Genomic DNA, 72,089 nt, shown 5'->3' on the forward strand with positions numbered 1-72,089 from the left:
TAACTCCACCATGACTGGGTTAATGATTCTTATGATAGGGAAGGAACCTAGGTATTTTGGTCCCAACTTCTTACTGGGCAATTTAAGTCGTAAATACTCTGTGGACAGGTAAACTTTTCCCCCAACCTGGAATGATCTTTGGGGGTCACTCTTTTTATCTGCTTGCTTTTGTATGTCTCAGAAGTCTTTCTCAGAGTGATTTTCATTATTTTCCAAACCTCCTCCCACCCCCTCACCCACTGGTCAAGCGTTTGGGAAGCAGAAGATTCCTGAGGATATTCGGGTATTGGGTTGAAATCTTTTCCCGTGGCAATTTAAAAGGCGTAAAACCGGTGCTGCTGTGAACAGAATTATTGTAAGCCACCTCTGTGAAATGGAGGAGGTCAGCCCAGTTCATTTGCTGATAATCCACATAGCATCTGAGATACTGCTCCACCGTTGAGTTCGCTATTTCAATGCCCCATTCGTAGATGGGTGAAAAGCCAACAACAGTCTTTGCGACGAGCCAATTAACTTGAGGAAATCCCTCCAGAACTTGGCCGTAAACTGTACCTGTTCTGTCCCAGCCTACATCCGTCCTTGTTATGTCACAAGAACAAACCCCTCTTAAACAGTAGGCTGGGAAAACTAACCTCTTTTTATTTCCAAAACAGTCCTGATAAGTTTTTCTCCAAAACAAAAAAAACACAGAATACTTTCCTAACAGATAATTGGTTACAAAAGCAAACAGAGCAGAAGTTTTAACAAGAAATTCACTGATAAAACAAAACAGATCATGATCATTGCCTTCAGCAACCAGCACCGCCCACATTTTCCCTTTTTTAAAGCAGTCCCAAGGTGTGGCTTCTCAATGCCTTCTCCTCTTCCCCTGGAGTTGTCGTATTGACTGCTGCTGATCTGCTCTAGATAATTGCCTGCGTCTATGAGCATCAATCATGTCCATCAGCTATGAATCCTCCAAATCCGACTCACTCTCCCCTCACAGCTGAGCTTCATCCGTAACATGACTGGAGGGGCCAGGGTCTTCATCAGACTGTGAGTCTTGTAATTCATCAGAGCCTCCCTCTGACCCTGATGGCCCTCCAAATGCCTCCTCCACCTCCTCCTCAGATTCCCCGGACTCAGCTGTTGGAATACAGGCTGGCACGGAATCACAACAGTACCTGTCAGTCTGAGATTATCTGCTTTGGCATGCTGTGCAGCTTGTAAATATGTTTCAGAAACATTTTGATTAGTCTTTGGGCTGACAGGAGTCCTTGAAGGCAATGAAATGAGCCTGCTTCGAAAATAGATCTATCGTAGTCCAAATCACTATATCCCCCCTACTTTCAGACAACTCCACTGTAAAATCCATAGCGATTTCTTCCCATGGCTGGGAAGGGTCTGCAACCAGTTGTAATAGTCCAGGGGGTTTTTCTGGAATTCTTTTCATGGTGGCACATACAGCACAGCTCTTGACGTAGTTTTCTACATCCCGTTTAAAACCCAGCCACCAAAATTCTCAACAAACTAGATGCAGTGTTTTTAAATATCCAAAGTGTCCAGCTTGTTTCACATCGTGACCATGTTGGAGAGCGTTAAGGCAGAGGGTTTCAAGCAAATACAACTTCCCCCCTTTGTAAGCCAAACCATCCCTGCACGTCAAGGTGGTTTGGTTTTCTTTGAACCATTGATCATTGAGGAGTTCCTGTTTTAATTTCCTCACCCAAGGGTCATTGGGGTTTGGGACTTTCAAAGATGGGGCTCTTCATGGTGTTAGATGAGAAGCCACTTGTGCTGTAGATATAATTGCTTCATTAACCTCTTCATGCTGGCTCTTGTATTGAGGTAATCTGGATAAAGTGTCAGCTAAAAAGTTTTTTCCCCGGTCTGTACTTCAGGGTGAAGTTAAATCAATTAAAGTATTGCTCCCACTGTACTTGCTTCGGGGACAGCTTGCAGGGAGTTTTCAGTGCCTCTAGGTTTTTGTGATCAGTCCATACTTCAAAAGGCACCTTGCTCCCTTCTAGGTAGTGTTGCCAGTTTAACAGAGCCCAAAGAACTGCGAAAGCTTCCTTCTCCCACACTGCCCACCTTTTCTCATAGTCGGTGAACTTTTTTGAGATATAGGCACAGGGCTGTGGGACTCCCTCTTGGTTCTTTTGCAATAGTAAGGCTCCGATGGCCACGTCGCTGGTATCGGCTTGAATCACAAAGGGTTTCCCCAGACAAGAATGCTTTAGAAATGGCTTGACCGCAAATAGTCTTTTCAAATTCTCAAAAGCAGTTTGACAGTTCATAGTCCATGGCTTGGTCAGAGCTTTCCCCCATCTTTACCTGTTTTCAACAAGTACATGACGGGTAAAGCAATTTTGGCAAATGAGGGGATGAATTGTCGGTAAAAGTTGGTGAACCCCAGAAAGCTCTGAAGCTGTTTGCAAGTCTTTGGGAGTTGCCATTCAATTACAGCTTTTACTTTAGCAGGATTTATTTCAATGCTCTCACTGGAAATTCTGTAGGCTAGATAATCCAGTCAGGTCCAATGGAACTCACACTTTGATAGTTTAAGATACAGTTTGGCATTTAACATTTCTTCAACGCTTCTCGCACTAGTTTTCCGTGGTCACCATATTTGTGCTGTATATCAGGATATCATCAAGATACAACAAAACTCCTTTGTATAAATGATTATGTAGCACCTGGTTGCTCTAGCATGAAGACAGCTAGAGCCCCCTGTAGTCCAAACAGCATGACTTTAAATTGATAGCTCCCCATGGGACAGTTAAAAGCAGTTTTCCATTCATTTCCTTCTCTTATTCTTTCTTGGTAATATGCCTCTCTTAGGACCAATTTAGTAAAGATGCTCCCTTTCGCCAGGTGGGTCAGTAGGTGGGTCAGTGGGTTCTTCAAGAGGGGGAGGGGATACTTGTTTTCTATGCTCACAATGTTTAACCCTTTATAGTCTACACAGAGATGAAGCAACCTGTCTTTTTTCTCTTTAAATAATACTGGAGCTCCCATCTGAGATTTGGCCAGTTCAATAAATCCTCTTGCTAGGTTCTTGTTCACATACTGTTGCAGTTCCTCCATTTTGAGGGGGGTCATGGTGTACATCCTCGGCCGTGGGAGTTTAGCTCCCAGTAACAGCTCAATGGTGCAATCATTGGGCGGATGGGGAGGCAGGATGTCACATTCTTTCTCACTAAACACCTCCGCTAGACCCCGGTATTCGCTGGGGATGAGTGGCTCACCTGGTTGAGACAGGGTAGCTATCTTTGCTAACTCGGAAGATGGCCTAGACTCTCCAGTAACATCAGCCGAATTAAGGGGGGATTAATCTCCTTTTCCCACCAAATAAACTATTTCCATTGTCCAACCAGGCTAGCCCTAGAATCACAGCCTCAGTCATCTTCGGAGCCACCATGAAGCAAATGAACTCCCAATGTTCACCTATTTCTAAGTGTATCAGCTCTGTCAATTATGTGACCAAAGTTCCTCCCATCAAAGAGCCATCGGCTTGCTCAAATCTCACAGCTTTGGAGAGCAATCTTGCTCATATACCCATTTGAAGGGCAAGTGACAAGCTAATAATGCACTGGGAGCACCTCGAGTCCACTAGCACTTTTAAATGTACTCATGCACCCATCTTAGGGACTATGAGTTTGGCAATGAGAGAAAAAGGTGGAATGGGTCGACTCACCATTGGGTCATTCTCCCCTTCGTCGTCGCTGTCATAGGAGGGCACAGCAGTGGCAGATCCAGCTTTGGACTCAGCACTCTCCTGCATGGGTGACGTGACTTGGGTGATGGGTTCTTGTATGATCCAGTTTGACTTCTCTTTCACCAGCTGCGGTGTTGGTTTCTTCTTCACCGGTAGTTCCGGTCTGCTTTGCTGTTGAGGATATGAGACCGGGCAACTCGCTGCTCACTGTCCTTGTTGCCCACACCTGAAGCACTTGATTGGTGGACCAGCAGGTGGTTTGGGGGGCTCTGTGGCTGTGATGGCTGGAGACATTCGGGGGGAAGGGTAGTCATCTGGTCTGTTCTGGTTTCTGCCCGGCTTCCTGAGGTAGTGGCTTTTTATAAAGAGCAAGCTCGACATCCAATCTTACTGCTGCCTGGTACCACTCCTGTAATAGGTTAAGGACAGCTCGATAAACACAGGCCTGGGAAAGGTGATCATCTAGCTCCTCCTTGAAGTGGTGTACTAGGGACTGTTCAGGCCACATTTCTATTTGACCTGCTACATTATAAAATTCTTGTACATATTCCAAAGCAGGTCTGCCATCTTGTTTTAGCTTATGAATTTGTTTCTCTGCTTTGAGGGCTATGGATGGGTCTTCACACCTGGCTCTTAATCCAAGGAGGAAGAGATGGAGGTTCCCCAGCTCAGGTGCTTGCTCATTGTACAAATTGTTTAGCCATTCAGATGCTTCCCCTTCCAAATTGTCTGCAATCACATTGACTGTAGCAGCTGGATTTGGGTAGAAATTGGCATTGCGATTTATGTGGGAACATACTTGATTGATGAAGAAGATCAGCTTCTCCAGGTCACTGTCAAAAGTTGCTCTAAGGGGTGGCGCCATCATGGGCTGCTGTTCCCTCTAGCGTGGCTGCATTCCCAGCAGTTGCTGGCTTCCCTGCTGTGGCTGTTGCACCCCCAGTGGTGGTGGCTGCTGACCTCCCAGCAGTGGTGGCAGCGGCATCCCTAGTTGCTGCAGGCCCCCTAATAGTTGTTGCATATTTAGGGGTTGTTGCCATCCCCACTGCTGCTGCACTCTCAATGGCTGCTGACCTCCTGGCGGCGGCTGTGGCAGTTGCTGCAGGCCTCCCAGTTGCTGCAGCGGTGGTTGCTGCAGCATTCCCAGTTGCTGCAGGTCCCCCAGTGGTTGCTGCAGATTCAGGGGCTGCTGCCAACCCCACTGCTGCTGCGATCCCACCTGTAGCTGACCTCCCGCTGGCGGCTGCAGTTTCCCCAGTTGATGCAGGCCTCCCAGCAGTTGTTGAACATTCAGGGGCTGATGCCAGCCTCACTGCTGCAGCACTCCCACCTGTTGTTGACCTCCCAGCAGCAGTGGCTGTGGCATCCCCAATTGCTGCAGGGGCCCAAACGACTGCAGCACTCCCACCTGTTGCTAGCCTCCCAGCAGCAGTGGCTGTGGTATTCCCAATTGCTGCAGGGGCCCCAACAGCTGAAGCTCTCCCACCTGTTGCTGCCCAGCCAACAGTTGTTGCATTATATCATGTTGAATGTTCACATCTGAGTGTTTCCCCTGCATATGCCTCGGGCTCAGGTGGTGCCGATGGTGATGCACCAGGCTGTGTGACCAATAGTAGTGATGGTCAGGGCTTTCACGGTACCTGTGGCGATCTGGACTTCAGCAGCCCCAATGGTGGCTTGGGCTCTTGTGTTGTGAGCGGCACTCTGGAGCTCTGGAAGAATGACAACACCTTGGTCTGTCGTGTTCAGAGTGCAGGGTTGGAGGTTAATGTTGGTGGCTTCGAGAAGGGGGAAGCCGCTTGTGTTCCATAGGTGGGGCTGGGGTTTAAAGGCATGGATTGGCATCTGCTCCGCCAATCATCGTGATCACTTGCATGAAAAGAATGAGAGGGTTGCTCCCCATTCATCTCTAGCCCCTCAAACTTCTCTACCAACTTCTCTACCAATTGGCTAAGGACTGCAGACAGATACGTCTACTCTCCACAGTCCTCAGTAATTGCTGATTTCCTGATTCTCCAGTGGTCCGGGGAACACGACTCCTGAGAGGTTCCTTCTTGCAAATCAACTTTGGTCACTTTCGAAGAACTTGCTTTTGACAGGGTCGCCTTGAGGTGCTTGGAGTCTCCACTGGGCAGGGTCCACTCCGATGATCAGATCAGATCCTGTGTTTTGGGTCTTGCCCCCAGCAGTAAGGCCTGAGAAGATTCCTTCTCCACTGGTGCACTGGCTTACGCTCTCTCCACTAAGACGGCAGCTATGGCCAGGGTGTTGGTTTCAGGCACTTCTCCCTTCTCCATGTTGAGATCTTCTCTGAATCTTTGTCAGTCTATTACTCAACTTAGCGACAGGGACATCTAATGTTAGCAGCATTGACATCGGGCAACTAAGATGATCAAAGGCCTGGAGACTAAAGAACAGATGTAGGATTTGAGTTTGACTAATCTAGAGAAAAGAAGAACTAGGGGTGATATGATAGCACTGTTTCAATATCTGAGGGGCTGCCACAAAGAGGAGGGGGTCAATTTATTTTCCAAAGCACCAGAGAGCAAGACAAGAAACATTGGTTGGAAACTAATCAAGGAGAGAAGCATTAAGAATTGGAATTAAGGCCTAACAGTGAGAATAATTAACCAGTGGAACAGCTTGCCTTCAGAGATCATAGGCACTTCATCGCTGGAAGATTTTTTTAGAAGAGACTGGACAGCCACTTGTCTGAAATGATATAGGACCTCCTACTTGAGAGAGGGTTGGACTAGAAACCTCCAAGATGCTATTCTATTCTATTCTATTCTATTCTATTCTGTTCTGTTCTGTTCTGTTCTGTTCTGTTCTGTTCTGCTCTGCTCTGTTCTATGATCTAAAGAGCTTTGATGATCCTCTGGAGGTCTGTTGGTATGTCACTGTTCTAATAACCCCCAGCCACATGACAAAAATGAAACAAGAGATTTTTATATCCCTTGTCATTGAAATATGAAGTCAACTCTTGATGTTTTGGGATGAGAGAGGGGGAAATACTTCTCCTTCCCACCCCTCCCTTTTTTTTATTTTCTAATAGGCAAAAATGCAAAAATAACTAAGAATGGAAAGGTCCTCCCTTATCTATAGACATGTTTATACTTCCTGAAAACGTTGAGAATGAATGAAATAGTGATAAATTATTGCAACACTTAATAAAAGGTGAAAAATAATTAAATAAGGGGGATGGGATACAAACCACCAATCAAACTCTGTTTTTATGTCCCTCCTCTTCAGATAATAGTTAACTTGGATTTAAAGATTAATAGATTCACATGAAAGTGTATAAATGGCCCACTGTAGAGAGTTCAGGATTAGCTGCATGGGAATGCTGAGTAGTGTTCCCTTCCATCTCTAATAGCAGCAGGCTCTTCTTTACAATCCTAAGGCATCATGACTTACCCAGGCTTCAGCTGTCAGCTACTGCTCTTATTTCTTGGGCCTGGCTTCAGTTTGGGTGCTGCTCTCCATTTAGTGCATTGTGCCCCTTGTACTGAAGAAAAGCTCAGGCTGTGCCCACCACTGTCTGCCAGCTGCCCAGAAATATCCCGCCAACCAGGCTGCAGTTGCTGTCATAGCTGTGCCCTTCAGCTGGGGGAGCCTTGTGGAATATACACAGCACGGTGTAGCTGGGGGCTTAGTTGCCAGGTACAGGTATATCAAGCTCGACCCCTTTATGTTCTCACTCAGGGGCAAGGCTCTTGCCTCCCCATTGCTGATAGGACAGAAACTGCAGGTAAGAAAGATATCTTTCTGTACCTTTTTTTACTCATACTCAGAATATTGGCTGAGGCTGATGACTGGTAGAAAAAATAACCGTGATTAGAGTGATCTAGTGCAAAGAATGAAATGTTAACTTATTTAAGTATGATTGAAATTGAGAGATGATCTAACCGTCTGGTTAGTTTATGGGGGGGGGGTTTCAAAAACAAACATTGGGAGGTAGAGACTATGTGAGAAAACATAGTTCAGAGTTTGCTATCCAATATCTGGCACTGAAGAATTGGTTCAGAGACTATAGGAATCAGATAATGGCCTTTTCAAAATAAGTTCACTCCTAAAATCAATAGCAGTTTCCTAGTTTGAGCGGAGGATCAAGAAAGATAATAGGATGAGGCTGACTGCCATGACTGTAAGAAAACTTTTAACAGTAAAAGGGAGGTTGCTTTGTTATCCATCTCCCAAAGATGGGAGAAGGCAACAACTTCTCAAAAGTTTTGAGTACGAAGTATTTGTGTAAACATGTTTCGTTTTAAGAGATCATTTAGAAACTACCATCTCCCTTACATAGGGAAATGTTAGTACTGCTAAACTAAATAGAAATGGAATAATATTTTTATAAAATGCTCCAACCCATTGATCCCCCTCTTAGTTATTTATGGTCTCATATACAGTGATTGAAAAGTTATTTAGTAAAGTTTCATCCATTTTGATTTAGAGATTAAATAGTAGAAACCCCAAGTCTGCAGATACAAATAAGATACTGTACATTTAGTCTCACCACCTCTGTAATATCTGATCACCAGTTACATGCATGTTATATTTTCAGCCCTTATTAATGCATTTAACTGTTGACATTTGTTAAAGAGACCATGCCTAAACTGAATTTTCAGCAAACTGAAACAACGGAAGGAACTATTTCTGCAGTTACTAGAAACTTTCCTTCAACTCTCATTCTTAAAAACATATCTGTTATCATTTGCACTTTTTTAAAAAAAATGCTGAACCTTCTATAAAAAAAAATCAGATGGTAGTATTTTGAAAAGCAGGTTGAGTGAGCTTCAAATTAACCAAATTCAACATCAACATAATCCATATATTGTGACAAGAAAAACTAAGTTTATAACTGCACCCCTTGTACAGACTTTTCATTATATTTAACTGTGGAATTTTAATTCTGCAAAGAGATATAAATGTGCTTCTTCCTGCAATGAGCCTCTCATTTTGCTCTCATAGCAGTGCTGTGAGGTAGATTAGGATAGGAGGGAAGAATTGACTAAAGGACACTGAACATCCAAATTCAGGAACTCTCTAATTTTAACTTAAACCTTTAGGCTGAATGTATTATTAATTTTAATCTATGCTATTCTGATTTTGGATAATCATAAGGGAAATGTTTCATAGTAAAAAGTGTAAAATGCTTGACTTGAAATGTTGAAAATGTATGCAGTTGAATGCATGCAGAAAATTATCTGATAGGTAGGCAAGATCTCTGCATTTTATTGGCCTCTAGATGTTCTCGGAAAATTCCCCAAAATTTCAATGGCAGGCTATCTCAGGAATTTATAGTTTTCATCTTTTGCCAATGCACAGGTTTAAAAAGTATAAGGCTAAATTTTTTTTAAGAAAGTGTGAAAAACAAAACAAAATTAATTTAGGCTAGGAATCTCCAATATTTTTAGACATGGGCACATCTGTATTTTTTAGAGTATATTGTAATAGTTTTCTTAAACTATTACATGTTATGGGTTGTTCTGGGAACATAAAAAATCTTCCATGGTGATGGGCTTGGCAATGACAAAATGGCTGACTTAGTGGACATAGCCAGTCACAAAATAGCCAAGCACTCAAAAACAAACTGCTGAGGTTATTCCATACCACCTCTTTTTATTTCTTAGGATGTTTTCATTTCAGCTGATCTTTGATTTTTTTTGCTGAGTAGATGAGAATACTTCAAAACTAACTACTGGGCTACAGTCTCCTGCATTTAGCCATGACTATCTATGGGGAAATATTTGGAAACTAAAGACATTTTTGAAAATGCTGAAAAATTATGTTGCATACTGAGTTCTCATTTCTTATTTTTTTAAAATGAAAAGAATCTCTTAAAATTACAGTAAAATTAAAGTCAATAATAAAATAATAAAATAAACCTGCCAGGCACTAGTGAAGGTGTTTGAATCCATCTTGATGCCTGTGGGATTTTGTTGGGAATTTTTGTTTTATTGATTTTATTGTAATGTCTGTGTAACTTTAGTGAATTTCCTGGAGTTTTTAAGATTTGTGCAGCCTATAAGCTTAAATATATAATGGCTGTTTGTGCAATCAACTCTTTAGACTGAACTTGACATTTTTATCCATCTACTAAATCTTTCCCAAGAACCAGCAAACGTTTGAGTTTGAATTTGCTTCAGATTATTTGATAGTGTTAAAGGTATTATCACAGGATGTAATCTCTTCCAAGTAAAATAGCCTTTTGCAACTCACAGGTGGTGATTTTGTCAATATGTTCAAGTGGTGTTTTAGATGTTTTGGGATTGCACCTGAAGCACCCATCAGTACTGGTACTCGCTTTGCTTTCTTTTTACAGTCATTCTATTTCTATTTGCAGGTGTTCATATTCTATTATCTTTTCTAGCTCTTTTTCTTTCCACTGTTTCCAGGCACTGCCACATCTATTATCCAGACTTTTTTCTTTGTCTTTCTTAATAATAATTGTTAATTATTGTTATGGTTTATTGCATAGTCAGCCAGATGTTTAGACAGGTTTGGCATTTTTATACCCCTGTCAAGTCCTCCCCCAGGCCCTGGGATAGTGAGATGTTGATATTTGATAGTATTAAAAGTATTGTTACTGGATGTAAACTGTACTAAGTAAAGCCGCCTTTTACAATTGAGTGATGGAGATTTTGTTAATGGCAATATTCAAATGGTGCCCCAGTTGTTTTAGGATTGTACCCAAAGCCCTATGACTATTGGTACTACCTTTGCTTTTTTTTTGCCAAGGTTATTCTATTTCTGTTTGAAGGTCTTTGTATTTTCTGTTTTTTTCCTTCTTTCTCAAAGTTTAATTCTTTTATATATTTATTTTATGTATTTTATATATTTGTTTTCTGAGGTTTTCACGGGTGTTTGTATGTAGGTCTCAGGTTTTCTCCCACGTCAAATTGGAAGTGTCTTGGCAATGTTTCGATATTGAAATGTTGAAACATCACCAAGACACTTCCAATTTGACGCGGGAGAAAACCCGAATATATATATATATATATATATATATATATATATATATATATATATATATGATTTTATTACTTTTTTCCATACATACAATAATAATTTTTCAACCAATCTGTTGTCTGAGTTTAGATTCGCTAATACATATTTAATTCCTAATCCTTTATTCTTTCCTTTAGCCATTGGTAAAATATGTTCCAAGTTTGATAATATTCTGTTTCTTCTTTTTCTTTCAGTCTCATAGTCAATCTATCCATCTCTGCGCATTATAGTATTTTTTAAATTATTTCTTCATCTGATAGTATTCCTTCGTTTTTCCAATATTGTGCAAATATTATTCTTGCCGCTGTTGTGACGTGCAAAATATAAGTTTTGTTTGATAGTCTTTTCTGGCATTATACCTAATAAAAAAAGTTCAGGTTTAAAATCTACATGTTCTCCCAACATCTCTTCTAACCTAGTATGTATCTTTTTCCAATAATTCTTTACTTTATTACATGTCCACCAAATATAATACATGCCTAAATTATGTTTACATTTCCAACATCTATCTGACATATTTTTAAATATTTTTGCTAATCTTGCTGGTAGCAAGTGCTATCTATAAAACATTTTATATGAATTTTCTTTATAAGAAGTTGACATTGTCAGTTTATAATTTCTTTCCCATAAATTTTACCATTTTTCTAATTCTATATTATATCCATTTTTTTTTGCCTATCTTATCATTGTTTCTTTAACTTGTTCGCTTTCCATTTCCAAAGTTAATAAAAAATTATACATTTTCTTAATTAATTTCTCATCTGAAGTTAACAAAGTCTTATCAAATGTCGTTTGTTCTTTACAAAATCCATACAGTTTAACATATTTTTCATATCTAGTTTGCATTTGTAAGTGTGCCCACCATGACAAGCTGATGCCCTAGTTTTCCATTTCTTGTTTAGATTTTAAATTCCCTTCAGAATTTAGAATATCACTATATGTCCAGATTTTTTCAAAGTCCACCAAATTTGGTTGTACAAATGCTTCCATACTTGATAACCACCCTGGAATTTTCAAATATATTTTACTTCCCCCCCCCCATATTATTAATAATGCATTTCTTATATAATGGTTTTGGAAATATTTATGAATTTTATTTTTCCCATATCATAAAAAGGCGTGCCACCCCAATTGTAAATCATGCCCCTCCAGGTATAACAACCTTTTATTTCTAAGAGTTATCCATTCTTTTAACCATGTTAATACAGATAGTACAAAACCCACTCTGGTAAACCAAATCCTCCATTTTCCTTAGCATCTTGTAACGTTTTCATTTTAATTCTAGCTTTCTTTCCTTGCCAAACAAATTTCAAAATGAGTGAATTTAAATCTTGAAAAAAAATGTCTCAAGTTTTATGGGTATTGTTTGAAATAAAAATAAGATTTTTGACAATACATTCATTTTCACTGTAGCAATTCTTCCTAATATTGACAATTGCAAATTTTTCCATTTTTCCAAATTCAGTTTTATTTGATTGAATAATTTTGTATAATTATCTTCTTTTATCGTTGAACATCTTGCTGTTAAATGTACACCCAAATATTTTTAACTATCTATAATTCTGTTTTTTTCTGACATTTGTTTTTTTTTGTTTATCTGTAAGATTTTTAACTATTACTTTAGTTTTTTCTCTGTTTATTTTCAGTCCTGCCATTTCTCCATATTGTTCTATCTTTCCTAGTAATTTAGGAATCATCTCCAAAGGTTCTTCTAAGATATATACCAAATCATCAGCAAATGCTTGCAATTTATATCTTTCGCCATTTATTTCCAGTCCTTTAATTTCTGTATCTTGTCTAATATTTCTATTTAAAACTTCCAGAGTGAAAATGAATAACAATGGAAATAGTGGACATCCTTGCCTTGTACCTTTTCTTATTTCAAAGTTCTCAGTATAATCTCCATTCATGATCACTTTCGTTTTTTGTTTATTGTATATTGTTCTTATCATATTTATAAAGTTCTGTCCAAAGTGTATTATTTGTAATTGCTGAGTCATAAATTGCCAGGAAACATTATCAAATGCCTTTTGAGCATCTAGGAATATTAGTGCCAGTTGTTTCCCTGGATGTAGTTCATAATATTCTAATACGACCATTATCACCCTGAAATCATTTTTAATTTGTCTCTTTGGTAAAAGTCCATTTTGGTCTGAATGTATAAATTCAATTAGGTATTTTTTCAGTCTCTCTGCCATTATTGAAATAAAAATTTTATAATCCACATTCAGTAACGATATCAGTCTATAGTTTTTTTATCTGTGTCAAATCTGAATCTTCTTTGGTATTAAAGTAATATTTACTTCCACCCATGTGGTTGGGAGTGTAGCCTCCCAACAAAAATTCATTACAAATGTCTTTCAATGGTTCACTTAGTATATCTTGTAGGGTTTTATGTAACTCCGCCGGTAATTCATCTGGCTCTGGTGTTTTCTCGTGTTTTTTTTTTTTTACCTTCTTATGGCCTCTGCTATTTCCATCATTGTGATTTTTTCCTCTAACATAGTCTTAAATGTTTCTGGAATTTTTGGAAGATTATTTTCTTCTAGATATTGGATTGTTCTCTCTCTTAGAGTTTGTTCTATATCATACAGTTTCTTATAATATTCCTTAATTATCTTTTTTATTTCTTCATTTTTAAATTGTAGACAGCCTTCTTCATCTACTAAATTATATATCATTTTCTTCTCTTTCTGTTTTTTAAGTTTATAAGCTAACCATCTTCCTGGTTTATTTGCATTTTCAAAAAAAATATTTTGCTTTTTTTATCTGTTGTGCCAATTTTTCTGAATCCAACAGATTTAGTTTATGTTTTATTGTTTCCATTTCTCTTTTCAAAGTCTTTTTCTGCGGGATTTGTTGTAGCTCTGATTCTAACTTTCCAAATTTTTCTTTCAGTAGTACATATTGCTGTCTTTTAGTAGTACATATTGCCATGTATTCCTCTAAAATATGCTTTGGCTGTGTCCCATACATTTTGTAATGTTATATCTTCTTTTTTGTTTTCTCTAAAGAAAAACTCCATTTCTTTTTTTGCTAATTCTATAAATTCTCTTTCTTTTAATATAGATTGATTCAAAGCACATCTTGGTCTTTTTTGTATTCCTCTCTATGTCACTTTTAAAGGATTATAGTCTGTCCATGTACCTAGTTCTATCTCAATTTCCTGTATATTCATCCTCAATTCAGATGTTATCCAAATCATATCAATTCTTGACCAGGATTTTTGACTATTTGAATAAAAAGTATATTGTAGTTTTTCTGGATTAATTTCCCTCCAAACATCTTGTATTCCAATTTCTTCTATCATATTAAAAATGTCTTAGGTAGTCTTCTTCTTCCAGTTTTCTGTTTTACTACTTTTATAGTCAATTGTCCCATCTACTATCACATTAAAGTGTCCTACTAAACAAATATTTTGATACTCCATTTCTATTATTTTTTTATGGAGGCTTTGGTAAAATTCTTCCTGGTTATTATTTGGTGCATAGATTACTACTAACAATGTTTGTTTTTGATGTAAATATATTTCTACCCTCACAATTCTTTCTTCTTCATCGAGTAAACCATTTTAGAATCTATTGTCTCTTTAATATATACAACAACACCTCTTTTTTTCTGATGCGCTGATGCATAATAAAGTTTCCCAATTTTGGGGTATTCCAACAGTTTGTGATGTTGTTTTTTAATATATGTTCCTGCAAACATTTAATTTCTGTAGTTTCCTGAAAATTTTGTTTCTTTTTGATGGGGAATTTAGTCCATTTATATTCACTGAAAAAATTCCATTTTCTTTCTCCATTTCCGTTATTTGTATTTAGGTTTAGTCCAAAGGTAGGCAACCTTGGCTCTTTTATGACTCGTGAACTTCAACTCCCAGAATTCATGAGCCACCATGGCTCAGCTTCCCCTCAGCATGGCTGGCTCAGGAATTCTGGCAGTTGAAGTCTATGAGTCATAAAAGAGCCAAGGTTGCCTACCCTTGGACTAAACCTAAATACAAATAACGGAAATGGAGAAAGAAAATGAAATTTTTTCAGTGAATATAAATGGACTAAATTCCCCATCAAAAAGAAACAAAATTGTCAGGAAACTACAGAAATTAAATGTTTGCAGGAACACATAGTACTACCCCTGGTCTAGTCGATCTTGTGGTCCTCTGTTCTCTGGCAGTTCCTCCACTCTCTTGTTCAGATTTCCCTTTCTGTTCTCCTGTTTGTGTAGTTACTTTTTCAATTGTCTCTTCCGTTTGTTTCTGTTCTTTTCTCTCCTCTTGCTGATGTTGCACTTCTTCATCTAAGACTGCTGTTTCTTACATCAAAGTCTTCTGCTTTCCAGATTGAATCTAGTCAATATCTTGTATTCTTCCAGTTGATTAAAATCCCTTCTGACATTAACAATCTAAAATTTATGCCTTTTGCAATCAGCTTTGTAGTTAAAAAATGATAATTTCTTTGAATATCTCTTACTTTCTTGGGTATCTGCTTTAAGATCACTATTTTCTTTATTTTTATATTGTAATGGCTCATCTCTCACTTTTCTCAGTACTTCATCTCTTGTCTTTATGAATCTCATGTGTACTTCTCTAGGTAGTTTATATTTCCTTGTATAGCTTGAATTTGTTTGAAATATTTCATCTATCTTCATTTGCATCTCTGCTCTGTCTGCTTTCAAAGCCTCTGCCAGAAGCTTAATGATCACAACTGCTATATTTTCTTCTCTATCTTCAGGGATATTTTGAAATCTCAAATAATGTTCCGCCTTCTCCATTTCTAGGATCACCAGCACTCCTTCTAGATTTTGGTTTGCTTGTTCTAATTTTTCATTTTCTTGCAATATCCTCTGATTTATTTTCATTTTCTGAATTCTATGTTCATTTTTAACAATCATTTGATAGTGAACTTCAAACTGTGCCTTTATTTCAAAAACTTTTTGCTTAATTTATTAAAATCGCTGTCAGAATCCAATTATATTTCATCTCTAGTTATCAACTATAGAAAACTCCATTTCTGCCTTCCCTGGATTCTGCCATATGATGAAGGGAAGGGGGTGAAAAAAGGGGCTTTATGGCCCTCACTTCCTTCAGTACACTTCAAAGAGACTGAATGTGGATATTGCCAAAAGGACTAACCATAAGAATGGGGCTATTACCTTTCATGTAGTATTCTCTGAAGTCTTCATCCAGCCGGCAGTAAGGAAAAGGGAGTGGGAGTGTAATGCCTGAGACTGTTGCTGGAAGAGAGGGGTGATTGGGTGGGGCTACTGGGGAACCCCTTAAAACCTTGAATGGGAGAGCTTGGACTCCACATCCTGTCTAGAATGCTTGCAACCATTTTCTCTTAATAAAGGATGCCTGTTGGAAGAATTATTCCAAGAGTTCTGTCTTCTTATGATGCAAAGTGGGGTGGGTCCTTACATTAGACAGGACTTGCAAAATTAATCCACCTGGAAGGGAGACCCTTGCTGGGGGATTTTGCAAAAAATTACCATGTCAGACAATGGAGCAAGAGAGGGGGGAAACTCCCTGGAAAGAGAGCCACTGCACCAAGTGGAACCTTGCAGTATGTTGGGATTCGAGAGGTCAGATTCCTCAGGAGAAGAAGTGGTGGAGACATGGGACCACAAGCCCCGCTGGTCAATGGGCGTTGGAAAGAAAAGTGAGTGGGGAAAGGAATCAAGAAAGGTGACCCTGAGACAGGGGGCCAAGCAACCAGAATGGAAGCAGGAGATGGAGAAATCCCTGCACGAAAGTGAAGAGGGAGAAAGCTGGGCACTGTACTCAGACTGGACCCTAGTGAAAGCTATTGACTTGATGAAGAGAACTCTCAGCTCCCTAGGAGAGGAGAATCCTGAGCCCTACGTCGGCCCCAGCTCCTGGAGCCGCAAAGGGAGAGACACCGAGGGGGAAGTGGAACCTGCAGCCCCGGGGACATCTGCTGATCCAGTAGTCCCCACCCCCTACCAAACCACAGATGGTGTTCTGGATGGAAGACACTACCACCAACAACGGAGGCACCGATCCATTCCAAGAAATCCGCCGTTGGAGGTGAAATCAAAGGGGAGCCAACATGCTTGGGGTTTTTCCTAACCCAAGTCCTCAGTTACATGGAGGAATAGGGGTGGGACATCCCCAGCGACAAAGCCCGCATCCGGATCGTGCAATCTGCCCTGGACAGACCGGCTGCAGATTGGGTGGTGAACTTGCACAACTCCAATGCCCCAGAACTCAACGACTTCAACCGTTTCATGTCCTCTCTGAGAAGATGAGTTGAAGACCCCCTGGCTGATCACAAAGCCCACGAAAGGATAAAAACGATGAGGCAAGGCAAACGCCTGATGGCTGAATATACACAAGAATTCCGGGCCATTGCCAGCAAACTGAACTGGCCAGAAGACATCCTCCTTAGCCATTTCAAGGACGGACTAAATTATGACCTATATGATGCTTGCCTGCCCCGAGGGGACCCACACCAACTTGAGGAATGATACGTCTTGGCAGAGGAAGCAGAGATCGACATATTGAAGAGACACCGCTGAGGGGAAAAAATGGAGCCGCTCCCCGCCTGAGTTGACACACAAACCAGTGAAACCATTGGCTACAGCCAAGAAGCAAATGGGGTGTTTCAAGTGCGGAAGAGAAGGGCATCGAGCTGTAGAATGCCACTCCAAAGCCCCCCAGCACAATCCAGACAGATCCCCAATCAGCAAATCCGGAAAGTCTTCAGCTAAGCCAAAAGAAACTGCCATGAGAATGATGGAAATTGCGGAACCCCCCACCTCTGCTCATCAGAGGGAAGAACTCCCGCCTACCTGCAGGGCTGGTGGATGCCTCATATGAAAGCTCGGAGGGCTAACCCCTGGTAAGTGGATGCATCGCACCCATCCTCAAGACAGTGAAGGTGAAAGCCTTAATAGACTCTGGCTACACCCGCTGCCTCATTAGCCCAACACTAGTGGGGAATCGGGGCATTCTGTCGAGGAGATGGAACAACCAATCTCATTTGACTAGTTAGATGGATCCATAGCGGGGGGGGCAGCTACCCTAGCCACTCTACCAATACACCTCTCCCTGGGCAAACATGAGGAGGACATAACGCTTTTGGTGACCCCAGGCATGGAATGCTCAATGATCCTAGGGATGGAATGGTTAAAAAATGGAACCCCTGGGTAAATTGGAGGACGACAGAAATCAAATTCCCAAAGGGGGACCCTATGGACTTAAAATCCCAATGGCGGGTACCAGAATCAAGAATAGAAAAAGCATCCATGGGAGAAAAAAAGGGACTAACAGAAATACTAGTGCAATACAGAGACCTTGCTGAAGTTTTCAGTGAGGAGAGGGTGGATGAGCTCCCCTCCCCCACCGTCCCACAGACTGTGCCATTGAATTCAAACCTGGGGCAAAACTCCCGAAGCCCAGATTATACTCCATGAGCCCAAAGGAGAAGGAGGAAATGGAAAGATTCATTAAAAAAAAAATCCTGGAGAGAGGTTTCATTGAGCTAGCCAAGCCTAAAATGGCGGCCCCGGTCGTTTTTAGAGAGAAGAAGGATGGCTCTTTACGCTTATGCATGGATTATAGGGCCCTGAGTACAATCGGTGAAAGCAACCTATACCCTCTGCCCCTCATGAAAGACATGCTGTCACACCTCTTGAAAGGGAAAAATTTTTCTAAACTAGACCTAAGGGAAGCTAACTATCGCGTGAGAATTAAGGAAGGGGATGAATGGAAGACTGCATTTAACTGCCCCATGGGGTGCTGTCAATTCAAATTCTTCCCATTTGGATTACAAGGGAGCCCTGCAGTCTTTATGCAATTAATCAATGAAGTTCTAAGGGAGCACCTATTTAAGGGGGTCCTTGTTTACTTGGAAGGCATTCTTATCTTCACCGAAACAAAAGAGGAACATGTCAACCTTGTCAGAGCGGTTTTAAAGAAACTGTGAGCCACCCACCTATATGTCAAACTCTCAAAATGCAAATTCCACCAGGAAAGGATAGACTACCTAGGTTATCGCATATCCCCCCAGGGCATTGAAATGGACCCAGAGAAGGTCAGAGCAGTATGAGATTGGGCATCACCCCGCACAAGAAAGCAACTACAAAGTTTCCTGGGCTTTGCAAACCTTTACCACCAATTCATCCCCTCATTTGTGCAGATAGCCTTGCCCCTCACTAACTTACTAAAAATGAAGGGAGAATCCTCAGTAAAACCTAGCCAGCCACTAACATGGACAATGGAGTGCCAACCAGCGTTTGAGAGACTAAAGAGACTTTTCTCTGCCGAATCAGTACTAAGGCACCCAGACACGGATAAGCCCTTTGTATACAGGCAAATGCAAGTGATTGGCAGTGGGGGCTGTTCTATTACAAGAAAATGATGATGGAGTATGGCAACCCTGTGCATATACATCCAAGAAACTCATGGAAACAGAACAGCCCTGGCCCGTACGGGAGAAGAAGGCATACGGGATACGTTGGGCATTACTCACGTGGCGACAGTTCCTGGAAGGCAACAAAATCCCCTTCCATGCCCCAATATAACAGCGCATGAGCCACAGACTCTAAACCAATGATGGCAGAGTCACAACTGGCAGCACCAGTAACCACAAGAACCCAAGCTAAATTAAAATCACAACTGGACAGCCAAACTGGAATTGAATTCCGGAAAAGTTTGGAAACAGAAAAACAAAAATGTGTGCACAATGAGAGACCGGTTGCCTTGGGTAGGGGAAAAGTTATATATACCAACAACCCAAAGAGTCACTTGCATGCAGCTTTGCCGTGACACAAAATCAGCAGGGCATTTTGGATTTGTAAAAACTTTACACTTAATTAAACGGCAATTTTGGTGGCCATCCATGAAAAAGAACATAGAATGTTATGTAGCCAGCTGCCCAAAATGTGCTACTGCAAAGAGGTTACAAGGGAAATTGCCAGGACTATTACAACCAGTGGCAAATCCCTCAGCCCTCTGGAGGGAAATAGCCATGGATTTTATAGTGGAATTGCCAGAAAGCAATGGGAATACTGTTGTCTGGATGGACACGGACTTGTTTTCCAAACAAGTGCACTTTATCCCTTGCCAAAAGATTCCCACTGCAAAAGCCTTAGCAAAACTTTTCATCCAGCACATTTACAGATTGCACGGGGCACCCCAACGCATCATATCTGATAGGGGAGTGCAATTTACACCTGCATTTTGGAAGGAATTTTTATCCCTCTTAGGGACCGCTCAGGGACTGACATCTAGCCATCATCCACAAGGGGATGGACAAACAGAATGTTGTCATTCAGTACTTGAGCAATATTTAAGATGTTTTATTAATTTTCAGCAAACAAATTGGATGGACCTACTCCCTTTTGCAGAAGTTGCTTACAATAATGCAGTCCACTCCAGCACAGGTTACACTCCTTTTCAAATAGCCACCGGTCAAAGTTTCAACCCCATGCCAGAATTAACCCCACAGGAACTGGTGATCCCATCACTGAAAGAATGGATGGAACAATTACAAGACACCTGGCCAATAGTTAGAAAAGCACTAGATGAAGCTAGGCAGGCATACAAAGCACAAGCCGATAAAAAAAGGGTTGAGCCTACACCATTCATTATAGGAGAAATGGTTACTTATCTACAAAATACCTAAAGTCCCTACAGCCCTGTAAAAAACTTGGACCAAAATATATAGGGCCTTTTCCAATTAAAAGAATCATAAACCCAGTAACAGTAGAATTAGAACTACCAAAAAATCTCAGGCAAATATATCCAATTTTTCATTGCAGCTTGCTGAAAAGAGAGCATCAGTCACTTTTATGGCCAAAAATCTCCCCCACCTCCAATCATGGTGGAGGGCGAACAATATTTCGATATAAAGGAAATCCTTGACTCTAGGAGACTCAGTACCTAATTGCCTGGAAACACCTTCCTGCCTCACAAAACAAGTGGGTCCATAAACGTCATGTCAGAGCCCCGAAGCTATTAAAGAAGTTTCACACAGAATATTCTAACAAGCCTGACTAACTTTTATACCTGTTTTGTTTTCTTTCAGGTGGATCTGTCTTTTTTTTAAGGGGGCAGGATGTCAGAATCCAATTATATTTCATCTCTAGTTATCAACTATAGAAAACCTCATTTCTGCCTTCCCTGGATTCTGCCATACAGTGAAGGGAATGGGGTGAACAAAGGGGCTTTATGGCCCTCACTTCCTTCAGTACACTTCAAAGAGACTGAATGTGGAAATCGCCAAAAGGACTAACCATAAGAATGGGGCTATTACCTTTCATGTAGTTCTCTCTGAAGTCTCCATCCAGACGGCAATAAGGAAAAGGGGGTGGGAGTGTAATGCCTGAGACTGTCGCTGGAAGAAGGGGGTGACTGGGTGGGGCTACTGGGGAACCCCTTAAAACCTTGAATGGGAGAGCTTGGACTCCAAGTCCTGTCTAGAACGCCTGCAACCATTTTCTCTTAATAAAGGATGCCTGTTGGAAGAATTATTCCAAGAGTTCTGTCTTGCTAAGATGCAAAGTGGGGTGGGTCCTTACAATTGCTTTTTGTCTCTTCATTATTTTTTTGCATTGACTCTTGATTGAATTGCATTGAATCAATGCATTTCATTTTGGGCAGTGCTTATTTTCTCATGCTGCAACATTGTTTCAATAGATCCCTGGGTTGTTGGGCTAAGTGTTCCAAAAGAGGGTGCAGAGGAACTCTTCTTCATAAGTCTGGTGATGTTTGATGTACTCATTTTTCAGCCAACAGTCTTAGGTTAAAATCCAAAGTGTAAAAGGAGCCAACTACTTTAGGCTAAATCCAGTATCACAAGGAAAAAGACAAAATAGAGTAGGCAGAAAGAAAAAAGAAAGCGAACTAGCTTAAGCTACAATCCAACGAAAAAGAATGAGCCAACTACTTTAGGCCAAATCCAATTACTCCAGTCAGGTCTCAGATGTAAAATGTTCACTATCTTCATATAGTTCCTGTTTTAGTTATATCCAGAATCAACAAATATAGTTATGAGAAGTCTTTTCCATTATAGACTCCCACCATGGCACTTGGTTTACACCAGGTGTTGACTCAGGGTCAAATATTTTCAGATTCTTTTAGTATTTAATAATACTATAATTTCTTCTTTCGCTATTAGATGTCCTCATGCACTATTTTATCAATGTCTGATTTTTAAAAATTCTTACAAAGTTTTTCTTTTAAAGTTCTTTATAGATTATTTACCCTTGAGGTTATAGCTAGAAAACTTTTCCACCTCTTGTAGATTAAGTAGTCCTTCTTTGAATCAATCTGAATTCAATTTATAAAAGTTTTTAAATATTCCTTAAATATCTTCCCCTTTTGTAATTGCTCGCCACCTTTAGATCTTAATCCTTCTGGGGTCTTTACTTTGTAGTTCTTTCCAGTCAGGGGCTCAACGTTTTTAGTCCAAAATAAAAAGGAAAAAGCACTGGCTCACCCAGTTTCAGCACGCTGTTGACAATCAGCTATTGGTAGAGCACCGTGGCTCCTTGCTTTCCTTCTGGCTGGCAACAACTTGGGCTGCCTGGCTCACCCGGCAGCCTTTCCTCCGTCCTTTCTGAGGGTTTCTTCAGTCTGCTTAGACTGACCACCGTCTGGTCGGGGCTCCTGAAGTATCCCTCCTTCTTCATTGCCCCTTCAGGGCAACTTTCCAACCTTTAGGGTCGCCGGGCAAAGCAAAATCAGGCTGAGAAGCCAGAGCCCCGGCTTTTTCCACCCGTCTCGTCAGACGCCTTATTTTCTGATTTTTTCCAATTGCTCTTCTCTACTGCTGCCACATCCACTGCCACAGTTGCTAAATTGGAATGTATGTGGTAGGTGCCTGTTTGTTTAAATACACAAAAATATAAATAACAAAAAAGTCAAGAAAACAATGGTCTACTAAAGAGAGAAGTCGGCAAGGAAGTTACAGGAAGTAGAGAGAAAGCAGAGGTGCTTAACTCATTTTTTGCACCAGCACTTTAGCTGGTTCATTTTCTATTATGTTCTCTATTTTATGGTCCCATCCAGTTTTTTCTTGCTGATAAATGGTATTTCTTGCAGATCTTCCAATGCACTCTTGTTGCTACTTTGTTGTTTGTAGGCAATTTTGTACAATCTTCTTGCAGCAGCTAACCAAATGCTGTTTTTTCAGCTTCTTTGTAGAGGCATTATTTGCTTTCTGTTGTTGTCTCCCCAGTTCTGGCTTTGTGTACATTTGTTCTTAAGACCTAGTTTTTTACAGCCCTTGGCAGGCCTGTTGTTATCCACATTGTCTGCAAATGTTGATATTTTGTGGTGTTAGAGATTTTCTCACAAGATGTAAGCTGTTTGAAGTAAAATAAAGTAAAGTAAGATAAGGTAAGGTAAGATAAGGTAAGATTAAGTAAAGTAAAATTGCTATTGATTGATGATGAATTTGTCAATGCCAATTGTGTTTGAGTAGTGCTCCAGATGTTTTGACTTTGTACCAAGCACTATTGGTACTACTTTTGCTTTCTTTTGCCATAGTTGTTCTATTTATATTTGCAGGTCTTTGTATTTTGTTGTCTTCTCCAGCTCCTTTTCTTCTATTCTGTTGTCTCCAGCTGCTGCCACATTCACCATCCAGACTTTTTTGTCTTTCTTATTGAAAATTATTAAATCTGGCATGTCATGTGGCAGATGCTTATCTGTTTGAATTCCAAAGTCCCAGAGCACTTTAGCATCTTCATTTTTATTACTCTATTTTATGGTCTCACCAGTTCTTGCTTTCAAACAAATGGTATTTTTTGCAAATTTTCCAATGCACCATTATTGCTACTCTGTCTTGCTACTGTTTGTAGTTAGCCTGTGCAATCTTCTAATAATAGTGGTTATCATTATTATTTAATGTAATCGCTATATTTCCCTAGATCTATGGTATTAATGAACACAACAGAGATGATAGGTTCTGATGGCCCATTAAACATTGCTATTTGACAACCTTAATTCATTTCCAATAAAGCTATGTTCTAGCTGAGCTATCATACAATACACTATTTCCTGATTTCACCTTTTAGAATCTGTGGAACCAGAAGATATGCCCACTGAGGGTGGTGAAATAACATCAGATCACTTGGTGTTTTCAGCTGATCAAGATAAATCTGACTCATGGGCTGCTAATAACATTTATGAAAGTTTGAGAGCAAAGAAAGTTGCTGAACTTAAGAAGTGGAAGGAACAGGTAAGACCCCTCTATTATCACACCACAATTTCAAGTAACCTCAGATCTGCATATTCTATGGAGGAGGCATTTATTGTGGAACAGGTGGCAGTTGTGGTTAGGAGAGTCTTTGCACAACTTCATGTTGTGCACCAGTTGTGGTCTTTCCTGGGTCAGGACTCCTTGCACTCAGTCATTCAGTCCCCATTCATTTCATGGCTGGACTATTATAATTCACTCTACATGGGGCTACCTGAGCATTTGGAAGCTACAGCTTGTACACAGTGTGGCAGCATGGGTAGTTTTGGGGGTCCTTAGATTGGTCCCTATAACACCACTGCTCCACAAGCTTAATTGGTTGCCAGCTTCCTGGTGCAATTCAAGGTATTGATGATCACCTTTAAAGCCCTTCATGGCATAGGTCCAGGTTACTTGAAAAACCATCTCACCCCACTGGGATTGACCCATGCCACTCGTGCCAGCAAAGGACGTATGCTGCATGCCACCTCACTCTGATTATTCTGGCTGATGGGGTCCAGGAGGAGGGCCTAGAATGGCCTACCGGAAGTGCATGGATGCCACTTCTGGAAGTCTGTTGTAGACCTTGGAAGCTTGGAGAAGGCCTCCCAGGACTAGAATGGCCCACCGGAAGTACACAGATGCCACTTCCGGAAGTCCATTCTAGGCCTTGGAGACCCAGGCCTGCATCAAATAAGAGAACCAGTTGTTCAGGTATTTGAATTCCACCACTGATCCCATCTCACCACAGTCCGCCCCTGCCCTCCCCATGTGTTTTGGTTTTAATATCTTTTTATGTTTTAACTATATATTTAACTGCAATTACCCTATGGTAAGATGGGTGGTCAATAAATTTTATAGATTAGATAGACATAGATAATTAGATAGATAGATAGATAGATAGATAGATAGATAGATAGATAGATAGATAGATAGATAGATAGATAGATAGACAGAGAGAGTGATTAATGGACCATTAATAAATATTGGTTAATTCTAAATTGAAGGCAAACAATAATCTGACCTAACCTAAAGCCCTCCAGTTGTTGGGGGGCTACATCTGGATATTGTTCAGATGTACCGTAAGTGTAATACTTCAGTAGTTCCTCAATGGATTAACTTGGACAAATCACAGTTTATAGACTGAACTATATCATGTTCTCTCTGAAATATAGGGAAATTTTTTCAGCATTCAGAACACAGAACAGCTGTTCTGAACTCAGAACATTTCAATCTTGGAATGTTTGCACATTAGTAATTCCAGGAGGGAGTTTTAGAGTGAAATAGAATCAGAATGTCAACAACATTTTATTCACTCTCTCATCTACATAAGGTACTGGAAGTGTTTGTCTGATACTTAGTTGAAAAGGAAAGGAAAGAAAAAAGAAAAAAAGATATTCAAAATAGACATTGCAGTTTCTTATTAGATGTTTTGCGGAAAAATAGGGTGCAATTTGTTTTGAAAAGCATGGCATTTTCCATCTTTTTCATTAGTGACCAAAGAATCTGTTTTGGTACAAAGCAACAACTGCTTCATCAGCAAAGACTCTTAGAACAGTTTAATTTGAAGGCAAAAAGATAAACATTAACATCTGTCTGCAACTCCTAAATTCAAATGCATCTTTTCTAGGAATCAAGTGTGACCTGATGCATGATCCTGGGAAAAGTCCACCTGTTTTAAGGATTGCAATCAAGATGTCAGAATCCAATTATAATTCATCTCTAGTTATCAATTATAAAAAACCCCATTTCTGCCTTCTCTGGATTCTGCCATACGGTGAAGGGAAGGGGGTGAACAAAGGGGCTTTATGGCCCTCACTTCCTTCAGTACACTTCAAAGGAACTGGTTGTATGTATTGCCAAAAGAGCTAACTATAAGAATGGGACTATTACCTTTCATGTAGTTTTCTTTGAAGTCTCCATCAAGCCGGCAGTAAGAAAAAGGGGGTGGGAATGTAATGCCTGAGACTGTCGCTGGAAGAGGGGGGTGACTGGGTGGGGCTACTGGGAAACCCCTTAAAACCTTGAATGGGACAGCTTGGACCCCAAGTCCTGTCTAGAATGCCTGCAACCATTTTCTCTTAATAAAGGGTGCCTGTTGGAAGAATTATTCCAAGAGTTCTGTCTTCTTTTTTTTTTATTGAAAATTGTTTTAAATTTTACAAAACAAATCCCCTCCCCAGAACCCCCCCAACCTCCCTTACGCTCCCCCACTTCCCCAAACCTCCCAAACCCTCCCCCAACCTTCCCAGAGTTGAGTACAGGCTTAATTAAAATTTTCCAGAAAAAGAAAAGAAAAACTTGAAACACATATAAATCCTAAACAAATCTGGATAGCTTAAATTAAATACTCTAAACATTTTCTAATATGCTTATAATGTTATCCATCATTCTATATAAACTCCCTCCAAAACACAAATTTAAACATTACTTTGTTTAAACATCTATACCTACAATATAAAATCCAATATAAATCATAGGCAAATCTGAATACATTTAATTAAACAAATTATACTCCCTCCAAAGCACAAATTTAAACATTACTTAAAACTTAAAACATTAAAATCCCCTTATACGCATTAAAATCTTACCAATAACAAATTCCATCTTAAAAATAATAATAATAATTAAAAAAAACCCAAACATTGAACACATTATAGTATACTCCAAACCTTTTCATATCATACTTATATTATTATCCAACATTCTTTATAAACTCCCTCCAAAACACAACTTTAAACATTACTTAAAACCTAAAACATTAAAATTCCCTTATACACATTTAAATCTTTACCAATAATAAATTCCATCCACAATAGACACATTAAACATTTAAATCTTTACCAATAGTAAGTTCCATCCACAAAAAACACAGTCCTTATCAGTCTCGATTGTCCATATAAAATTTTCATTCGATCTCCATCCTTATCAGTCTCTCTTATCCATAAGGCTCGAAAGAAATGCTTTGAGATCTGCCCTTAAAGGTTGCTCCGAAATTATAAATCCTGACTCTCCCGCCGGCTCAGAAGCCAATACATGTGAAGATTCCTTAAACTCCTTCTTCTGTTGGTCTTTTTCTTTACTATTATATGTTGCACAAGTTGTCCTCCGCCCCTTCCTCTCAGCTTGTTGAAGCCCCTCAGACTGAGATTTCCCATTTTCCATTTCTTCAGACAGCAATTTTACCCTTGAGGGTTGCTCCCGAATCTTTATAAGTCTTGCTTCTCCCGCAGGTTTAGAAACCAATAGATGTGAGGCTTCCTTAACCTTCTTCTGTTGCTGCTTCTCTTTACAGTTATATGTTGCACAAGTTATCTTCTGCTCCTCTATCTGAACTTGTTGAGGCCCCTCAAGCTGAGGTTCCCCAATTTTCCTAAGTATAGGCTCTTCAGGGTATAATTCTACATTCTTTTCTTCCAAGGCTTTAAACTTAGTAGATGGCGATGAACATACCCCCAGGACCGAAGTATAAAAACCTTTTGCTTGAAAAACAGTATTAAGTCTATAACATATCCCCAGGTAATTCACCACCATTCCAATTGGAACATCCCATCTGAACGAGATTCGTCTCTTTTTAAGTTCATCTGCTAAAAAAGCAAACTCCTTTCTTCTTCTTAAAATTTTAGATGGGATCTCCTTTAAAATTATAACGTCTTGTAAGCCAATTTGAAATCTCTTTTTATAAAAAGCTTGTATAATTTCATTGCGCAGGGATCTTTTCCCAAAGTAAATTACCACATCTCTTGGCAAATTCTTTTGCACTGCCACCCCAGAATTAACTCTAAATAATTTTTCAATTTCACTAAGTATTTCCTCTTTTTCTTTATTCAAAATCACAGCAAAGTCCTTTGCAACCATCTCTTTCAGATCTCCTTGCAAAGACTCTCTCAAGCCTCTGATTCTTAAGGCGTATTCCATTTGTCCATATTGAAGCATAAGAATCTCATTTTCCATTTCTTTTTCCATACTTTCAAATTTTTCCTCCATCAATTCCACTTTTTCTTCTACCTCTTCCACACGGGAATTCAGCTTTTCAAAAACAGAGGCAACTCCTTTTAAAGCCAAAACTATATCTTGCCTCAAAATCTTATTATTTTCCTCTAAAATCTCTTTCATTTCTGCCCTAATTTGAGATATAACATTTCCCATCATATCTTGCAGATCCTTCACCATTATTGGCTGAGCCAAGGAAGAAGGTGAGGCTATTGATTGGGAGCTGTATGAATCCCTGGACGCTTTGGAGCCATCTTAAAAAAAAATCTTTACTCCTTCTTGAGAATTACAAAAATTAAACAAAAGAAAAAGAGAGATTAAATCCAAAAAAAAATTTCAAAAAATCCTTCAAAAGGAGGTCATTATAGCAAAAAAAAAAAAAAAAATACTAAACACTTTGGGGCCACAAAAATTAAACAAAAGAAAAAGAAAGATTAACTCCAGAAAAAAAAACAATAAATCCTTCAAAGGGAGATCATTATAATAAAAAAGGGAGAAAAAAAGGAAAGAAAAGGAATTAAATAAAAAGAAATCCATTCCATTTTTTTTAAAAAATACAAAAAACAAAACAGAAAAGTTAAACAAAAATAATAATGCCTCTAAGATCCAAAAAAACTGATCGCTATCTTATTTTCCCTTTCAGCAAGAAAAAAAAATCATTAAAAAGAAAAAGGGAAAGAGAAACACCAGGAAGCCTGCCTTTAAAAGTAAACAAAAATAATAATGCTTCTAAAATCCAAAAAAGCCGATCGCCATTTTATTTTCACTTTCATCAAAAAAAAAGAAGAAGAAAACATCCATTACAATCATTAAAAAGAAAAGAAAAGAGAAAGGGAAAGAAAAACACCAAAAAACCTACCGATCACCAATCTAGCTTCCCAAAAGGAAAAATAAAAAAAAATAATAAAAAAAAACGCTGGAAAGTCTGCCGATCGCCATTTTACTTTCCCTTTCAGCAAAAAGTAAAAAGAGGGAATATAAATGTAAAAATAAATCTTTAAACTAAAAATCCATATAAAGTCAAAGAAAGTAAAAGCTAATCCTCCAGTCAACTCTGTCCGCTTCTAAAAAAACTCACCAGATCTCTTTAAACGTGGAGGTGGTTGCAACGGCTTGTTTTGTCCCTAAGGACAAAAGCAGCTGAGAAGCGGAGACAGTCTGAACTCCGTGGGAGCACTCTTTTCACCCCCGCAAAAAATATTGGGGGTGTATAAGAGGCTCTACCACTATTCAGACAACCCTCTTCCCCCCCCCTTTGCCCGGGAGGGGGATTTTGAACCGCTGAACAGCTGGTGTCCGCTGTTTATAGCGATTCATTACACTTACCCAGGAGGACGGCTACAAAGTAGCCGCCATCGCTGCGCAGATCCACCGGAAGTCAAGAGTTCTGTCTTCTTAAGATGAAAAGTGGGGTAGGTCCTTACATTAGACAGGACTTGCAAAATTAATCCACCTGGAAGGGAGACCCTTGCCGGGGGATTTTGCAAAAATTTACCATGTCAGACAATGGAGCAAGAGAGGGGGAAAACTCCCTGGAAAGAGAGCCGCTGACCAAATTGGAACCTTGTTAGATGTTGGGATCCGAGAGGTCAGATTCCTGAGGAGAAGAAGTGGTGGAGACACGAGACCACAAGCCTCGCTGGTCAATGGGCGTTGGAAAGAAAAGTGAGTGGGGAAAGGAATCAAGAAAAGTGACCCTGAGACGGGGGCCCAAGCAACCAGAATGGAAGCAGGAGATGGAGAAATCCCTGCACACAAGTGAAGAGGAGAAGGCTGGGCACCGTACTCAGACTGGATCCTAGAGAAAGCTATTGACCTGATGAAGAGAACTCTCAGCTTCCTAGGAGAGGAGAATCCTGAGCCCTACGGCCGCCCCAGCTCCTGGAGCCGCAAAGGGAGAGACACCGAGGGGAAAGTGGAACCTGCAGCCCCGGGGATATCTGCTGATCCAGTAGTCCCCACCCCCTACCGAACCACAGATGGCGATCTGGACGAAGGACACTACCACCAACAACGGAGGCACAGATCCATTCCAAGACATCTGTCGTTGGAGGTGAAATTCAAAGGGGAGCCAACACGCTTGGGGTTTTTCCTAATCCAAGTCCTCAGCTACATGGAGGAATACGGGCGGGACATCCCCAGCGACAAAGCCCACATCCGGATCATGCAATCTGCCCTGGACGGACCAACTGCAGATTGGGTGGTGCACGACTCCAATGCCCCAGAACTCAACGACTTCAACCGTTTCATGTCCTTTCTGAGAAGAAGATTTGAAGACCCCCTGGCTGACCGCAAAGCCTGCAAAAGGATAAAAACGATGAGGCAAGCCAAACGTCCGGTGGCTGAATATGCACAAGAATTCCGGGCCATTGCCAGCAAACTGAACTGGCCAGAAGACATCCTCCTCAGTCATTTCAAAGACGGACTAAATTATGACCTATATGATGCTTGCCTGACCCGAGGGACCCACACCAACTTGAGGAATGGTACATCTTGGCAGAGGAAGCAGAGATCGACATATTGAAGAGACACCACCGAGGAAAACAATGGAGCCGCTCCCCGCCTGAGTTGACACACGAACCAGTGAAACCATTGGCTACAGCCAAGAAGCAAATGGGGTGCTTCAAGTGCAGAAGAGAAGGACATCGAGCTGTAGAATGCTGCTCCAAAGCCCCCCAGCACAACCCAGACAGATCCCCGATCAGCAAATCCGGAAAGTCTTCAACTAAGCCAAAAGAAACTGCGATAAGAATGATGGAAATTGCGGAACCCCCCACTTCTGTTCATCAGAGGGAAAGAACCCCCACTTCTGTTCATCAGAGGGAAAGAACTCCAGCTCCAACTCCACAGGGCCGATGGACGCCTCAGATGACAGCTCGGAGGGCGAAACCCTGGTAAGTGGACGCATCGCACCCATCCTCAAGACAGTGACTATATTAATTCCCCCCATGCCCGAAGCCGTGAAGGTGAAAGCCTTAATAGACTCTGGCTGCACCCACTGCCTCATTAGCCCAACACCAATTTCATTTGGCCAGTTAGATGGATCCATAGCAGGGGAGGTGCCAGCTACCCTAGCCACTCTACCAATACACCTCTCCCTGGGCAAACATGAGGAGGACATAACATTTGTGGTGACCCCAGGCATGGAACGCCCAATGATCTTAGGGATGGAATGGTTGAAAAAATGGAACACCTGGGTAAATTGGAGGACAACAGAAATCAAATTCTCGAAGGGGGACCCTATGGACTTAAAACGCCAAGGGGGGTTACCAGAATCAAGAATAGAAAAAGCATCCATGGGAGAGGAAAAGGGACTAACAGAAATACCAGAGAAATACAGAGACCTTGCTGAAATTTTCAGTGAGGAGAGGGCGAATGAGCTCCCCCCCCCACCGACCCACAGACTGTGCCATTGAATTCAAGCCTGGGGCAAAACTCCCGAAGCCCAGATTATACTCCATGAGCCCAAAGGAGAAGGAGGAAATGGAAAGATTCATTAAAAAAAACCTAGAGAGAGGTTTCATTGAGCCAGCCAAGCCTAAAGTTGCTGCCCCGAGAGAAGAAGGATGGCTCTTTACGCTTATGCATGGATTATAGGGCCCTGAATACAATCAGTGAAAGCAACCTATACCCTCCGCCCCTCATAAAAGACATGCTGTCACACCTCTCGAAAGGGAAAAATTTTTCTAAACTAGACCTAAGGGAAGCGTACTATTGTGTGAGAATTAAGGAGGGGACGAATGGAAGACCGCATTTAACTGCCCCATGGGGTGCTATCAATTCAAAGTCTTGCCATTTGGATTACAAGGGGGCCCTGCAGTCTTTATGCAATTAATCAATGACGTTCTAAGGGAGCACCTGTTTAAGGGGGTCCTTGTTTACTTGGACGACATTCTTATCTTTACCGAAACAAAAGAAGAACACGTCAAACTTGTCAGAGCGGTTTTAAAGAAGCTGCGAGCCGCTCACCTATATGCCAAACTCTCAAAATGCGAATTCCACCAGGAAAGGATAGACTACCTAGGCTATCGCATATCCCCACAGGGCATTGAAATGGACCCGGAGAAGGTCAAAGCAGTACTAGATTGGGCACCACCCCGCACAAGAAAGCAACTACAAAGTTTCCTGGGCTTTGCAAATTTTTACCGCCAATTCATTCCCTCATTTGCACAGATAGCCTTGCCCCTCACTAACTTACTAAAAACGAAGGGAGCATCCTCAGTAAAACCTAGCCAGCCACTAACATGGACAATGGAGTGTCAAGCAGCGTTTGAGAGACTAAAGAGACTTTTTTCTGCCGAACCAGTACTAAGGCACCCAGACATGGACAAGCCCTTCGTAATACAGGCAGATGCAAATGATGTGGCAGTGGGGGCTATTCTATCACAAGAAAACGATGATGGAGTATTGCAACCCTGTGCATATACATGCAAGAAACTCACGGAAACAGAACAGTGCTGACTCGTATGGGAGAAAGAGGCATACGGGATACGTTGGGCATTACTCACGTGGCGACAGTTCCTGGAAGGCAACAAAATCCCCTTCCAGGTGTGGACTGATCACAAAAATTTGGAAGCCCTGAAAACGTCCAGGAAACTCAATCCCAAACAAGCCCACTGGTCCCAGCATTTTCACCAGTTCCAATTTAAGCTCAAACATTTACCAGGAAGAAAGAATTCCTGGCAGATACACATGCCTCAATATAACAGGGCACGCACCACAGACTCTAAACCAATAATGGCAGAGTCACAACTGGCAGCACCAGTAACCACAAGAACCCAAGCCAAATTAAAACAACTGGACAGCCAAACTGGAATTGAATTCAGAAAAAGTTTGGAAACAGACGAATGGTTCCAGAAAAACAAAAATGTGTGCACAATGAGAGACCGGTTGCCTTGGGTAGGGGAAAAGTTATACATACCAACAACCCAAAGAGTCACTTGCATGCAGCTTTGCCATGACAGAAAATCAGCAGGGCATTTTGGATTTGTAAAAACTTTACACTTAATTAGACGGCAATTTTGGTGGCCATCAATAAAAAAGGACATAGAAAGTTATGTGGCCAGCTGCCCAAAATGTGCATCTGCAAAGAGGTTGCAAGGGAAATCGCCAGGACTATTACAACCAGTGGCAAATCCCTCAGCCCCCCGGAGGGAAATAGCTATGGATTTTATAATGGAATTGCCAGAAAGCAATGGGAATACTGTTGTCTGGACGGTCAAGGACTTGTTTTCGAAACAGGTGCACTTTATCCCTTGCCAAAAGATTCCCACTGCAAAGGCCTTAGCAAAACTTTTCATCCAGCACATTTACAGATTACACGGGGCACCCCAACGCATCATCTCTGATAAGGGAGTGCAATTTACGTCTACATTTTGGAAGGAATTTTTTTCCCTCTTAGGGACCACTCAGGGACTGACATCTAGCAATCACCCTCAGATAGATGGACAAACGGAACGTTGTCATTCAGTACTTGAGCAATATTTGAGATTTTTTTTGAATTTCCAACAAAGTGATTGGACGGACTTACTCTCTTTTGCAGAAGTTGCCTACAATAATGCAGTCCACTCCAGCACAGGTTACACTCCTTTTCAAATAGCCACCGGTCAAAGTTTCAACCCCATGTCAGAATTAACCCCAAACAAACCAACGATCCCATCACTGAAAGAATGGATGGAACAATTACAAGACACCTGGCCAATAGTTAGAAAAGCACTAGATGAAGCTAGGCAGGCATACAAAGCACAAGCTGATAAAAAAAGGGTTGCGCCTACACCATTCATTATAGGTGAAATGGTGTACCTATCTACAAAATACCTAAAGTCCCTACAGCCCTGTAAAAAACTTGGACCAAAATATATAGGACCTTTTCCAATTAAAAGAATCATAAACCCAGTAATCATAAACCCAGTAGAATTAGAATTACCAAAAAATCTCAGGCAAATACACCCAATTTTTCATTGCAGCTTGCTGAAAAGAGAGCGTCAATCACCTCTATGGCCAAAAATCCCCCACCACCCCTCCAATCATGGTAGAGGGCAAGGAACACTTCGAAATAAAGGAAATCCTTGATTCTAGGAGATATCATGTAGCAACTCAGTACCTAGTTGCCTGGAAACACCTCCGTCCCTCACAAAACGAATGGGTCCATAAATGTCATGTCAGAGCCCCGAAGCTATTGAAGAAGTTTCACACAGAATACCCTAACAAGCCTGGCTAACTTTTATACCTGTTTTGTTTTCTTTCAGGTGGATCTGTCGTATTTTTGAGGGGCAGGATGTCAAAATCCAATTATAATTCATCTCTAGTTATCAGTTATAAAAAAAACCCATTTCTGCCTTCTCTGGATTCTGCCATACGGTGAAGGGAAGGGGGTGAACAAAGGGGCTTTATGGCCCTAACTTCCTTCGGTACACTTCAAAGGAACTACTTTTGTGTATTGCCAAAAGAGCTAACCATAAGAATGGGACTATTATCTTTCATGTAGTTTTCTTTGAAGTCTCCATCCAGCCAGCAGTAAGGAAAAGGGGGTGGGAATGTAATGCCTGAGACTGGAAGTAGGGGTGATTGGGTGGGGCTACTGGGGAACCCCTTAAAACCTTGAATGGGAGAGCTTGGACCCCAAGTCCTGTCTAGAACGACTGCAACCATTTTCTCTTAATAAAGGATGCCTGTTGGAAGAATTATTCCAAGAGTTCTGTCTTGTTAAGATGCAAAGTGGGGTGGGTCCTTACACAAATGTTGTGTTTGTACCTCCATGTACTTCAAAGTACTTTTTTGCTTTCAAATCCAAAGCATAGCATACTTTCATGCCTGACATTTGGGGCAGAAGTTTTTAATATCAGGTACTTTAGCCTGTCAAATCTTTGAATTCTAATTCTAATTCTATATTACTATTATGAATTTATAAATATTTTAATTGTCTAACAGCCATTGCAATTTTATTGATACATAATTTGTGCTGTTTTACTCTGTAAAGATGATCCTGCTACATTGTCTGGGTTCATACAGCCCTTTAAGCCATAAACAAAGCAAATCTTATGATGGCTTAAGTAATTATCACTGTTTGTACTTTCCATGTTTTTTCCTTTCTAACCACTATCTCTAGTCATGGGTATAATATAAAGTATTACTGTCTCAGGCAGTATGCTATTTCCAAAAATGTATGCCATAATATATTTGTTAATCTATAGGTGCAGAAGCTCTTTTGTTGCTATGATCAAATATGATAATATCTCTGAAAATGACTCACTGTAAGGAATGTTTGCAGATATGAGTATACTCAGAAGAACCACTTGGTGGCACCAAAGGCCTAAAAGTGAATCAGTTAATTAGAATATCAGAGCATAATTGCACTTTATATGACTTGCTATATTAATTTTTCATGGTGCAGAAGTTCTAAATGTCATTTCCAACTCTAATAACATATTACAGTCATATGGGTTGTATTATATATTCAATCTATATGAACATAGAATTCACCAGCGAATTCTCTTGCTTTTATTAAAACTATATGCATAAATCATAGAATCAGGACAGTTGGAAATGATCTCAGAGGTCATCTAGTTCACCTCTCTACTTGATGCACTATCTACTAAGCAGGGGAACCCAACCCCCAGTCCATGGACCGGTACCGGGCTGCAGCATGCCAGCAGCCAGTCTGCACAAACAAGCAAAGCCCTATCCGTGGGATGCAGGCAGCACACAAAACCACGCACACTCTGGTCCATGTAAAAACATTTCTCCACAGAACCAATCCCTGGTGTCCAAAAGGTTAGGGACCTCTGTATTATAGCATTTCAGGAAGATAACTATCCAATCCTCCAATGAAAAAATACCTACCTCTTCATAAGGCAAGCTATTCTACTGGTTTATAACTGTTTATAATGAGAAAATTCCTTCTTTCTATTTAGAGCTAATATTTACAGATGTAATTAGTGTCTCTGCTCTAGTTATTATGGACAATTGATCTCATGTATATTTACTCAGAAGAAAGAGCAAATGTATTCTGGTATTCTTATCTTAGAAATGTATCTGGGACATATATTTATTCATTCCATTTTATATTGTCGAATCTACCAGAAACTCACACTGGGGTACAACTAGCAACTATGTATTTATAATCCAATCACTTAAAACATTGCAAGAAATAAATTAATTATAATTAATAACATTTTAGCAACTGCATTAAGTCAGTGCTTTCCAAAATTACTGTATGTAAAAGAGTTTTTCTTTGGATAATGGCAACAAACCCATTACCTAATCACAACAGGGGCATTTAAATTGGTTTAAAGGATTTTACCTATATAGAGTAGAAAGAACTTTCTGAGAAGTAGTTTGGAAAAGAAATGTTTGGGAAGCACTGCATTAAACAAAAAAACAAACAATATAGCAAATATAACAGTAAGGGCAAAATCAGAACATCTGTCAGAATCCAATTATACTTCATCTCCAGTTATCAAATATAGAAAACCTCAATTCTGCCTTCTCTGGATTCTGCCATAAGAGGGAGAGAAGGGGGAGAACAAAGGGGTTTTATGGCCCTCACTTCCTTCAGTAAACTTCTAACGAACTGAATGTGTGTATTGCAAAAAAACTAACCATAAGAATGGGGCCGTTTTCCTTTCATGTAGTTTCTTTGAAGTCTCCATCCAGCCGAGCAGTAATGAAAAGGGGGGTGGAAGTGTAATGCCTGAGACTGTGGCTGAAAGAGGGGGTTGATTGGGTGGGGCTACTGGGGAAACCCTTAAAACCTTGAATTGGAGAGCTTGGACCCCAAGTCCTGTCTAGCACGCCTGCAACCACTTTTTCTTAATAAAGGATTCCTGTTGGAAGAATTATTCCAAGAGTTCTGTCTTCTTAAGATGCAAAGTGGGGTGGGTCCTTACATTAGACAGGACTTGCAAAATTAATCCACCTGGAAGAGAGACCCTTGCCGGGGGATTTTGCAAAAATTTACCATGTCAGACAATGGAGCAAGAGAGGGGGAAAACTCCCCAGAAAGAGAGCCGCTGACCAAATTGGAACCTTGCCAGATGTTGGGATCCGAGAGGTCAGATTCCTGAGGAGAAGAAGTGGTGGAGACACGGGACCACAAGCCTCGCTGGTCTAGAGGTGGTACAGCAGTTAGAGTGCAGTACTGCAGGCCACTTTAGCTGACTGTGTTCAGCAGGTCAGCGGTTCAAATCTCACCGGCTCAAGGTTGACTCAGCCTTCCATCCTTCCGAGGTAGGTAAAATGAGGACCCAGATTGTTGGGGGCAATGTAAAATATATATACATTGCTTACTGGTGTACACCACTTAGAGAGTGCTTGCACTTAAAGCGGTATATAAGTCTCATAAATAAATAAATAAATAAATAAATAAATAAATAAATAATAGTTTCTTTGAAGTCTCCATCCAGCCGAGCAGTAATGAAAAGGGGGGTGGAAGTGTAATGCCTGAGACTGTGGCTGAAAGAGGGGGTTGATTGGTGGGGCTACTGGGGAAACCCTTAAAACCTTGAATTGGAGAGCTTGGACCACAAGTCCTGTCTAGCACGCCTGCAACCACTTTTTCTTAATAAAGGATTCCTGTTGGAAGAATGATTCCAAGAGTTCTGTCTTCTTAAGATGCAAAGTGGGGTGGATCCTTACAACATCAGTCAATGTTCTCTGGAAAAACTCTGTCGTCGTCTCCTAGATAGACATTAGAGAAATAGCCATCTTATTTGTAAGGCAATAGAAGACAGAGTTATTTTTAATTAATGCCTCTTTTGGAAGTACTCAGAAGTAATATTGAATTTGCACAGGACTTCTAGCATGTCAGCCTTTGTTCTAATGCTTCACTGTTTTTGATCTTATTGTTCCTTCAGGGACCGTGTCAAGAAGAACTGTACAAGGCACTGGATAAGTTGGCAAAAGCACAACAAACAACTGGAGGACAGTTATACAGATTTTATTTACCCAACTGTAATAAAAATGGATTTTATCATAGTAAGCAGGTAATTTGGAGGGTAGGGACTGGGAATATTTCCAAGCTAATGAAGGATGATATGGTTGATTATTTTATTCATTGAATGAAACCTGCTCAGAAACCCTCACTTTGAAAATGATAGAAATCAAACCTCTCCATCCCACACATACTAATTCAGAAATGAAAACCTTTTTCTTTTTGATAGAACAAAAGCAGACTATTCAGAGTTAGATACCATTCTAAGGACATTACATTTTTTGAAGCAAAATGTCCATGGGTCATATGATACACCAAAAGCAGATTTCAAAAGCAGAAATCTTTGATTTGCAACAAATCTCATAGATGATATAATATATAGTACTGTAGTACTATATTATTATATTATAGTACTATAGTATTATAGTACTATAATACAATAATGATAACAGATGCAAATAGACTCTGGATAGAGTAGACTGTCTACTTATTTTGGTAAGAAAAAAAGATGGAAAAAGTAGAACAAATTTTCTGCTCTGAGGGAACAATTTCAGTTGTATATTTTAAGACAAAAGATCTAAATCAGTGCTTCTCAACCTGTGGGTCGGGACCTCATTTGGGGTCGAATGGCCATTTCACGGGGGTCGCCAAACAATGCACTCTGCCATTTTTCCCCCCTTTTCTTTAGCTGTGCCATTCCCTTTTATTCTATTGGCTTTTGAAAGCCAATAGAATAGACTCTCTTGAATAGAGTCTAATTCTATTGGCTTTCAAAAGCCAATAGGAATTGTCCAGGCTGTCTCTGCCCTGCTGAGCCCGCCAAAAGTCCCATTCTGCAAACGGTGCTGCACCAGTTGAGTAGTCCTCGACTTACGACTGGTTGAGTAATCCTCGACTTACGACTGGTTGGGGTCGCGGCATTAAAAAGGTTGAGAACCACTGATCTAAATGAAGTAGAGAAGCTCCCATAAGGAGCACCGGTTCTCTATTGAGAAGGAGGAACGAAGTTCACAGAATTGTAAATGATCCTATGCATTTTTATTTTTATTTTTTTTATAAATTTTTATTTTTAACCAACAAGACAAAAGAAAACAAAGCAAAACATAAAACACATACACACACAATATATACTTCTCCTTTTTTATAGCAATTACATAACAGTAATCTAATATTTACATTTCCCCCTTATTCTTCTTTAAATATTTGTCCTTATAGCCCCATTATTTCTTATTTACATTTTTCTTCCTTCATGTTATATTTCTTACTAAGAATAATTCATATTATTATTATTATACATTATTGTACACATATTTTCACTTTTGACCTTTCCATATTTATTCTCCTCTATTATTTCTAGTCTCCAACCAGACATACACCTTGTTCCATACTATATAATATTCTGTGTCTTCCTTTTCTTTTATCTCTTTTGTTAATTTGTCCATCTCAGCACAGTCCAGGATTTTTCTTATTACTTCTTCCTCTGATGGTATATTCTCATTTTTCCAGCACTGTGCATATGCTATTCTTGCCGCTGTTATTATATGTAAAATTAAGTACCATATTTCTTTACTATATTTTCTATTTAAAATACCCAACAAAAAGATCTCTGGTTTCCAGTCTACAAGTTGGTCTATTATTTCTTGGATCCATTTTCTTATTTTAGACCAGTATTTTTTTGCAACTGGGCATGTCCACCATAGATGATAATATGTTCTGTGTACTTTTTTACATTTCCAACATGTTGGCGAATTATTCTGGAACATCTTGGCAAGCTTTGCAGGTGGAAGATGCCATCTGTAAAACATTTTAAACTGGTTTTCCTTGAATGCCGCCAACATAGTCAATTTTATATTTATTTCCCATATTTTTTCCCATTTCTCCAATTCTATATTATATCCAAAAATTTTTGCCCATCTAATAATTGTGTCTTTCACAACCTCATCTTCCATTTTATATCTCAGTAGGTATTTATAGAAATTGCTAATTAATTTTATTTCTGTTCCATGTATAATTTTATCCAATTCTTGATCCTATGCATTTTTAAAGCAATTTATTTATAGTATGATAATGCTAATTTAATATAAAGATCTGGCACAATGTTATACATATTACATGAACAATTAAAAATCATGATTATTCAGCTAAAAAAAATCTTTAAATAGATTTGCTTGAAAATTTCCTGTATTCTCCCCACATACATGCACATACGTATACACAAAATTTAAAAATCCAGCATTTATTTCTGAATAACTGTATGTGATTCAACCTTATGGCCTAGTGGAATATCTAGTGTAAAGTCAACATACACTCTTCATTTACATGAAATACCTTTCTTATTTTCAATCTTTTGGGAAGTTTCTCTGTATCAATTCAGCCAAGAAATAACAACAGAGCAAAGAATTGCCTTTTTTAGAGACTAGACAAAGTACACTGATTTTCAATGTCAGTTTGGGAATAATTGGATTAAATACAATACAGATGAAAAAGATTGAACTACATGTAATGTAAAAATGACAGTAAATTTTACCTGACTAGGAACTGGATAAAAATTGTTCTCCAATAATTAAACTGAAAAAAATCCATATTTACCTCTTTTAATATGCTTTTAAAAATTCCCTTAGTGTGAAACTTCACTTGATGGAAATCCTGCAAATTGCTGGTGTGTGTATCCAAAGAATGGAAAGAGGATTCCGGAGTCTCCTGAAATGATGGGCAATCCTGAATGTGAACAATTTATTAGCTCACAAAACTAATGAACAAAAATTGCACAAATGTGTGTTGTATTTTTGCAAACTGAATGTTACTTGCATTTCTAAGGCCAGAGACACCTTGGTTAACAGAATTTTAAGCATGTGATTAGACAACAATGTGCTGTTAAGTATGCTTTTTGGGAAGTCCCAGTGATCCCAATTGGGCTGATTGTGTTCAAATATACTGTCAGATTTCCTGCTTTGCAGTTCAGATTCAAAACATTTAATTCAAGGAACAAGAATCTAGCAGTTCTGATTAATAATATTTATTAGAAGGAAGGTTAAGTTCCAAGAATTTTAGCAAGTACGCAACTTTCAAATAAGAAACCAACATTTAATATCAGTCTGTTTTTCAACCTTGGCATCTTTAAGTTACGTGAAGGGCTGGAAGCATGTTTCTTTTTTATGAAAGTAGGCTGTTCAGCATCTTGCATAGTTTTGGTAATTGCTAGTCTTTTTATGAGTGAATAGAATAGTTGTGTTAAGAGATTATAGCACTGTGGTCAGCATTACTGGTGGAATGGGGATTCTTGTCCTCTTATTGTATTCTTGAAAGTTAAGCAATAGTTAAATAATAAAGGGGGGAGATTATGGACTACACAATATGAAGTTCAAAGATTATTGAATTATTTATTTAACATGTATTTTTATTTTGTGTATTAATTTATGTATCTGTATTTTTCAACACTTCAAAACTTGTATGAAAACATTTTGACATTTTCTCTAAGAATATGTAGTGTCCTGTTTTCAAACAGTACAATATATTATTAACCTCATTTGCAAATATAGTGAATGAGGATAACAGAGTTCAAGCATTTATTTTCAAAAGTGTGTATATGTGTATTATGTTGTTGTTTTACTTCATATTGCTTCTCATTTTATCATCAAGGAGTTCTCACTCTGGATAATGTTATTAAGGAAATGTTCTTCAGAAATATAAAAGACACCTTAAAAGGAAAGTTGTTTCTGTTTAATAAACACAGTTTCTTTACAAACAAGTATAAACAAACTAAAATTAAGAAACTGTAATGTACATTTATAATAAACATTTATAAGTCAGCTTTATGATGTTATTTAAACATTTATTAAACAATTTTATTTGAACCCTATCCCTTTTTTGTTCAAGTTTGGTTGACCCTAATTCAAAGTTTGTCCTTCAGAACTGTTTTGTTATAAATTATTATTTTCAAAGAAGTATCTAGAAAAGTTTGGTCACATACACATTTTAATATGTATGGAATTAGTGTCTCTGGCAACACACAGATGCAGTGCAGGTAACACCTAATATGTTTCCCCGAAAATAAGACCAGGTCTTTTTTTTTTTTTTTTGACCTCCAAAAGAGGTACCAGGTCTTATTTTCGGGGGGGGGGGTTATATTTTATACTCACCTCCAGCACCAACAGCCAAACCCAGCTGGTCCACTTCTGTGGCTGAAGGAACAGCTTCATTCTGCAGATTGGAATGGAGCTTTGGCCTGCATTTTGCAGTCAGGCCTTTCCAGAAAGCCACAGAAGCCAAGAACCGAGCTATGGATTGAATCCGTAGCTTGGTACTTGGCTGCAGTGGCCTTCTGGAAAGGCCTGTTACTGAGAAATGCAGGCCTGTGGACACTGGAGAAGAAGTGGGCCAGCAAGGGGAGGCCTGGTTGCAAGGGGCAATTCCACACCCCCACCTACCCTAGCTTGAGTTTTAGGTATGTGCCTCGCCCCAAAACTATGGCTTATTTTTGGGGTAGGGCTTACATTATATCCACCCCCCAAAATCAAGCTATGGTTTATTTTTTGGATAGGCCTTACTTTCGGGGAAACACAATATGACAAATTTCTTTATATCTCTGCTAGAAAATGCTTAAATCATACATTTTGAGAATAAGACAGAAGGAAATATGCAAATGTATGCTCTTTTGTCCCAACTCTAATTTAGTATGATATAAATGAAAATGCTCAAGTCTATTTTACTTGACTATGCACTATATGGTTGTTGCTTCCAAAGCTTATGCAAATTGAATGGATTCAGCACCACTGATGACAATCTCCTGATTCCCAGTGCAGGAATAAAGTGTTCTTCATTTACCTCCCATTTACCTCAATGTCTGGTTGAACACAAGTATAAATGGGGTGGCCAACAAGATGTATCCTTAGTCTGATATAGTGAGACTAGCCTGATGACAAAAGGAGACTTTGATCTACCTTGCAGAGGGGTGCAAATAACATAAACACCTGGAGGGTTAAGAACATAGAATAATGGAATGGACCTTCTTGTCCAACCTCTTGGCTGCAAGGTAAGCAGGTGTGGGGGACATGAGACAGATCCACCACCATCCATGCCCACCCTAGCTTGATTTTTAGATGTGTGCCATTGCAGACAAATGCTGGTCTGATATCTTCTTGAAAATTTGAGTGATGGAGTATTAGCAGTCTAGGACTGCATTGGCTTTTTTGGCAGCTGCAGCACACTGCTGGATTTAAACAACATTAAGATTTGTTCCAATAAAGATAACAACTTTCCTTTCAAAGACTTTCCTTTTAATTATTTTTTGTATTTTAATTATTTTAATGTATTTTTTTTAAGTTTTCAAGTTCTCATCATACTCCAGTACCTTACTCAGACTGACTAAGGACAAAGAACAACTTTCTACCATCTGAGTTCTGTTGTTCTGTTACCATCCAAATATTTTATTTTGCTGTATAGTGTCCGCTTTATTGCAATAACCCTCATGGAAAAGAATGTTACTCCAAATACTTAGGTTGATGCATACATCTTTGATCAGACTTTCTCTGCTGCTCTCAAAGCTGAACTGGAGTTCGGATGTCCTGGAAAATTTACACAATTTGCAGTAGTGGCGAGTATCTGTAGCTCGGGTATAGGATGAGGATGAAGGTTCATTCTCTAAGCTTGTCGGTTGGTTTCTGAATGTTTCATTACCAGGTTAGGTAACATCTTCAGTGGATATTCCCTAAACATTGCTGAAGATGTTACCTAGCCTGGTAACAAAACATTCGGAAACCAACCCACAACCTCAGAGAATGAAGCTTTACCCTCATTTACATAATTTTTTCTAGCAGTAAGTGATGGAATCAGACAAGATCAGTAACTGTTTAGCACAGGAAGGTTACATTTTCTATCTCTTTTCAGAGAATTCTTTCAAAGGCTCATGGGGATGCTTGTTCGAGGCAACTGTCATTCTGAATTATTAAGTCCAGTTGTAAGGACCCACCCCACTTTGCATCTTAAGAAGACAGAACTCTTGGAATAGTTCTTCCAACAGGAATCCTTTATTAAGAGAAAATGGTTGCAGGCATGCTAGACAGGACTTGGGGTCCAAGCTCTCCCATTCAAGGTTTTAAGGGGTTCCCCAGTAGTCTCACCCAATCAACCCCCCTTCCCAGTGATAGTTTCAAGTATCACAATTCCACCCCGTTTCTTCTTTCTTCCGTCTGGATGGAGACTTCAGATAACTACATGAAAGGCAAATACTCTTCTTTGTTAATGCTAATGTTCTCTGGTGTTAACGCTTTGAGGTTACAATAGGTTACAATAAACACACATTCAGCATTCAGCTCTTTGAAGTCTACTGAAGGAAGTGAGGGCCATAAAGCCCTTTGTTCTCCCCCTTCTCTCCCTCTTATGGCAGAATCCAAAGAAGGCAGAATTGGGAGTTTCTATATTTGATAATTAAAGATGAAATATGATTGGATTCTGACATCCGGCCCCTCTTAAAAATAAGAGAGATCCACCTGAAAGAAAACACAAGTATAAAATTTAGTCAGGCTTGTTAGGATACTCTGTGTGAAACTTCTTCAATAGCTTCGGGGCTCTGACATGACGTTTATGGACCCACTCATTTTGTGAGGGAGGGAGGTGTTTCCAGGCAACTAGGTACTGAGTTGCTCCATGATATCTCCTAGAGTCAAGGACTTCCTTTATTTCGAAGTGTTGTTCACCCTCCACCATGATTGGAGGTGGTGGGGGGGGGATTTTTGGCCGTAGAGGTGACTGATGCTCTCTTTTCAGCAAGCTGCAATGAAAAATTGGGTGTATTTGCCTGAGATTTTTGGGTAATTCTAATTCTACTGTTACTGGATTTATGATTCTTTTAATTGGAAAAGGTCCTATGTATTTTGGTCCAAGTTTTTTACAGGGCTGTAGGGACTTTAGGTATTTTGTAGATAAGTACACCATCTCTCCTATAATGAATGGTGTAGGCTCAACCCTTTTTTTATCGGCTTGTGTTTTGTAAGCCTGCCTAGCTTCATCTAGTGCTTTTCTGACTATTGGCCAGGTGTTTTGTAATTTTTCCATCCATTCTTTCAGCGAGGGGATCGTTGGTTCGTTTGGGGTTAATTCTGGCATGGGGTTGAAACTTTGACCGGTGGCTATTTGAAAAGGAGTGTAACCTGTGCTGGAGTGGACTGCATTATTGTAGGCAACTTCTGCAAAGGGGAGTAAGTCCGCCCACTCGGTCTGCTGGAAACTAAGAAAACATCTTAAATATTGCTTAAGTACTGAGTTCATTTTTTCAGCCCCCCCATTTCCTTGAGGGTGGTGGCTAGATGTCAGTCCCTGAGTGGTTCCTAAGAGGGATAAAAATTCCTTCCAAAATGCAGACGTAAATTGCACCCCCCTGTCAGAGATGATGCGTTGGGGTGCCCCATGCAATCTGTAAATGTGTTGGATGAAAAGTTTTGCTAAGGCTTTTGCAGTGGGAATCTTTTGGCAAGGGATAAAGTGCACCTGTTTGGAAAACAAGTCCGTGACCGTCCAGACCACAGTATTCCCATTGCTTTCTGGCAATTCCACTATAAAATCCATGGCTATTTCTCTCCAGGGGGCTGAGGGACTTGCCACTGTTTGCAATAGTCCTGGCACTTTCCCTTGCAACCTCTTTGCCGTGGCACATTTTGGACAACTGGCTATATAACTTTCAATGTCCTTTTTCATGGATGGCCACCAAAATTGCCGTTTAATTAAATGTAAAGTTTTTACAAATCCAAAATGCCCTGCTGATTTTGTGTCATGGCAAAGGTGCATGAAAGTTACTCTTTGAGTTGTTGGTATATATAACTTTTCCCCTATCCAAGGCAACCCGTCTCTCATTGTGCACACATTTTTGTTTTTCTGGAACCAATCATCTGTTTCCAAACTTTTTCTGAATTCAATCCCAGTTTGGCTGTCCAGTTGTGGTTTTATTTTGGCTTGGGTTCTTGTGGTTACTGGTGCTGCCAGTTGTGACTCTGCCATTATTGGTCTAGAGTCTGTGGTTCGTGCGCTGTTATATTGGGGCATGCGAGATAGTGCATCTGCCAGGAAGTTCTTTCTTCCTGGTAAATGTTTGAGCTTAAATTGGAATTGGTGAAAATGCTGGGACCAGCGGGCTTGTTTGGGATTGAGTTTCCTGGAAGTTTTCAGGGCTTCCAAATTTTTGTGATCAGTCCACACCTGGAAGGGGATTTTGTTGCCTTCCAGGAACTGTCGCCATGTGAGTAATGCCCAACGTATCCCATAAGCCTCCTTCTCCCATACGGGCCAGCGCTGTTCTGTTTCCGTGAGTTTCTTGGATGTATATGCACAGGGTTGCAATACTGCATCATCATTTTCTTGTAATAGCACAGCCCCCACTGCCACATCACTTGCATCTGCCTGTATTATGAAGGGCTTGTCCATGTCTGGGTGCCTTAGTACTGGTTCGGCAGAAAAAAGTCTCTTTAGTCTCTCAAACGCTGCTTGGCACTCCATTGTCCATGTTAGTGGCTGGCTAGGTTTTACTGAGGATGTTCCCTTCGTTTTTAGTAAGTTGGTGAGGGGCAAGGCTATCTGTGCAAATGAGGGGATGAATTGGCGGTAAAAATTTGCAAAGCCCAGGAAACTTTGTAGTTGCTTTCTTGTGCGGGGTGGTGCCCATTCTAATACTGCTCTGACCTTCTCTGGGTCCATTTCAATGCCCTGTGGGGATATGCGATAGCCTAGGTAGTCTATCCTTTCCTGGTGGAATTCGCATTTTGAGAGTTTGGCATATAGGTGAGCGGCTCGCAGCTTCTTTAAAACCGCTCTGACAAGTTTGACGTGTTCTTCTTTTGTTTCGGTAAAGATAAGAATGTCGTCCAAGTAAACAAGGACCCCCTTAAACAGGTGCTCCCTTAGAACGTCATTGATTAATTGCATAAAGACTGCAGGGCCCCCTTGTAATCCAAATGGCAAGACTTTGAATTGATAGCACCCCATGGGGCAGTTAAATGCAGTCTTCCATTCGTCCCCTTCCTTGATTCTCACGCGATAGTAAGCTTCCCTTAAGTCTAGTTTAGAAAAAATTTTCCCTTTCGATAGGTGTGACAGCATGTCTTTCATGAGGGGCAGCGGGTATAGGTTGCTTTCACTGATTGTGTTCAGGGCCCTATAATCCACGCATAAACGTAAAGAGCCATCCTTCTTCTCTCTAAAAAGGACCGGGGCAGCCACTTTAGGCTTAGCTGGTTCAATGAAACCTCTCTCCAGGTTTTTTTTTATAAATCTTTCCATTTCCTCCTTCTCCTTTGGGCTCATGGAGTATAATCTGGGTTTCGGGAGTTTTGCCCCAGGCTTGAATTCAATGGTACAGTCTGTGGGTCGGTGGGGGGGAAGCTCATTCGCCCTCTCCTCACTGAAGACTTCAGCAAGGTCCCTATATTCCTCTGGTATTTCTGTTAATCTTTTTTCCTCTCCTATGGATGCTTTTTCTATTCTTGATTCTGGTAGCCTCCCTTGGGGTTTTAAGTCCATAGGGTCCCCCTTCGGGAATTTGATTTCTGTCGTCCTCCAATTTACCCAGGGGTTCCATTTTTTCAACCATTCCATCCCTAGAATCATTGGGCATTCCATACCTGGGGTCACCACAAACGTTAAGTCCTCTTCATGGTTGCCCAGGGAGAGGTGTATTGGCAGAGTGGCTAGGGTAGCTGGCACCCCCCCTGCTATGGATCCATCTAGCTGGCCAAATGAGATTGGTTGTTCCAGTCTCCTGGATGGGATGCCCAGATTCCCCACTAGTGTTGGGCTAATGAGGCAGCGGGTGCAGCCAGAGTCTATTAAGGCTTTCACCTTCACAGCTTCGGGCATGGGGGGGATTAATATAGTCACTGTTTTGAAGATGGGTGTGATGCGTCCACTTACCAGGGGTTCGCCTTCCGAGCTGTCATCTGAGGCATCCACCGTCCCTGTGGTGTAGGCTGGAGTTCTTTCCCCTTGGTGAGCAGAGGTGGGGTTTTCTGCAATTTCCATCATTTTCATGGCTGTTTCTTTTGGCTTAGCTGAATACCCTCTGGGTTTGTTGATTGGGGATCTGTCTGGGTTGTGCTGGGGGGCCTTTGAGCGGCATTCTACAGCTCGATGCCCTTCTCTTCCGCACTTGAAACACCCCATCTGCTTCTTGGCTGTATCCGATGATTTCACCGGTTGGTGTGTCAGCTCAGGCGGGGGGCGGCTCCATTGTTTTCCTCGGCGATGCCTCTTCAATATGTCGATCTCTGCTTCCTCTGCCAAGACGTACCATTCCTCAAGTCGATGTGGGTCTCCTCGGGGCAGGCAAGCATCATATAGATCATAGTTTAGTCCGTCTTTGAAACGGCCAAGGAGGATGTCTTCTGGCCAATTCAGTTTGCTGGCAATGGCTCGGAATTCTTGTGTATACTCAGCCACTGGGCGTTTGCCCTGCCTCATCGTTGTTATTCTTTCACGGGCTTTGCGATCAGCCAGGGGGTCTTCAAATCGTCTTCTCAAAGAGGACATGAAACGGTTGAAGTTACTGAGTTCTGGGGCATTGGAGTCATGCAGGTTCACCACCCAATCTGCAGCTGGTCCATCCAGGGCAGATTGCACGATCCGGATGCGGGCTTTGTCGCTGGGGATGTCCTGCCCATATTCCTCCATGTAGCTGAGGACTTGGGTTAGGAAAAACCCCAAGCGTGTTGGCTCCCCTTTGAATTTCACCTCCAACGGTGGACGTCTTGGAATGGATCGGTGCCTCCATTGTGGGTGGTAGTGTCTTCCGTCCAGATTTCCATCTTGGGTCCGGTAGGGGGTGGGAGCTCCTGGATCAGTAAATGTCCCTGGGGTTGCAGGTTCCACGTCCCCCTCGGTGTCTCTCCCTTTGTGGCTCCAGGAACTGGGGCGGGCGTAGGGCTCAGGAATCTCCTCTCCTAGGGAGCTGAGAGTTCTCTTCATCAGGTCAATAGCTTTCTCTAGGATCCAGTCTGAGTACGGCATACAGCTTCCTCCCTCTTCACTTGCGTGCAGGGATTTCTCCATCTCCTGCTTCCATTCTGGTTGCTTGGTCCCCCGTCTCAGGGTCACTTTTCTTGATTCCTTTCCCCACTCGCTTTTCTTTCCAACGCCCATCGACCAGTGAGGCTTGTGGTCCTGTGTCTCCACCACTTCTTCTTCTGAGAAATCTGGCCTCTCGGATCCCAACGTCTGGCAAGGTTCCAACTGGGTCAGCGGCTCTCTTTCCAGGGAGTTTTCTCCCTCTCTTGCTTCGTTGTCTGACATGGTAAATTTTTGCAAAATCCCCCGGCAAGGGTCTACCTTCCAGGTGGATTAATTTTGCAAGTCCTGTCTAATGTAAGGACCCACCCCACTTTGCATCTTAAGAAGACAGAACTCTTGGAATAGTTCTTCCAACAGGAATCCTTTATTAAGAGAAAATGGTTGCAGGCATGCTAGACAGGACTTGGGGTCCAAGCTCTCCCATTCAAGGTTTTAAGGGGTTCCCCAGTAGTCCCACCCAATCAACCCCCCTTCCAGTGATAGTTTCAAGTATCACAATTCCACCCCGTTTCTTCTTTCTTCCGTCTGGATGGAGACTTCAGATAACTACATGAAAGGCAAATACTCTTCTTTGTTAATGCTAATGTTCTCTGGTGCTAACACTTTGAGGTTACAATAGGTTACAATAAACACACATTCAGCATTCAGCTCTTTGAAGTCTACTGAAGGAAGTGAGGGCATAAAGCCCTTTTGTTCTCCCCCTTCTCTCCCTCTTATGGCAGAATCCAAAGAAGGCAGAATTGGGAGTTTCTATATTTGATAATTAAAGATGAAATATGATTGGATTCTGACACTCACACTTGGAAAGCTTGGCATACAACTTAGCAACCTTTAGTTTTCTGAGCACAGCCCTCACCAATTTTATATGCTCAGCCTTTATCTCAGTGTAGATTAATATATCAGCACCCCTTTGTATAGGTGCTCATGTAAGACCTCATTGATTAGTTGTATGAAAATGGCTGGGGCAGTTTGGAGGCCAAATGGGAGGACTCTAAACTGGAAGCATCCTAACTGGCAGTTAAAAGCTATTTTCCATTCATCCCCTTCTTTGATCCTCACACAATAGTAACTTTTCCACAGTAACTAACTTAGTAAAAATTTTGCCCTTAACCAGGTGGAGTAGCATATCTTTCATTAAAGGTAAGGGATAGACTTTTCCATGCACACCCCATTTAATCCTCTATAGTCAACACACAGATGCTGCAACCCATCATTTTCTCTTGAAACAGAACTGGGGCTGCCACTGGGAGTTGCGCCAGTTGAATGACTCCATAGATGAGGTTCTTATCAATGAAGAGCTCTCCTAGCTCCCTCAGGGTCATCAAATAGAGTTTTGACTTGGGCAGTTTAGCTCCCAGTAAGATTTCAATGTCACAGTCCACAGCCTGTGGGGGAAGCTCATCCAACCCCTTCTCACTGAACATCTCTCTTAGGTTCCAATAGTCTTTGGATATTGCTGCAAGTCATTCCCCTCTCTTGTGCTGCAGCCCTCTTCTCACAACATGGCAGAGCTGCTTCATGGATTTGCTTGGGCCTATGGGGTAGGCAGTTGGGTCAGATTTTCAATAGCTTCTTCCTCCAGTTTAGATAAAGATTCCACTTTTTCAGCTAGGCCAGCCCCAGTACCAAGGCATGCTCCTGGGGTGACTATAAAACTCAAAGTCTCTATATGGCCTCCCATTCCCATTTCTATGGGCTTAGTGATAAACATCGCTGGAATGCCCCCCCACCCGCAACTGATCCGTCTAACTGGCAAAATGTCACCAGGACCTTCAGCTGTTTCAGTCAGACCCCCAATTTTTCTATGAGGGCAAGGCTGGCCTAGGAGGGCAGAGTAAGGTGGCTTTTAGCCCCAAAGACTGTAATGAATTATATCTATACCTGTCTATCTAAATATCTATATAAATTATAGTCTACTGTATAATATACAAAAACATACTTATTAAATATATTAAAATCATACATATAATAGAACCAAAAAATAGCCATGTTAGTCTTATTCATGAACCCTTTAGGAACATTGCTGGAATGCATGGAATGGCAAGGTATGTGTGTGTATGTGTGTGTGTGTGTGTGTGTGTGTGTGTGTGAGCAACAGATAACTGCTGGCACATCAACTGGGTGTACGGAATGTTATACACTGCACTTTTCAAGAAATAACAGAACAAAGAGTGGAATCATCAGAAACATTTCTGATGTGTCATGAATTTAAAATAAACAAGTTGGATTTAAAAGGAGAAATAAAATGCAATGGACTTTGGAAGTGTGAGACCTCCATGGGGAGCAGGGGATGCCCTGAAATCTAATTCCCAGCCCACTCTAACACAGCCTGGCCAACTGTTGTTGAGTGTTTGTAAGTATGTGTGTATTGTGTGTATGTGTGAATGTGTGTATTGCCTAACTGGGCACAATCTTTGACAGCAACTTGGGTAGCCTAGTTGGACAGTTGCTTATTGATTCTTTATTTAGCCTAGTCAGGCAAACAAAAAGTTTAACCTATCTGGGTAACTATGCTATTGTAACAAACTGTATAAGATAACAAAGGTAACATATGTTAGTCAACTATGATTGAGTACCTGCCTTGCTTTCTGTCTGAATAACACAAGAATAAAAGAACTATTATTAAACCTTATCTTGAGTGAGTTTGACTCATTCATTTTATTACATAATTGGCATAGTCAGCAAAATTCTCGGTTTGTATTTGGACAAAATACAATGGGAAGCTAAAGTAAGAACAGTTCCCCTGACCCATGTACCCTAATAAGCGAGATTGCGCAGACTGGTCTTTAGACCAGAGTCTGAGCTTTAAGAGGAGCAGGAGCACAGGCTGGAGACATAAAGGTAAAAGTAATAAAGTAATAATATTGAACTGAGTAACATTGAAGGGAACTGTAAGGACCCACCCCACTTTGCATCTTAAGAAGACAGAACTCTTGGAATAATTCTTCCAACAGGGATCCTTTATTAAGAGAAAATGGTTGCAGGCGTTCTAGACAGGACTTAGGGTCCAAGCTCTCCCATTCAAGGTTTTAAGGGTTTCCCCAGTAGCCCCACCCAATCAACCCCCTCTTTCAGCGAGAGTCTCAGGCATTACACTTCCACCCCCTTTTCATTACTGCCCAGCTGGATGGAGACTTCAAAGAAACTACATGAAAGGAAAACGGCCCCATTCTTATGTTTAGTTCTTTTGCAATACACACATTCAGTTCCTTAGAAGTATACTGAAGGAAGTGAGGGCCATAAAGCCCCTTTGTTCTCCCCCTTCTCTCCCTCTTATGGCAGAATCCAGAGAAGACAGAATTGGGGTTTTCTATATTTGATAACTAAAGATGAAATATAATTGGATTCTGACATCCGGCCCCCTCAAAAATAAGAGAGATCCACCTGAAAGAAACAAAACAGGTATAAAAGTTAGCCAGGCTTGTTAGGGTACTCTGTGTGAAACTTCTACAATAGCTTCGGGGCTCTGACATGACGTTTATGGACCCACTTGTTTTGTGAGGCAGGGAGCTGTTTCCAGGCAACTAGGTACTGAGTCGCTCCATGATATCTCCTAGAATCAAGGATTTCCTTTATTTCAAAGTGTTGTTTGCCCTCTACCATGATTGGAGGTGGTGGTGGGGGGATTTTTGGCTGTAACGCTGACTGGTGCTCTCTTTTCAGCAAGCTGCAATGAAAAATTGGGTGTATTTGCCTGAGATTTTTTGGTAATTCTAATTCTACTGATACTGGGTTTATGATTCTTTTAATTGGAAAAGGCCCTATATATTTTGGTCCAAGTTTTTTACAGGATTGTAGAGACTTTAGGTATTTTGTAGATAGGTACACAATTTCACCTATAATGAATGGTGTAGGCTCAATCCTTTTTTTATCAGCTTGTATTTTGTATGCCTGCCTAGCTTCATCTAGTGCTTTTCTAACTATTGGCCAGGTGTTTTGTAGTTTTTCCATCCATTCTTTCAGTGATGGGATCATTGGTTCATTTGGGGTTAATTCTGGCATGGGGCTGAAACTTTGACCATTGGCTATTTAAAAAGGAGTGTAGCCTGTGCTGGAGTGGACTGCATTATTGTAGGCAACTTCTGCAAAAGGGAGTAAGTCCGTCCAATCACTCTGTTGGAAATTTAAAAAACATCTCAAATATTGCTCAAGTACTGAATGACAACGTTCTGTTTGTCCATCTGTCTGAGGGTGATAGCTAGATGTCAGTCCCTGAGTGGTCCCTAAGAGGGATAAAAATTCCTTCCAAAATGCAGACGTAAATTGTACTCCCCTATCAGAGATGATGCGTTGGGGTGCCCCGTGCAATCTGTAAATGTGCTGGATGAAAAGTTTGCTAAGGCCTTTGCAGTGGGAATCTTTTGGCAAGGGATAAAGTGCACCTGTTTGGAAAAACAAATCCGTGACCATCCAGACAACAGTATTCCCATTGCTTTCTGGCAATTCCACTATAAAGTCCATGGCTATTTCTCTCCAGGGGGCTGAGGGACTTGCCACTGTTTGTAATAGTCCTGGCGATTTCCCTTGCAACCTCTTTGCAGTTGCACATGTTGGGCAGCTGGCAATAAAACTTTCTATGTCCTTTTTCATGGATGGCCACCAAAATTGCCGTTTAATTAAATGTAAAATTTTTACAAATCCAAAATGCCCTGCTGATTTTGTGTCATGGCAAAGGTGCATGAAAGTGACTTTTCCCCTACCCAAGGCAAGCCGTCTCTCATTGTGCACACATTTTTGTTTTTCTGGAACCATTCATCTGTTTCCAAACGTTTTCTGAATTCAATTCCAGTTTGGCTGTCCAGTTGTGGTTTTAATTTGGCTTGGGTTCTTGTGGTTACTGGTGCTGCCAGTTGTGACTCTGCCATTATTGGTCTAGAGTCTGTGGTTCATGCGCTGTTATATTGGGGCATGCGAGAGAGTGCATCTGCCAGGAACTTCTTTCTTCCTGGTAAATGTTTGAGCTTAAATTGAACTGGTGAAAATGCTGGGACCAGCGGGCTTGTTTGGGATTGAGTTTCCTGGATGTTTTCAGGGCTTCCAAATTTTTGTGATCAGTCCACACCTGGAAGGGGATTTTGTTGCCTTCCAGGAACTGTCGCCACGTGAGTAATGCCCAACGTATCCCATAAGCCTCCTTCTCCCATACGGGCCAGCGCTGTTCTGTTTCCGTGAGTTTCTTGGATGTATATGTACAAGGTTGCAATACCCCTTCATTGTTTTCTTGTAATAGAACAGCCCCCAGTGCCACATCACTTGTATCCACCTGTATTACGAAGGGCTTATCCATGTCTGGGTGCCTTAGTACTGGTTTGGCAGAAAAAAGTCTCTTTAATCTCTCAAAGGCTGCTTGGCACTCCATTGTCCATGTTAGTGGCTGGCTAGGTTTTACTGAGGATGCTCCCTTCATTTTTAGCAAGTTAGTGAGGGGCAAGGCCATCTAGGCAAATGAGGGGATGAATTGGCAGTAAAAGTTTGCAAAGCCCAGGAAACTTTGTAGTTGCTTTCTTGTGCGGGGTGGTGCCTAATCTAATATTGCTCTGACCTTCTCTGGGTCCATTTCGATGCCCTGGGGGGATATGCAACAACCTAGGTAGTCTATCCTTTCTTGGTGGAATTCGCATTTTGAGAGTTTGGCATATAGGTGGGCGGCACGCAGTTTCTTTAAAACCGCTCTGACAAGGTTGACATGTTCCTCTTTTGTTTCAGTAAAGATAAGAATGTCGTCCAAGTAAACAAGGACCCCCTTAAACAGGTGCTCCCTTAGAACGTCATTGATTAATTGCATAAAGATTGCAGGGCCCCCTTGTAATCCAAATGGCAAGACTTTGAATTGATAGCACCCCATGGGGCAGTTAAATGCAGTCTTCCATTCGTCCCCTTACTTAATTCTCACACGATAGTAAGCTTCCCTTAGGTCTAGTTTAGAAAAAAATTTCCCTTTCGATAGGTGTGACAGCATGTCTTTCATGAGAGGCAGAGGGTATAGGTTGCTTTCACTGATTGTATTTAGGGCCCTATAATCCACGCATAAGTGTAAAGAGTCATCCTTCTTCTCTCTAAAAAGGACCGGGGCAGCCACTTTAGGCTTGGCTGGCTCAATGAAACCTCTCTCTAGGTTTTTTTTAATGAATCTTTCCATTTCCTCCTTCTCCTTTGGGCTCATGGAGTATAATCTGGGCTTTGGGAGTTTTGCCCCAGGTTTGAATTCAATGGTACAGTCTGTGGGTCGGTGGGGGGGGAGCTCATTTGCCCTCTCCTCACTGAAAACTTCAGCAAGGTCTCTATATTCCTCTGGTATTTCTTTTATGGATGCTTTTTCTATTCTTGATTCTGGTAGCCTCCCTTGGGGTTTTAAGTCCATAGGGTCCCCCTTCGGGAATTTGATTTATGTCGTCCTCCAATTTACCCAGGGGTTCCATTTTTTTCAACCATTACATCCCTAGAATCATTGGGCATTCCATGCCTGGGGTCACCACAAACATTATGTCCTCTCCATGTTTGCCCAGAGAGAGGTGTATTGGTAGAGTGGCTAGTGTAGCTGGCACCCCCCCTGCTATGGATCCATCTAACTGGCCAAATGAGATTGGTTGTTCCAGTCTCCTCAATGGGATGCCCAGATTACCCACTAGTGTTGGGCTAATGAGGCAGCGGGTGCAGCCAGAGTCTATTAAGGCTTTCACCTTCACAGCTTTGGGCATGGGGGGGGGATTAATATAGTCACTGGCTCCTGGAGCCGCAAAGGGAGAGACACCGAGGGGGACGTGGAACCTGCAACCCCGGGGACAAGTGTTGTTCGCCCTCCACCATGATTGGAGGTGGGGGGGGGATTTTTAGCCGTAGAGGTGACTGACGCTCTCTTTTCAGCCAGCTGCAATGAAAGATAAGTACACCATTTCTCCTATAATGAATGGTGTAAGCTCAACCCTTTTTTCATCGGCTTGTGCTTTGTATGCCTGCCTAGCTTCATCTGGTGCTTTTCTAACTATTGGCCAGGTGTCTTGTAATTGTTCCATCCATTCTTTCAGTGATGGGATCGTTGGTTTGTTTGGGGTTAATTCTGGCATAGGGTTGAACCTTTGACCGTTGGCTATTTGAAAAGGAGTGTAGCCTATGCTTGAGAGGACTGCATTATTGTAGGCAAATTCTGCAAAAGGGAGTAAGTCCATCCAATCACTCTGTTGGAAATTTAAAAAACATCTCAAATATTGCTCACATACTGAATGACAACATTCTGTTTGTCCATGTGACTGAGGGTGATGCCTAGATGTCAGTCTCTGAGTGGTCCCTAAGAGGGATAAAAATTCCTTCCAAAATGCAGACGTAGATTGCACTCCCCTATCAGAATGATGCGTTGGGGTGCCCCGTGCAATCTGTAAATATGCTGGACGAAAAGTTTTGCTAAGGTCTTTGCAGTGGGAATACCCAGGGGTTCCATTTTTTTAACCATTCCATCCCTAGGATCATTGGGCATTCCATGCCTGGGGTCACCACAAACATTATGTCCTCCTCATGTTTGCCCAGGGAGAGGTGTATTGGTAGAGTGGCTAGGGTAGCTGGCACCTCCCCTGCTATGGATCCATCTAACTGGCCAAATGAAATTGGTGTTGGGCTAATGAGGCAGTGGGTGCAGCCAGAGTCTATTAAGGCTTTCACCTTCACGGCTTCGGGCATGGGGGGAATTAATATAGTCACTGTCTTGAGGATGGGTGCGATGCGTCCACTTACCAGGGTTTCGCCCTCCGAGCTGTCATCTGAGGCGTCCATCGGCCCTGTGGAGTTGGAGCTGGAGTTCTTTCCCTCTGATGAACAGAAGTGGGGGTTCTTTCCCTCTGATGAACAGAAGTGGGGGGTTCCGCAATTTCCATCATTCTTATCGCAGTTTCTTTTGGCTTAGTTGAAGACTTTCCGGATTTGCTGATCGGGGATCTGTCTGGGTTGTGCTGGGGGGCTTTGGAGCAGCATTCTACAGCTCGATGTCCTTCTCTTCTGCACTTGAAGCACCCCATTTGCTTCTTGGCTGTAGCCAATGGTTTCACTGGTTCGTGTGTCAACTCAGGCGGGGAGCGGCTCCATTGTTTTCCTCGGTGGTGTCTCTTCAATATGTCGATCACTGCGTCCTCTGCCAAGATGTATCATTCTTCAAGTTGGTGTGGGTCCCCTCGGGGCAGGCAAGTATCATATAGGTCATAATTTAGTCCGTCTTTGAAATGGATAAGGAGGATGTCTTCTGGCCAGTTCAGTTTGCTGGCAATGGCCCAGAATTCTTGTGTATATTCAGCCACCAGGCGTTTGCCTTGCCTCATTGTTTTTATCCTTTCGCGGGTTTTGCAATCAGCCAGGGGGTCTTCAAATTGCCTTCTCAGAGAGGACATGAAACGGTTGAAGTCATTGAGTTCTGGGGCATTGGAGTCGTGCAAGTTCACCACCCAATCTGCAGCCTGTCCGTCCAGGGCAGATTGCACAATCCGGATGCAGGCTTTGTCACTGGGGATGTCCCGCCCGTATTCCTCCATGTAGCTGAGGACTTGGGTTAGGAAAAACCCCAAGCGTGTTGGCTCCCCTTTGAATTTCACCTTCAATGGCGGACGTCTTGGAATGGATCAGTGCCTCCATTGTTGGTGGTAGTGTCTTCCATACAGATTGCCATCTGTGGTTTGGTAGGGAGTGGGGACTACTGGATCAGTAGATGTCTCTGCGGCTGCAGGTTCCACTTCCCCCACGGTGTCTCTCCCTTTGCAGCTCCAGGAGCTGGGGCGGCTATAGGGCTCAGGATTCTCCTCTCCTAGGGAGCTGAGAGTTCTCTTCATCAGGTCAATACCTTTCTCTAGGATCCAGTCTGAGTAGGGTGCCCAGCTTTCTCCTTCTTCATTTGCGTGCAGGGATTTCTCCATCTCCTGCTTCCATTCTGGTTGCTTGGTCCCCCATCTCAGGGTCACTCGTTTTTCTTTCCAACGCCCATTGACCAGCAAGGCTTGTGGTCCCATGTCTCCACCATTTCTTCTCCTGAAAAATCTGACCTCTCGGATCCCAACATCTGGCAAGGTTCCAATCGGAGCAGCGGCTCTCTTTCTGGGGAGGTTTCCTCCTTTCTTGTTTCATTGTCCGACATGGTAATTTTTTGCAAAATCCCCCGGCAAGGGTCTCCCTTCCAGGTGGATTAATTTTGCAAGTCCTGTCTAATGTAAGGACCCACCCCACTTTGCATCTTAAGAAGACAGGACTCTTGGAAAATTCTTCCAACAGGCATCCTTTATTAAGAGAAAATGGTTGCAGGTGTTCTAGACAGGACTTGGGGTCCAAGCTCTCCCATTCAAGGCTTTAAGGCGTTCCCCAGTAGCCCCAACCAATCACCCCCTTCTTCCAGCGACAGTCTCAGGCATGACACTCCCACCCCCTTTTCCTTACTGCCGGTTGGATGGAGACTTCAGAGAGAACTACATGAAGGTAATAGCCCCATTGTTATGGTTAGTCCTTTTGGTGATATACACATCCAGTTCCTTTCAAGTGTACCGAAGGAAGTGAGGGCCATAAAGCCCCTTTGTTCTCCCCCTTCCCTTCATCGTATGACAGAATCCAGAGAAGGCAGAAATGGTATTTTCTATAGTTGATAACTAGAGATGTAATATAATTGGATTCTGAAAGGGAGAGTGCTTGTTGAGTTTCAGGCTATTATCAGGCCGGGTCTGTTAGAGAAAAGGGGGGGGGCTAGCTAGCTTCAATCTTGATAAAAAGACTGAAAAAACCTTTAGGGCAAGACAGGAGAAAAGACAGGTTAAACAATGGGGAAACAGGGAAGGCAAAGGGAAAGGAGAAGCTGTGTTTCCAATGGGCTACTGAAATTGTGGCTTTAACAATAATCTTTAAGAAAGCAACATTACAAAAATTTTAGCTAGCTTATTTTTTAAAAAAACAATCAAATCTATCCACAGAAGAAAAGAAAGAAAAGAAAAATTCAAAGAAGAATAATTTTTTTCCTCTAATCTGGTTCTTTGAATGGATATTTTTTTTCTGTTAAACAATGGCACCATCTACTGTCCTTAGAAATGTGAAGAGAGGAGGCTGCTCTCTGTACTTTCCCCTTTGAATTTGCTGGGAAAAATTGGAAGCAAACACAAATGTTCCCCTCCCTTTTTGGAAAAAGATTAAAAGGGAGGCTGCTTTGGCCTCAAAATCCAAATTGATGAGTTTTAAATATTTGGCCATCCAGAAAATTAAATTTGGGCTTGGAATGGTGAGAAAAATAAGAGATGGTTCAGGGCCTAATGACACATTTTGACTGGAATCACATCTTGATTTTTCTCATATCTTGGAGGACAAGCAACAGGCCTGGAAATGTTGTCTTAATGGTATCTGTGTATATATGTGTGTCTGTGTTGTTTTGTGTTATTTCTAAGACTTGGGAAAAGGTCAAAAAGGCATTATTTAAAAATAAATGGTTTGCCTGGAAAAAGCATGAAAATGAAATATCTATATGTGAAACTGTGTATGCAAGCAGTTTAAATGGAAGTGAATGTGTGAGTATGCTGATGTGCAAATATGTGTGTGTGTATGTGTGAAAAACCTGAAAGGCAGGAATTTAGTTGCCTGAAATGTGAGATTGCTGGAAGAAACTGGGAATCATGAAAACTGTGTAACTGTTAAGAGAAACCCCCAGGAGGTTGGGGGAGTGAGTGAGTGAGTGAGTGAGTGAGTGAGTGTGAGTTCTCTACCCTACCCCAGGCTGTGGAAGAAACAGTAAATTGCAGATTTTGTTGTTGTTATTGTGGACTAAGTCAGTAAAAAGATGTTTGCATGAGAATCTGAAAAGAGAGGTTTGGATTGATTATTTTAAAACTTTTTTTCTCTCTATTTAATTCTGGCCTGAAAGGCTAAGGGAAAGAAGGAGGTGAGTGAAGTCTGGGTACATAAAGGAAATGAATGTTGAAGAGGGGGAGGAATTATGTGTTTTGTTTTTGGCTGATGTTGTGACGATACACAATGGCTGGACAGGTTGTGACATCTAGTGGTGAGGCCATTTCAATACAGGCCTCAACTCTGGAAAATGTGCCTTGTCCTGTTTAGAAAGATGGATGGGAGTTGCACGAAGGTGTTCAAGAATGTCAATGAAGAAGAGAAGAATGTTACTCAGTATTTGCATAATCTGATGCAGGTTTTGTCCCAGACTGCCCTACCACCTGTCTCTGACCATTGTTCCTGGACAGTGGGTTCAGATGAAAAGAACTGTCACCTGAGTGTCCCAACCATGCCAAGTCTTCATGATTTCAATTGCAGTGAGATTGAATCAAGGTGTGAGTCCATGGAAAGTCCCATCATTCCCTCTCCAGTGACAAGCTCAGCAGCTGGATGGCCTGAAAGTGAATTTTGACCTGCTTCACCTGTTGAACTGTTTCCATCTAACTAGGAGAAAAGCTTCAATGGACTGAACTACCCCAGAACTTGTGTTTGTAATATCTAGACTGTGTATTGCTACACTTTTGTTGCTGCTGTTTCCCTCAAACCTTTCTTCAGACCATGGGTGTTTATAACAAGAGTATGTATTCCACTTGCAAAATGGGGAATAGGGTCATTTGTTATGCTCCTGTCAATACAGTAAAGCCCTACCAACAACTTCAAGCCTGGACATATGGAAGAAAGTACAGACTATACCTCTTGAGAAGAATAACATGAGACTTATGGACAAATGCCAAAGTCTCCTTTGATGCATGTTAAATCTATTGACTATAATCAAGCTAAATGGACTAAGTAAACAGGCTTACTTGTTTAATGCAAACTACATCCTATCCAACATGGCACAAATCAAAGGAAAATTCAATATGATTAAAGAAGTCAGCATTTCTCAGTGCAATGCTGATTCCTGCAACCCATGTGCTTTGCGATAACCAGAACAGCAGACTTCTCAGCATCATTTGGATCAGCTATCCATTAAACCAGATACAAATATCAGTTCAATTTGACACTATTATACCACTGTCCCAAACACATTTTCGAGTTTTTCATCCTTTTTATGATGAACTGGAAACCACAAGTGAAATTCTCTCAGCATCAAACAATCTTTTTATTGATCTGGCCCAAAATAATTGCTTCATCTCTGAATATGACTAACTGTTATATGTGTGTGGGTACTAGCATGGGTGAAAAATGGCCTTGGGAAGCACATGAAATAAATTTTACTGCCCGGATTAGTTAAAATCTCCCTGGGAAAAGCCACCAATAGACCCAACATGTGGACTCTGACCACTTCCATAGTGGGAAGCCTATGTTTTAAAAAGAGAAGTTTCTGGTAAAAACCTTGGGGAGATTTAGGTGTGAACATCTCTTGTAGGTGAGCACCTCAGTATCCTTTTGGTGGATTACCACTGATTTGGCCTAACCCCAAATTCCCATGGCAAACATTCCCCAACTGTCTACCTTATGGACCAATCTAACAGATGCCACCTCAACTGAACTGAACTACTATTTGGCAAGAAGACGGAATGTATAAATCATAGGACTCTTGTTTATATGCTTAATAGAATTCAGGCTAAAAGCTGTATTAGAAATAATTACAAATCAAGGGCATTCTCCAGCATGATGACTGAAGAATCCACCAATGGGTTCTTTCAGTCCTCCTGCCCAATCAGACCAAGTTGTCAAATTGTCACGCCTCCTCATTATTTGGGAACCTCCCAGTTTTCATTTTGGCCTTCGCCCATGATGATGTGATCTCTTGACTCTCTGTCATTTGGAGCAGGTCTGACTAGATTTATTGATTCATTGGTGGATTCTTAAAGCTATTAGGTTTAGTAAAGTTTGTTTCCTTCTCTGGAGGATCTATTCCTGTCTTTCTCTCTCTTTAGGGTTAGAATAGAGCTTCTTGCTAGAACGGATGTATGTGTGTGTGGCCTTTTCCCTTCCCTGAATTCAGTAGTCTACTGAATCATCATAATAATTCCCAGAAGAAGTGGGGAGAGCTTCTTTTCTTTGGGGGGGGGGTTGGGTTGCAAGGGGATCGCTTGTGCCTTCCCAGTAGCATGTGTGCTGTTGTTCTGCTTGGTGGCTGCCATTTTGAACCTCGTGGCTTCTTCCTGACCGGGCTCAGTAGGGAAGTTCTGTAGCGGCCGCCATTTTGAATTTACGAAACAGTCTCTTTTACGAGGTTATTCCTTCTCTGGAAGATTCTAAAGGGCTCATTTCGGATAGAGACAGGGGAATAAGCAGGTTGTCCACTTTTGCTTGCTTGTGACTGCCGCTGAAGAGCTGGGAGCCTCGTGGTGTGGCGGCAAAAATTTTCACGCCTAACAGCTGTTAGGCATGATTCACAGTATCGTTCCCTGATTAAGCTGCAAGCTTTAAATTAGCCGTTTGTTCTCTAGTTGTCTTGCACTGACTCAGGGGGCTCGATTAGCCTCCTTCTCCCCCCACCCTCCACCCCTTCCCTTGTTTCTCTCTCATGAGACATCCCAGGTCCACAGCTTTAAGGAAATACTTTCCAGGGCTACGCCCATACTACACCCAGGCTAGGACGCCATTTTATGTTTTAAAAAAATAAGAATAATAATAATAGGAGAGAGACTGATTGCAGTCAATCACATTGGGGAAACATAGTTTACTGAGCTTGTTGGTATTCATTTTGTCTTGAGTCTTATTGTTTCAGAAATCACATCTCCTATTCAAGGCACTCTGTTATCACAAAGTGTGGAATCAGCAGCAGCTCCGGTCCTTCAGGCCTGGTCGCCATAGTGCTTGTTCTGCCCCTCTGCATCTAGTGGCTGCTCCAGCATCCTGACCATTGCCACTATTGTGGGACATGTGTGATTTCATCGCCTACCATTGAGGAATGGTCGAGCGCTTCAGCGCCAAGCGTGAGTTCTGGTAGCCAGTGAGCCGACTTACGCCAATCCACATGAGGTCCCTTGCAGACCAAGTCAGGCCAAAGGCAACTTTGGGTTTTATCTCAATTAAAATGGCAGAACCAACTGAGCCACGTCCCTTGGACACGGATGTCACTCCACCCCAGCTGAGCCGGCACCCAAGCCACCTTCAGGTAAGGCCAAATCTAAATCTAAGCACAGCAGGAGAGCTGGCGTGGCAAGTGACAGACTGGCCGATCGCACACACAGAGTCCTGGAGAAGCAATTCTCCCAGGCCCAATGCTTGTCTGCTGAGAAAGGTCTCACACTGTTGACCTCCACACCACTGGACACAGGAGCACCTCAACCATCTACATCCAGAGTGTGGTCACAGGAGATGGTGTATCAGCAGGTCCCCACTCGGACCCTTGGTCAGGTAGGTCCACCTTTATTTGGGCAGGATCTTAATTTGCCAGGTCTGTCAGCAGCTCCCACCACTGTCATCACACCACCTGCTGCAGGGTTAAGGCTTCCACTAGAGCAGTCCGTCTCCGACCAGCTCCAACTGTGGATATCTCAGGCTGTGTGCCAAGCCATGGCATCAACAGGTCACCAGCAGGTGTCTCCCACTCTGGGGCCTTCCTTTTCATCGGCACCAACAACCGCCACACGGCCTTCACTGGAGCGGTCAGGTATGGTCTCCCCATCCCATTCTCATGATTCTGACTCCGATGTTTCGGATTATGTGGGAGGCAAAGACGGTTGGTCAGATTGCGAGGAGCCCACTTTTGAATCCCAACCTATGTCAGAACTGTTCAATGCTTCGCTTTTTCCTGCCTTGTTGCACAGAGCCTGTGAGGCAAGTAAACTTTCCTCCCACCCAGTCCCAACTGCTCAACCTTCCTCTGATCAGGAAACTAATCCTTTATTCGCTGTGCTAGTAGACACACACCTCCATATTCCCTGTCCCCAATTATTTCTCCAAAATATTCAGGAACAGTGGGAGTCACCAGCTGCTCAGTCCTCACAAGGGGCATCTGAGCACAAAATAGTAGATATGTCTAAGGCATTAGTAGACCTATTAGAGGTCCTGAAGGTGGATGAATGTCTAGCACCTCTATATTCAACTGCCAGCCTCCCTGCTGATGTATCTGACGCCCTTAAAGCAGAGGATAAAAAATCCGACATGGCCTTGCGCAAAGTACATTTGGCATCCGCCTGGGCAGTCAAGGCAGTGACTTGGTAATAGGATATCTATTACCTGGCTGCATCAGTTACAGGATAGAATTCCGCTGGAAGAAACTAGGGTTCATCAGGACTTAACCAAATTATTGGCTACATCTGAATATATGGCTGACGTCTCCCTGTATTTGGCCAAACATTCGGCTTGAGCAATGGCCTCCAGCGTGGTTGCTAGGAGACTTTTGTGGTTAAAAAACTGGAGAGCTGAAAATAAGTATAAGTGGCGTGCGGCCACAGCCCCCTTTAAGGGTGGAAAATTATTTGGGGAGGCCCTAACACCTTATTTAGTCGAGAACAAACAAAAACAAAAAGTAATCTCTCACGTGGCAAGGAGGTCTACCAGATGGTACACTCCCTATAGTCGACGGCAGCCCTTTCGGGCAGGGGCAGCAACGGAGTCTGCGCAACCATACCAAGTCGCCTGCTCCTAAATCGAAGTGCTCCTTTGATAGGGCAAATTATAGGGACAGAACCAGGTACCAGTCACAAACCAAGCATTCCTTTCGTGGCAGAGGGGGTTGGCCCTTCCGCCGAGGCAAATGACTCAGAGGGAGTTCCTCCCATTGATGGAAGACTAACTTACTTCATACGCCAGTGGGAAAGCATGACCTCAGACTCCTGGGTTCTGCATACAATCAGAGAAGGTCTGTCCCTGGAGTTCAAATCCATCCCATTAAATCACTTCGTGTCCTGCCCAGCCATGAGAAACCCGGTAAAAAGGGGGCTCATGGAAGATGCCATCCAACATTTGCTCACCATCAGGGCAATAGAGGAGGTTCCCCCAAGCCAGGTGAGGCAGGGATATTATTCCATCCTGTTTGTGGTCCCAAAGTCTTCGGGGGGATGGAGAGCGATTCTCAATCTCAAGGGATTGAACCTCCACCTTCACTACAAGAGGTTCAAAATGCAAACACTGCACTCCATCTTAACCAGCATCAGGCGGGGGGATTTGTTAACCTCAATAGATCTGAAGGAGGCGTATCTACACATTCCTATCCTCCCAGATCATCACAGATACCTGAGATTCTGTTATCTCAACCACCATTTCCAATACAGAGCTCTTCCTTTCGGCCTCTCCTCAGCCCCCAGGGTCTTTACCAAAATCCTGGCAGTGTTGGCGGCTCACTTGAGACTGATCCCCGTACAGGTCCAGTGTTATCTGGATGACATCCTGATCCAGTCCCAGTCAATCTCAGCCACCTATTCGGACTTGGCCCTTACCATAAAGACCCTTCAGAACCATGGGTTCCTGATCAATTTCAAAAAGAGGCAGATGAATCCCTCTACCCGCCTGCTTCATCTGGGAGTGGTGATAGACACCGAATCGTGTCATGTGTACCTGTCAGAGGAGAGGTGCAGGAGCATCAGGGACCTGGCTCGCAAGGTGTGCAGAGACAGGGCTGTGGCATTGGCCACACTTTCTCAACTCCTAGGCAAACTAATATCATGCATAGCGATTGTGCCGTGGGCCCGGCTACATACCTGGGATCTTCAATGGTTCCTACTTTCGTACCAGAGACAGCATACCAGTATATCCAACAGACTGGTTCGGATTCCTCATCAGGTACGTTTATCGGCTGGTGGACTTCATCGGCCGTTCACAAGGAGACCCTGTTCAAGGAGCCCAGTTGACTCCAGGTGACCACAGATGCAAGCCTCTTCGGTTGGGGGGCACATCTCCAATCCCAGATAGCTCAGGGCCGGTGGTCGCAGACAGACCTCAAACACAACATAAACTGATTAGAGCTCAGAGCAATACATCTAGCTCTCCCAAAATTCCACACAGCAGTCAAGGGTCAGCATGTATTGGTCCGAACAGACAACGTGGCCGCAAAGGCCCACGTGAATCGGCAAGGGGGCACTTGGTCCAAATCTCTCATGACGGAGGCTCCAGCATTGAGCTCTTGGGCGGAGAAACACCTACTCTCCATCAGAGCCAAGCATTTCTCGGGGGAGGCAAATCGACAGGCAGACTTCCTCAGCAGGTCGACAATAGATCATTTGGAGTGAATGTTACATCCAGATATCTTCAGGGAGATATCAGTCAAATTTGGCCGTCCGATTGTGGATCTGTTTGCCTCCCCGAAAAATGCTCAGCTGCCCAGATTCCTTTCTCGGTTCCCCTCCCAGGGAGCAGAAGGGACGGATGCGCTTTGCAGCAGGTGGCCACAAGGTCTCTTGTATGCCTTCCCCCCATTGCCGCTACTTCCAGCAGTAATCAGGAAGATCCTGGAGGAGCGGGCAGAAGTGATCTTCATCGCCCCTTACTGGCCCAGGAGACCATGGTTCACGGATTTGGTGAGTCTTTCATCCTCAGCTCCATGGAGGATTCCCGACACCCTAATACAGCTGATACAGAGGGATCTCCAACATCCAGACCCCCAATGACTTCAATTGACTGCCTGGCACTTGAACGCCGCACCCTAACCAGGGAATCTTACTCGGTGGAGGTGATTGATATGATACAGGCGGCCAGGAGACCAGCAACAAACCGAATTTATGACCATATGTGGAAGAATTTCTGTCATTGGTGCAACAAGAAGCACGTAAGTCTATCACAGGTGATGATTCCCAGGATACTGGAATATTTAATGGAGGGCTTCAACAAGGGGTTGGCGCCCAACACCTTATGCAGGCAGTTAGCAACTTTGTCCTCGATTCTGTCATGGGACTCCTCGGGCTCCTTATCACGGCATCCAGCCATCCGGGCCTTCCTTAAGGGGGTCACAAATACCAGACCGCTTGTGATTCATAGGTATCCCTCTTGGGATTTACCTCGAGTCCTTCAGGCATTAACATCATCTCCCTTTGACCCACTCAAAACGTGCTCACTGCATGTATTGTGACACTTGTCGCTCAAGGTCTCCTTTCTAATTGCCATCACCTCGGCCAGGCGTATTTTGGAGTTAGCTGCCTTGTCGGTTAGGAAGGACCTGTGCACGTTTCATGAGGACACGGTAGTTCTCAAGCTAGACCCTTCATTCATCCCAAAGGTTAACATGGTTTTCCATAGGACGCAGGAGGTCATCCTTCCAAGCTTTTGCCCTCACCTGTCACAGGAATTGGAACAACGCTGGCACACTCTGGATGTAAGGAGAGCCTTATGTTGCTATATCAAGCGAACGAAGCCTTTCCGTAAGTCGGAAGCCCTATTTGTGTCCTTCCAACCTTCATCAATGGGACAAAAGGTATCAGCTTCCACCATAGGTAGGTGGATCAGGGCTTGCATTTCAAGTGCTTATGTCTCTCTTGCCTTGCCAGTTCCTCCTCATGTGACGGCACACTCTACATGCAGTGCTGCTACAACTTCAGCATGGGCAACTCAAGCGTCCATTGAGGACATTTGCAGGGCGGCGACATGGTCATCGCCATCACCATTCGTTAGGCATTACCGTTTAGACAAATTTGCTTTGGCTGAGGCTGCTTTTGGTAGACGTGTCTTACAACAAGTAGTCACATCATCTGGGGATCCAGCCCCTATTGACTCCCACCCTTAGGGACTCAGGAAGCTTTGGTACATCCCATTGGTGGATTCTTCAGTCATCATGCTGGAGAAGGAGCGTTGGCTTACCTGAACGCCTTTTCTCAGCATGATGATGAAGAATCCATGCCCTCCCTAATAGTTGTCAGTTAAGTCCGGGTGGGATACTCGCTAGGTGATTTTTTGCTTAATGCCTGCTTGAGAGTCATTGTGTCGAACTGTTGTCAATGGCTTTGCCCATCGATGAAAACTGGGAGGTTCCCAGATAATAAGGAGGCGTGACAACTTGACAACTTGGTCTGATTGGGCAAGAGGACTGAAATAACCCATTGGTGGATTCTTCATCATCATGCTGAGAAAAGGCATTCAGGTAAGCCAACGCTCCTTCAGAATAACATAATGCTGCTTTGCTTTTCTATACTATGCTTATGCAGGAACCTCCATTAGCCTGAGGTGAGAAGTATAGAAGTATAGAAAGATAAAGAAAATTAATTCTGCATTTGGGAGGCTGAACTGATCACAAACCATTCCTTCAGGAAGCTGATACTTATTCAGTGATGGTATTCAGCCAGTTCACACCAGTTCGGTGGAACCGGTAGCTAATTTTTTGTTGCCCAGGCCCAGAACAGACTTTTGGAAGTGGCATCCAAACAGAGAACTGGTTATTCACATATTTGAATACCACCACTGCTTACACTAAGACGGCTCTGTAGACAACTTTATTTAAAACAAAAATGAAAGTGGAAAAGAAAGGAAAAGAAAAGGAATGTAATTAAGGGAATAGATCAGGACAATATTGATTTAAAATAGATTCTTTATTTGATAATTTATCCTTAACTTTAATCATGGATAAAATGAACTTTCTATCAATTTTTACCTAGTTCCCTTCTCTTACAGCCACCATGACAATGGCCACTGTAAAAGTGAGGCATACCATAGACTGCCTCCCCCCCTCAAAAAAATATAGCACTTATCACAAAGACCTTGTATCAGGGCCCACTTCAATACCTCACCCCAAGAAAGTAGAACTCGTGGAAGCGCTTTCTTCCAAAAGGAGCTTTTGTTAGGAGAAGCTGATAGTAGGCATAATAGACAGGATCTGAGGGTTTCCCGCCAGATCGATAGGTATACTAAGTATCCCAAGCATAACCCCACTCCGTAGTTCATCCAATCAGTTCAAATAGGCCAATCCCAAGGTGTTAAGTTCTTTGTGGGAAAAAGGAGATAACTTCAAGCCGTCTCCAGACTGCAGTGATGTTTAGGCGCTCTTCGCACCTTCCCTTGCCAACGTGGAGATAACACAGTTGCCAGAGGTAGATTCCATTCTCCTCCCCCCCTTTAATAGCTGACAACTGGGGAGAGAAAGTTCACAGAGGAAAGAAAGCAAAAACAGCAAAGTGTTACATCATAGCAATAAAGGAAAAATAAGGCAATAAACTCCAAGTGCTTCCCCCCTCCCCTCCAGGAGTATGGCAGAACCCAGGGAGAGAAGAGAATGCAAATCTGAGTTTAGAAGAAAAAGAAAAGGCCCTTTAATATTTGGTTTCTGACACCTTGTTTGAAGACTGGATTCTTGGTGGAAAAACTTAGGCATTGGCACTGGAGAGGAATTCTAATCCAGCCTCTATAAATATTCATTTGTATTGTATTGTCTTCTAGTCCAGCCCCATGCTTGAACAGGAGAACCTATACTATTTCAGACAAGTGACTGTCTAGCCACTTTTTAAAAATCTCCAGTGATGGAGGACCCACAATTTCTGGGGGCAAGCCATTCCACTGGTTAATTGTCCTCACTGTCAGGACGCTTCTCCTTAATTCCAAGTTGTTTCTCTCTTTGATCAGTTTCCAACCATTGTTTCTTGTCCTGCCCTCTGGTGCTTTAGTGAATAATGTGACCCCTCTTCTTTGTGGCAGCCCCTCAAATGCTGGAATACAGCTATCATGTCTCCCCTATTTCTTCTTTTCTTTGGACTATCCAAACCCAAGTTCTGCAGCCATTTTTGTATGTTTTAGTCTCCAGGCCTTTGATCATCTTAGTTGCTCTTCTCTGAATTCTTCCCAAACTCTCAACATCGTTTTTGTGATATGGTGACAAAAATTGGCTGCAATATTCCAGCTGTGGTCTTACTAGAGTTTTATAAAGCAGTACTAATACTTCACATGATCTTGATTCTATGCCTCTGTTTATATAGCCCAGGATTGTATTAGCTTTTTTGGTTGCTGCTGCACATTGCTGGTTCATAGTCAAGTGATCATCTACTAGGACTCCAAGGTCCCTCTCATAGTTACTGTTTTTAAGCCAGGTCTTGCCCAATCTGTATTTGTATCTTTGGTTATTCCTGCCTAAGTGTAAGACTTTGCTTTTCTCCACACTGAAACTCATTTTGTTGGATAGGGCCTGTCAGAATCCAATTATATTTTATCTCTGGTTATCGACTATGGAAAACCCCATTTCTGCCCTCTCTGGATTCTGTCATACGATGAAGGGGAAGGGGGGGATGAACAAAGGGATTTTATGGCCTCACTTCCTTTGGTACAACTTCAAAAGGGACTGAATGTGGATATCACCAAAAGGACTACACATAACAATGGGGCCATCATCTACTCCCCTCTGAAGTCTCCCTTCCTCTGGCAGTGAGGAAAAGGGGTTGGAAATATAACGCCTGGGATTGTCACTGGAAGGATGGTGGGGTGGGGTGGGGTGGGGTTGCTGGGAACCCCTTAAAACCTTGAACCATAGGGCTTGGCCCCCAAGTCCTGTCTAGAATGCCTGCAACTATTTTCTCTTAATAAAGGATGCCTGTTGGAAGAAATATTCCAAGAGTTCTGTCTTCTTAAGATGCAAACTGGGGTGGGTCCTTACATTAGACAGGACTTGCAGAATTAGTCCACCTGGAAGAGAGAACCTTGCCGGGGGACTTTGCAAAAATTACCATGTCAGACGGCGGAGCAAGGAAGAGAGAAAACTCCCCAGAAAGGGAGCCGCTGCCCCAACTGAAACCCTGCCAGATGTCTGGATCTGAGAGGTCAGATTCCTCAGGAGAAGAGGTGGTGGAGACACGGGACCACAAACCTCAGTGGTCAATGGGCATTGGAAAGAAAGGCAAGTGGAAAAACAAATCAAGAAAGGTGACCTTGAGACGGGGGGCCAACCAACCAGAATGGAAGCAGGTGATGGAGAAATCCCTACACGCAATTGAAGAGGAAGGAAGCTGGGCACCGTACTCGGGCTGGATCCTAGAGAAAGCTATCAACCTAATGAAGAGAACTCTCAGATCCCTAGGAGAGGAGAATTCTGAGCCCTACGGCCATCCTAGCTCCTGAAGCCACAAAGGGAGAGACACCAAGGGGGAAGTGGAACCTGTAGCCCCTGGGACATCTGCTGATTCAGGAGTCCCCACTCCCCACCAACCCACAGATGGCGATCTGGATGGAAGACACTACCACCAATAACAAAGGCACCAGTCCATTCAAAGACTCCTGCCACTGGATGTGAAATTCAAGGGGGAGCCAACACGCTTGGGGTTTTTCCTAACCCAAGTCCTCTCTGAGAAGGCGATTTGAGGACCCCCTGGCTGATCACAAAGACTGCGAAAAGATAAAAATGATGAGGCAAAGCAAATGCCCGGTAACTGAATATACACTATAATTCCGGGCCATTGCCAGCAAACTGAACTGGCCAGAAGACATCCTCCTTAGCCATTTCAAATATTGACTAAATTATGACCTTTATGATGCTTCCCTGCCCTGAGGGGAGCCACACCAACCTGAGGAATGGTTCGTCTTGGCAGAGGAAGCAGAGATTGACATATTGAAGAGGCACCGCTGAGGAAAACAATGGAGCCGTTCACTACCTGAATTGACCCGCGAACCAGTGAAGCCATCGGCTATAGCCAAGAAGCAAATGGAGTATTTCAAGTGCGGGAAAGAAGGACATTGGGCTATAGAATGCCACTCAAAAGCCCTCCAGCACAACCCAGACAGATCACCGGCCAGCAAATCCAGAAAGTCTCCAGCTAAGCCAAAAGAACCTGCCATGAGAATGATGGAGGCTCTGGAATCCCCTACCTCTGCTCATCAGGGGGAAAGAACTCCAGCCAACAGCGCAGGGCCGGTGTATGCATCAGAGGACAGCTTGGAGGGCGAACCCCTGGTAAGTGGACGCATCGCACCCATCCTCAAGACATGACTATATTAATTCCCCCCCCCCGTGCCCGAAGCCATGAAGGTGAAAGCCTTAATAGACTCTGGCTGCACCCGCTGCCTCATTAGCCCGACGCTAGGGGGGAATCTGGGCATTCTGTTGAGGAGACTGGAACAACCAATCTCATTTGGCCAGTTAGATGGGTCCATAGCAAGGGAGGGGTGCCAGATACCCTAGCCACTTTACCAATACACCTCTCCCTGGGCAAACATGAGGAAGACATAAGGTTTGTGGTGACCCCAGGCATGGAATGCCCAATGATCCTAGGGATGGAATGGTTAAAAAAATGGAACCCCTGGGTGAATTGGAGGACAGCAGAAATCAAATTCCCAAAGGGGGATCCTATGGACTTAAAATCCCAAGGGGGGGCTACCAGAATCAAGAACAGAAAAAGCATCCATGGGAGAGGAAAGGGACTAACAGAAATACCAGAGAAATACAGAG

The 72,089-nt window shown here is 42.2% G+C and overlaps 1 protein-coding gene across 1 annotated transcript; it reads left to right on the forward strand.

Moving 5' to 3' along the window:
- The first annotated feature begins 7,020 nt into the window (after positions 1–7,020).
- IGFBP1 (insulin like growth factor binding protein 1) lies at positions 7,021–41,859 on the forward strand. The gene is made up of 4 exons (XM_039353938.1): positions 7,021–7,451; positions 23,756–23,919; positions 37,764–37,892; positions 40,462–41,859. The coding sequence occupies exons 1-4, from the start codon at positions 7,109–7,111 to the stop codon at positions 40,591–40,593; spliced, it is 768 nt and encodes a 255-aa protein (XP_039209872.1). The 5' UTR covers positions 7,021–7,108; the 3' UTR covers positions 40,594–41,859.
- The last annotated feature ends 30,230 nt before the right edge of the window (positions 41,860–72,089 follow it).

Source organism: Crotalus tigris, unplaced genomic scaffold, assembly GCF_016545835.1.
Source record: "Crotalus tigris isolate CLP2741 ecotype Arizona unplaced genomic scaffold, ASM1654583v1 scf7180000018540.1288718, whole genome shotgun sequence".
Taxonomy (NCBI): domain Eukaryota; kingdom Metazoa; phylum Chordata; class Lepidosauria; order Squamata; family Viperidae; genus Crotalus; species Crotalus tigris.

Bases quoted from the DNA above. Each gene is read 5' to 3' on its own strand.
- IGFBP1 (XM_039353938.1), top strand. From the start codon at position 7,109: ATGACTTACCCAGGCTTCAGCTGTCAGCTACTGCTCTTATTTCTTGGG. The intron at 7,452-23,755 runs GTAAGAAAGATA...TTCACCTTTTAG, and splicing joins TGATAGGACAGAAACTGCAG to AATCTGTGGAACCAGAAGAT. The intron at 23,920-37,763 runs GTAAGACCCCTC...TTGTTCCTTCAG, and splicing joins TTAAGAAGTGGAAGGAACAG to GGACCGTGTCAAGAAGAACT.